The sequence below is a fragment of the Pectinophora gossypiella genome, unplaced genomic scaffold (assembly GCF_024362695.1).
Source record: "Pectinophora gossypiella unplaced genomic scaffold, ilPecGoss1.1 Pgos_51, whole genome shotgun sequence".
NCBI classification, from domain to species: domain Eukaryota; kingdom Metazoa; phylum Arthropoda; class Insecta; order Lepidoptera; family Gelechiidae; genus Pectinophora; species Pectinophora gossypiella.
In genome coordinates, this window is record NW_026063261.1 from 255,962 (window position 1) to 328,050 (window position 72,089).

Below are 72,089 nucleotides of genomic sequence, written 5' to 3' on the forward strand. Positions count from 1 at the left end.
ACCAAGGAGTTAGATAGAGAGCATGAAGCTGTCCCCTCTGCTGCAACGGTGGAGGTTATGTTTGTGGGAAATAGATCCGGATTGTTTTCAATAATGTTATTTGCAAGCGATATTCCTACTTTGCTGAAATAGCTGCAAACAGAATCAATAGATTCCTTAGGGTTATCACAGATGTCTAGGAGTTCAATTGGTTGAGAAACAAGTTTTTGAGTATTAGTAATGCTTTTTACTGTTTTCCATAATTCTTTTGGATTTTTACCTGCCCTTAAAAGTTCATTTTGTTCATATTCCTTTTTTAACTTCCGCAATAGCCGATTACAAAAATTACGATATCTACAGTAGATTAGTTTAAGAGTAATATTATTTAAATCATTTCGCAACTTTTTATGTAGTTTGTCCCTATGCCTGGTGCATTTTAATAAACCAGGAGTCATCCACTGTTTTAAGGTGCGATTCTTTTTAGGTACCTTTGAATGAGTGGTGTACTTCGATACAATTGCTTTGACAAGTGATACAAACTTGTTGGTGGCAGAGTTTGCATCCTCCGTGGCCATCACCTCAGAAAAACTGGTATCCCGTAATTCATTCACTATCGCCACGTGATCTAGACATGTGATTAATGGACAAGATTTACGTTTTGGGTTTACGTTTTCTAGTATTAGCATGATAGGCATGTGGTCAGAAATAGCTGAATCTAATATTAAAGTAGTATTGTTTTGACGGGATTTTAGAATAATGTGATCTAGGCAGTTCCCTTTTCTAGTAGGCGTTAAGTGTGTCGGAAGAAGTCCATACGAGGCATTTAAAATAAGATAATCCAAACTATGTGCATTTTTATTGTTTACTTTGATATCAATATTTATATCTCCAATTAATGCTATATTTGCATAGTGATTCAGGCTGTCATAAATATTACGTAAACTATCAAGAAATTTATCATGATTTAATTTTGTCTGAAATGACGGAGAACGATATACTGCCACCAGTGCAAGTTTGTTATCTATTGTGCAATTCAAACATGTAGCATCTTGAATCCCTGGTTCTGATATTTTGCATTTTAATCCAACTTTGGAGTATAATACTATTCCGTCATTTTGGTTTTTGTTATTTTTTGTAGAAAATGAGTTGTAACCTTGTAGATACGGTAAATTACCGACATTACTAAGCCAACACTCGGTTAAAATTATGATATCTACTTTTATTCTTATAATATTTAATATAGTTTGCAACTCGTCAAAGTGTTTATTTATACTACTTATATTCAAATGAAATTCATCATCAGCCGTATGACGCCCACTGCTGGGCATAGGCCTCCCCCAAGGATCTCCACGACGATCGGTCCTGCGCTGCCCGCATCCAGCGGCTTCCCGCGACCTTCACCAAATGAAATATACTTATATTATTGTTTAGTCCCTGCGTGTAATTAATGCAATGCTCCGGAAGGCAGGTAAATGCATTATCGGCACATAAACTATCCAAGTCATTATTTATGTTAAGTAGACCAGTCATTTTTATTGTAAATTAAGTTTACTGTTATTGTTTCGTTTTTGTTGGAAATTATTGGGGAAAAACAGTTTGTTATCGTTGTAGAACATAAACATACTTACATTGACAATATATATTACGTACGTAGCGTGGATTATGAGCAGTAGGTATGATAATGTGATTAAGAGTGTGTTGTGAAAGTGAAGTATAGTAATGTAAGTTACTTTTGAGAGTGTTTTGCAGTGTATGGACATTATGTTGACATTAAGTAAATATGAAGTGTAAGAATATTTATGAATAAGTTTACATGTTATTTGATGTGTATAGTATATAGCATAGAAAAGTCGTAAAGTAGTAACTACACAGTATTTAGTCGCACACATCAGTACAAAAAAGAGTCATTGTTCCTTAATTATTTCTTGTAGGCACTTTTCTGAACTAATCAGAATATATTTTTCTCCTTCTTCCTTACGCAGAAATATATTATTATTCTTGATCCAACAGAACTTATATTTGTACTGTTCAGCAAAATCACGGGCAGCGCGAAATAGTTTCTTACAGTTTCTTGGCAATTGTTCGGAGACATATACCGCCTGACGTTTGCCTGGAATACCGATATTTCCTGTGTGTAACTTGTCTTCCTTTTTTTTATTCTGGTTATAATTACGTATAGCAGAGAGTAGGCTTTCCTTTTTTATGACTGTTGTGAATTCAGCCACTATAGGACGAGAGTTAGTTGTCTTCCCGGGAAGTCGATATATATCACGAATTTCCTTTTGATCGATGGGAAGTCCAGCTACTTTTCCGATACTAATTACCATCTCAGATAAAGTGGAGATGCTTTCAGCATCACTGTGAGGTATATTACGGACCTCGATCCCAGAGGCACGAGATTGTTGCTTCATATCTTGTAATTTATCTTCCAGTTCTTTTATATACACACTTTGCTCCTTCCGTTCCCTTTTTAATATAACAATATCACTCTTCATTTCCTCGAATTGTTTGTTTATAAAACACATAGATCTTTCAATTTCAGCATTTGATGTTTGTATCAGAATATTTTGTTTCTTTATTTCTGAAACTTCAGCCATTAGCTTTGTAATCATGATCGTTTGATGGGAAAGGGCATCTGTTATACTTTGAATTTGTTCGGTTGCGTAGTTATTAGAAGGTAACTGTTCAGGGGAAGATTCTGGTCTTATCCGTTTAGACCTGTTCGTATTTACGTATTCGTTTGGATCTGACACCTTCGTTATGTCCGTTTCCGATTTACTATTTTTGCTCAAAATTTTATTCGGCGATACCAACGGCGGAGAGCGCCGCACCAGAGACATTCTTGATGTATTGAATTCACAGTTCCACACGCCGACGCAAAACAATCAGCTGTATTTGTTATCTCACTCTAAAACCCGCTAGGGGAGCACCTTATGATCCTATGCTTAAAGCGAGACAAGGAGCCACCGATTTTAGCACTGATCACTTTCGAAATTGCACTTAGAAAAATATGAACCAGTCGTGCGAGACACCGATACCTAGGCTAATTTCCATATGCCGGAGGTCTTGTTCGCCGGTCGATAGTTAAACACGATAACCAGTTACTTAGACACGACCGTTGCGTACTGTTCTCGTAAGCCTGGGGTCTTGATGACTGGTTTGGGTGCAAAAAATTGCAAGGACACAACTGCCTTCCGTGGCATCCAAGGCCGAACTGACTTTGTTATATTACTGCTAGTATTTAATGGAATTACCTATTGTTAAATTACGTTATTTTATTTATTTATTTTTAAAACTTTCACTGACGATGCGTCTATAGCGATCCCGATCTCAAGTATTTTACTATCATGAGTGAAAGATCAGTGACGCATGGTCGGTATCGGTCAAAAAGTTAAAATCAATTAGGTTAATATTTCAAAATATGTTACGATTGCTATTATTGTAAAAGCTTAATATATTACTGGATATTTATGTTATACGTATTTGTTAAACGAGAGGACTCGTTTTGGATCGGATGGCCGAGCTGTAACAATAATCCCAACTATATAGCAGTTACCCTATCATTTTTACCCACAAACATCGGGTAAAGTGTAATTAATATTGGCAACACTAAATGTAACTGGTGAGAAAGGGTGACTAGCTGGAAGGGGCAAGTTGATAAAAGGCAGGTGTCCGGCCCAGAACGGTTCAGTCTGATACGACCACTAGTTCTAGTGAAACCTATGCCCGATTTCTGTGCAATTTGATTAAATAAAACTTGGAAGTTCTCCAGTGTGTTTTATTATCAAGTAAAGAGTCTTTCAATATCAAGTGGAATTTTCCATCGCAAAAGTATAGAATTGAAAATAATTTAAAAAAACTAAAAAAAAAATCATGAATTTTGCGACGGAAAATTCCACTTGATTTTAACTCAGAATCATGGTCTGAATCAACCCCCTCAGTATTCGTTACGATGTCACTAACACCCTGTATATGTGGAAAAAGGAGAATGGGCGAATCTGGTCCAAGAACCTCCACTGATGAGACTTATATGTAATGAAAGCTTATGCTTTCTCTATGAATCTGGCAAAGTTCTATCAGATTCTGTCCCGGGGTTCTTTTTTTACGGCCATGTTTGTCCTGGCTAAAAATGTGATAAAATACAGCGGAAGCTAAAGTCGGCTCAAGATTTGTTGCTGGATAACTAAGTCTACATAAATAATTATGTATCATATTGTATATCATTTTAAAGAGGATCTTTTCCAGAATCCGAAACATAAAAAAAAACAAAAAAAATCGTTTTTTAAGCGAATTATAGTCAATTTATATCTGCAGCGCCATTGTTTCTCGGTAGCTAAGTTCAAGTTTCATGCCTTTTACCCCTTCCAAAAGTATCTTACCGATTTTTTTTATATTGCTTCCGGAATTTGATCTGAGTGATAATAACAAGAAAAATAAATATAGACACCTCTCCGATAGAGACCGCCTAAGCTATTGCCTATTGCAAGAAATCGTCATCATTAGCAAGTCATTACGGTATTGCATATAAGCTTATCAGCAACTTGGAACTTGGTCCAAGAACCTCCACTGGTGAGACTTGCATGTAATGATAGCTTATACTTGTCCTATGATTCTGGCAAAGTTCTACCAAACTCTGTCCTAGGGTTTTTTTACGGCCATGTTTGTCCTGAGTGTACAGTAGTGGACTGCAAAATCACCTCAGGATTTGTTGTCGAAAAACTATTGAACTAAGTCTATATAAATACATAATTATATATCATAATGTATATCAATTTTAAAGGGGAAGGTTATCAGAATCAGAAACACAAATAAAAAAAATGCATTAAGTATGTAAACATGGACTAACCGAGGACGATATAGAGGATGAACAAGAGGTGGAAGAGGATGATCGTGGCCCGGACATCTTGAGAGAGGAATTTGATAAAGCTTTAAACAGTTTAAAAAATAAAAAAGCGGCCGGAGACGACAAGTTGTTTATAGAATTGCTAAAATCTGCAAACCCCTTAGTTTTGAACGAAATTTACGAATTAATCAATCTAATGTATACAACTGGCAAAATACCAACAGACTTTCAAGTTAGTAAAACTTTGGCATTACCAAAAAAACCAAATACTTTGAAATGCGAAGAACACCGGACACTGAGCATAATATCACAGGCTTCAAAAATTTTACTTAAAATCATTCAAAACCGACTGAGATCTAAAGCTGAGGGATGTCTGGGAGATGACCAGTATGGGTTCAGGGAAAAGAAAGGTACAAGAGAAGCAATATTAGCTTTAAGACTGATAATTGACAGGAGATTGGATTTAAGCATGGATACCAGCGTGGCTTTTATAGACCTTGAAAAGGCTTTTGACAAGGTAAACTGGAGGAAAATGATGAGGGGGTTGAAGGAAGTAGGAATGGATTATAGAGACCGAAGGATAATATACGAACTATATAAACACCAGGAAACTGTCGTAGAAATAGGAGAAGTGAAGAGAAAAGCTAGAGTACGGCAAGGTGTAAGACAGGGCTGTTCCTTATCTCCACTAATATTTAACATTTTCATAGAGGGTGCCATGAAGGAAATAGCTAAAATCAGTAACGGAATAACAATAAATGGACAGAATATAATTAGTATCAGATTTGCAGACGATATTGCGGCACTGGCCAGTAATAAAGAAGACCTAGAAACCCTACTTAACACAATGAACACAGTTTTTGAAAAATACGACCTTAAAATTAATATAAGTAAAACCAAAATTCTAACAATTTCCAAAACTCCAAAAATAGACAGCCAAATAATTAAGTTAAATAATATCCCGATTGAAAATGTAAAGAACTTTAAGTATCTAGGCAGCATAATAACGAATGACTCAAGATGTACTTTAGATGTTAAAACCAGAATAGCAATGGCAAAACAAGCTTTCCATAACAAAGGGTGCATATTCAAGGCTAGGATTGCCAAATCTATCAGAAAAAGATGTGTCAAAACCTTCGTATGGAGTATAGCCCTCTATGGATGTGAAACTTGGACACTGACACAGAAGGACAGAGAGAGACTCGAGGCCTTTGAAATGTGGTGTTGGAGGAGGATGGAAAGAATAAGTTGGACAGAAAGGGTTACAAATGAGGAAGTGCTAGTAAGAGTAAGGGAAAAGAGACAAATACTGAGAATTATTGAGGACAGAAGAGGCAAGATGATTGGACACCTAATAAGACACGACGAATTCATTAAAAACATCATAGAAGGAAAGCTAGAAGGAAAGAGAGGAAGGGGAAGACCAAGAAGAGCTTACATGGAACAGATTAAAGAAAAGGTTAACGTCGTGTCTTATAGGGAAGTCAAGGAATTGGCCTTTGATAGACTGGAATGGAAAATGCTACACCGACAAGAGCGTGGCTCTTAAATTGATGATGATGATGATGTAAACGACTTTTAGCCAACTCACGTCCGTAGCACCATTTTTCTCAGCAGCTACGTACGAGTTTCGCGCCTTCCAACCTTTCCAAAGAAGCCCAATCATTTTTTTCTTCTTCTGATATTGCATTCTTAACCTGACAAGTGACAACAAAGAAAAAAAAATAAGAAGAAATAAAATAGATACCATTCCGATAGAGGCCGCGTGAGCTATGGACCTATTGCAAGATAACGTACTCAAAGGCTAGTCATTATAATCCAACAGACGTAACATGTTTAGAATGCGGGAGGACGCAAATGTAGTATGTTTTCTTTCATCACAATCTTGTTTTATTAATCCAGGCTTATATCTTGTATTATAAACAATGCCGAATGGTACAACAAACGTATCGTAAACGTAAGGTTGCCTGGTAGTAATTGCTACCTTGGCAATATTACATATAAGTCTCATCAGTGGAGGTTCTTGGACCAAGTTTCATACAAAAGTGCCCATTGTCATTTATAAATTTATCTATGCCCTCAAACGTCTCCGTCACGTAACTAATAAAAATGCGGTTATGTCTGCTTATCACGCGTACATAGCATCGATCATGCGCTACGGTCTTATCATCTGGGGAAATGGAACTAATATTCAAAGTGTCTTCATTGCACAAAAAAAAATGTATACGAGCGATAGCTGGCAAGCCGCCTCGCGACTCTTGCAAGCCATTATTTAAAAAGTTTGGTTTGTTGCCACTACCTTCACTTTACATTTATGAAGTGTGTGTATTTGTTAAACAGCATCAAGATGAATTTACAATAGCAGTTGATGTTAATCCTCGTATCCGTCGAAATCTAGACAGATTGGTATTTGATGAAACACCAATTACTGAAATTTTTAATAAGAGCTGTCTTGCTATGTGCGTTAGATTATATAATAAAATACCGACTGATATTAAAATGCTAAAATTGACATTATTTAAGACAAAATTATATAAATGGTTTAATGAACGTAATTTTTATTCTGTCAGGGAATTTTTGCAGTAATGAAATTTTTAGTTTAAAGAAAAAGTTTAGTGTAAATAAATGTACCTTTGTCTACATATAACATTTGCATGCCAACATTGTTATGGCGAAACATGTATTGTACCTACTTCTAATACCCACTTGTCACCTTATTCACCATGTTTGACGCAAATAAAGTTTCTATTCTATTCTAAGGATTCGGAGATTCTTTGTTTGGTTTCTTTTAGCGTGTCTATCCATTGCGTATAAGTTGTATAAAGTGCAGCATTTGTTGTTGCATCTGATCCATAAATTGTTGTTGTATTGTCTGAAACATCGCAAGCATTTTTTCTATCATGTCTTCTTTGCCTATTGTAGGTACTTTTTGAATAGTTCCTACTGCCTGAGCGTAGGATGTTCCTGGGTTAGTTGTTGCCATTAATATATTTTCTTGATGTTTTTGATTATTGTTGTTAGGTATTTTTGTTTTCTTGTTCGTCTCTCGGAATTTTAATCGTCTTTCTCTCTGTCTTTTAATTTCTTCCTGGAAAAGTGGGCATTTTGCTTGTCTGGCTGTGTGCCCCGGCTGATGACATTTTGAGCATGTTTCCGTAGCTTTTCCTTCTTCGTTTAGTTCAGTTTCGGTATCGTTTAGTTGCCGGCGTCCACAGTGAGCTTGGACGTGGCCGAAGTCAAGGCAGCGCTTACATTGAGTGACTGCAGTTTGTTTAACTCTGTACTTTTCTATCTTTACTTTTTGGTAAAGAATAGTTGTTATGTTTTTATCTCTCTGATGTCTGTCTCACCACTAAATATTAAAACTAACGCCGAATTGCGAAGTGGCATTGCAATTACACCTTTGGCTACAACTTTTTTCGAAGGTCGTCTTTCTAGTTTGGTCCCATATGTGTAGAATTCAATGTCACGTCTTCTTTTCAATTCTTCCAGCAGTGTTCTTCTATTTTCTAATTGTCTCGGCGTAAAGAATAGTTTTCCGGATCTTTTATCAGTTTTTAACTCGCAGTTTTGTTCTCGTGCGAGTTCTGTTATTTTCTTAAATGTATATGTTGATTCTACCCAGCCTTCTTGTGTGCACACGATAGGTGGTAATTTCTTTCTTTGTTATTGTGCAGGGATTTTTATTTTGGATTCTCGTCCTTGGATCGGAGGAGCAGTCGGGTGTCGTGGTTGCTGCGGCACTGATTCAGATACTTCGTTAAAGTCATTTTTGCCTCGTTTAGCGTTTATTACAGGTTCGGGTGTTTTTTGTCGTTTGCGGGACCCAGTCAGACTGGTCACACTCTCTATTTCAATCATATTATCAAAATACAATGATTCAGTCTCCTCGTCCTTTGCGTCATCCATCATTTCTGTGCATTTTTCGGTCTCCAGAGTTTCAAAACGATTTTGTGTCGTAATTTGGTTAGTTTTTGGTTTTGGATTATGAGTTTTTAGTTTATGTTAATGACTTGGCCCACATGGTGGAGGGTCAGAACTTGTCAAATATCGTACTTTTTGCGGACGATACTTCCCTTATTTTTAAAACAGACAGACGAAAGCCCAACAATGACCATATAAATCACGCCCTTTGCCAGATCCACCACTGGTTTACAATAAATAACCTAGTTTTGAATGGAAAGAAAACAAAATGTATTAAATTCAGTTTACCTAACGTAAATTCTGCTGATTGTGATATACTTCTAAATAACCAGAAACTAGACTTTGTTAAAAATACAGTTTTTCTGGGATTAAATATTGATGATAGACTCAAATGGGACACACATATTAAATCATTATCAGGTAGACTTAGCTCAGCTGCATTTGCAGTCAAAAGGATTAGAGAACTGACTGACGTGACGACTGCAAGATTGGTATATTTTAGCTACTTCCATAGTATTATGTCGTATGGTATTTTGCTTTGGGGTAGAGCAGCTGATATTGAAACCGTTTTCATTCTACAAAAAAGGGCAATCAGATCTATCTACAAACTGAGATGCCGCGATTCTCTCAGAGAATTTTTTAAAGAGATTTCCATTATGACTGTACCTTGTCAATACATATATATGAACATTATGTATGTTAGGAAAAATTTACACTTATATTTAAGAAACTGTGATAAGCACAAATACAACCTAAGGAATAAGAACAAATTAGCAGTTCCTAGTTCCAGACTATCCAAAATTAGCACATCATTTGTAGCGCTGTGTGTGCGATACTATAATAAGATACCAGAAGATGTACTAGGCCTTTCGGGAAACATGTTTAAGAATGTTATAAAAACTACTTTAATCAGTAAAGCTTATTATAAAGTAGGAGACTATCTTAAAGATAATAATATTAAATGGATTACTTCAGCTCAACACAAGAAAGACAAGAATGTTTGCAATAAAAACTTGGCCCTAAAATACTGAATTTGAAATAACTTTGTAAGTGGATTAAAAAGGATTGTGAAACACTTGATGATATTTGAACAGTAGAGTACTTTTTTTTTATATCCAGGCGGAGGATTTTTGAGCTTCTTTATATAAGTGGTGCATGCTCGCCTCGAAATGTTCGTGTACGCGGTGGCGTCCGGAAGTCGGGTCGCACCTTTCCCTCAAAAATGTGCGAAGGGAGCGATGGCTGGCTTTCGCGTCAACTCGTGATCGGGTGCTGCGTATGTGGACAGGCCTGCTTCTGTCAGGGAGCTCATAAAACACTGTTTCTGTGATAAAGTCACATAAACTCTTTATGTTTCACTTTCCTTCCACCGACTGTAATTGGAATACCATTGTATTTAAGTCTATAAATTATGTAATACAAACTGGATTAAAAGAAAAGAAAGGAAAACATGAAACAGTAGGACTAGGGCCCTGTGCTGGGAGGTTTTCTGGCCACGTCTTTCCCTCAGCGTTACAGATTCCGATGTGGTAGTAGTTTTACAGCTAGTTACATAATATGTAATTTAATTATGTTTGACGTTCAAAAAGCGCTAACTTTGTAAGCCAATTTTGAAAAATAAATATTTTTGAATTTTGAATTTTGAATTTTGAGTTTTATTAAATTTTTCAATATTAATTCTTTCTTTTTCACGACGAATCTGCTCATGACGGTTTATTGTAATCCATTCTCCAACATGTCGAACTTTGGGTTTATCTCGCAACGATGGACTCGTAGCTGTTATTTCGTTAACTGAGCCGCAAAATTTGCATGATATTATTTCCTTGTTGATAAATCTCTCTTGGTCTATAACTCTTGTAGGTTGCTGACATTCTTTGCCGGTACACAGAGGACCCCGTCCTTGTCGTGTTTTATTCTCTGCAGCACAGAAGGTGAAGTATTTTGTTTCAACCGTAATTTGTTTAGTTTCCTTATTTCGGGAAACAGCTGTATGTGCGAATACCTTTACGCATGATTTTTTATTGCATTTCTCGCATGTGAGCACTTTGATTCTTGTCTGGTTATCTAACCAGTCGTAGAAATTTTTTATTTTATTATCCGTGTCACAATGGTAACACTTCACTATATCGCAGTTAGTGTTTTTATCATATGGATAGCTTGATAATACATCACTTTTATAATTCGACATTTTGTAATGTCTAAAGTACTTTAGTTTGCTCGATATGAACAATTAAAATACGCATACCACATCTCGAACTTCACTTATTGTTCAATAAGTCATTGAGATGCGACACGGTAATAATAAACAAGTTGTTTACTCGATCGGGAAGCGCACGACCGGCTGATAAGGCTGCGCGGACGCAACTGGGATAGATTGATTAGGGTAGTAGTTGATGGGTGCTTGTCTGATCTACATGCTATTAATGTCGGAGTCCCTCAGGGATCTTTTCTCTCCGCCACGCTCTTTCTATCAATGATCTGCTGATTGTGCCCGGACGATAGCACAGTGACGGAGAGATACATGTTCAATGCACGCGTAAGCACCAGAGATGTTAGTGCCCTCAGAGAGGATCTTGTGAATCGTGTGAATCTGCCCCTTAAGTCCGTCTCAGACTGAGGTGACAACAAGTAGGTTGGACTCAACGCTTCCAAGACCCAGGCGTGTCTGTTCACCGCAAAACGGAGTCCCTTTCTCCTGACTGCGACTTTCCGGAGTGAATTACCAACCATCTCGAGCTCTTGGGTACGGATCTAACTTCCAACACGTTATAATCTAGGAGACTTCAAGGCTAGAGTGAATAGGCATTTGCTAGATAAGCGTGATCCACCCTAGACCACATCATCAATTACCATCAGATGAGATTGTGGTCAAAAAAATTGTAGGTAAGTAATACTCGCCCAAACTCTTGAAAGAGCTGCCCAGAAAATGCATTACGTTCTTGACATACATACATACATACATAAACTCACGCCCGTAATCCCTAATGGGGTGGGCAGAGCCACAAGTAATCAAAGACAACTTGCAGCCACTGTTGATACGAAGTCCAAAGATGGATATGATGAACCTTATGGTGATAAGGGATCAGCCTATCGCCCATAACATTAGTCCATCATGTTAGAGGACACAATCCCTCTGTCGGTTTTTACGACATGCCCGGGAAGAGAAGCAGCTGAACGTGTTCTATGTTTTTTATATGCTCCCAGAACAGCATAGAAGCATATTACGTTCTTGACATGTTTGATTAACGCGACCTACAGAACATCTCATTTTCCACGTATCTGGAAGGTATCACAAATCATCATGATACATAAACCTGGGAAACCAGGTCACGAAGTTACATCGTATCGACCCATAAGTCTTACTCCACTGCTATCTAAACTTTGGGAAAAAATATTTCTGACAAAACTAAAAATACACGCTTCGGAATGTAATGTCATCCCTTTGCACCAGTTTGGTTTCCGAAAATCGCACTCCACAATTGAACAAGTGCATAGAGTATATCACACAATCAGACAGAGCTTTGAACGGAAGCAGTATTGTTCTGCAGCCTTTCTGGATGTCCAGCAAGCATTCGACCGCGTATGGCACAAAGGCCTCCTATGCAAAATAAAGGAGAAATTTCCGCACAGTCTCTTCCTTATTGTCGCATCTTACCTATCTGACAGGGTTTTTCAAGTGAAGCAGGCCGATGCTAGATCTTCCCTGCACAAAATAGAGGCTGGGGTTCCCCAAGGCGCAGTTCTGGGACCGGTGCTCTATAACATATTTACATCTGATCTCCCTACTTCTGAAAATGTAATGGTAGCAACATACGCGGATGATATAGCCTACTTGGCTTGTGATGATGACCCAACCCAAGCTAGTGTTAAGCTGCAGCAAGTTCTAGATGAAACTCAAGAGTGGCTTCAGAAATGGCGTATAAAAGCCAGCGCACAAAAGTCTAACCACATCACATTTACGCTTAGACGAGAGGACTGCCCACCCGTCGCACTTGGACCTGATGTCCTCCCACACAACGATTGTGTCAAATACCTTGGGTTCCATTTGGACAGACGCTTAACGTGGAAAACACACATCAAGCGAAAAAGGGATGAAATCAACTTCAAGTGCAAAAACCTTAACTGGTTAATAGGGAGAAACTCTGCGCTTTCAGTAGACAACAAATTAATAATTTACAACGCTATACTTAAACCTATCTGGACCTACGGCATTCCACTCTGGGGGGTTGCCAGTAAAAGTAATTTACTCTGTTTGCAACGAGTGCAGAATGCCATCCTACGTTCAATTGCGAACGCACCATGGTTCAGCAAGAATGAAGAAATACACGAATACCTTAACATTCCAACCGTCGCTGAAGAGATCAAAAATCACCAAAAGAAACATCTAGAGCGACTAGCCGATCATCCGAATCCCCTCGCATCAGAGCTTATAGACCTCGTAAATGTGGTGAAACGACTGAAGAGAAGCCATGTCGTATAAAGTGGGAGGCTGTGACACTGGTTGTGGCTCCTGACACGTCATCTATCCACTTAACGAAACTGCTTATTAGAGGACTGATTGTAGTTTAAACCAAGAAAAAAAAAAAAATATGTGAAGAAAAGTATTGAAATAAAAAATCTCACCGAAATGATAAAAGAATGAGACTTGTTGAAATTCACCCATAAAGGAGTTGTACTCGCTCAAGCTAGACTGGGACGACACTCCACCCGACTACATAGTCCACGCGTGGGATCGTTTCCAACTGGAGTTACCGCTTCTTTCTAATTTCAATTTCCCGCGACATTTAAATGTATTTTCTCATAGTGATGTGGTTATTGTAGGATTTAGCGATGCAAGTGAGAAGGCGTACGGGGCTTCTGTTTATTTACATGTTGACAACAATGGTACTCGCTCCACCACCTTGGTGTGTGCGAAGTCAAAAGTGACCCCAAGTAATCATGTAGTCACCATGCCGCGACTCGAGCTGATGGCCGCGTTACTTCTCGCGAAACTTATCCGATGTGTTGTTGATACCTACTCAACCCGCTGTCATATTAAAAATATCTACGCATTTTCGGATTCAACCAATGCCTTGCATTGGATTAATTCATCCCCGCACACATTACAGACCTTTGTCGCGAATAGAGTGTCTAAAATCATCGCTTTGTTACCCGCGAAACACTTTTGTCATATACCGGGAGTGACAAACCCTAGTGATTGTTTATCTCGCGGCTTGTTGCCTTCGCAACTTATAAATCATTCGCTGTGGTTTACGGGCCCTTCTTGGATGTCAATGGACGAGAAGGACTAGCCCATAACACCGTTCAAGCTGGACGCTTCAGTCGACGTTCCTGAGACGAAAGTGACTTCTCTCACATCTACTACCGCGGTAGATGAAACTCCACTGCTGTGTCAACTCGCCGCGCGCCGCCCGCTGTTCCTCTTGGACTAAACTTTTAAGAACGACTGTTTATATGTATTTGCCGCTTTTTACATGTTTTACCCCGCTCTGACTTTATTTCCGCAACGGATTTAAACTTCGCTGAAAATAAAATTTTATCCGCTTTGCAATCCGCTCATTTTAAAGACGAACTTAAAAACATAACCGCTAGTAAACGCTGTCAAAAGAAAATTCAAAAGCTCAGTCCTTTCATTTCACACGGCCTTATCCGTGTCGGAGGCCGCTTGAAAAACTCGCATCTTTCTTTCGATCAACAACATCCCATTTTATTACCACGGAAAGATCACATAGTTTATCTAATTGTTGATCATTATCATCGCAAGTACTGTCACGCCGGCCCGAACTTGTTGTATAGTTTACTTAGACAGCAGTACTGGATTATTACCGGGCGCAACACTATTCGTACACGGATAGACAAATGTAACTTTTGTTTCCGCACTTGTCCAAAACCCACGTTTCCTATTATGTCCGATTTACCATCTGTCCGCACTCAGATGGTTCCGAAGGCTTTCATACATACAGGATGTGACTATGCCGGACCGCTAAGTATTACGCTAAAGCGTGGACGTGGTATACACAGTCAAAAAGCGTACATTTGTCTGTTTGTGTGCATGACCACCCGCGCGATTCATATAGAATTAGCATCCGATCTAAGTACCGCTACCTTTATCGCCGCATTCAAACGTTTTCTTTCCCGCCGCGGTCCCATTTCAGTTGTACACTCAGACAATGGTACCAATATTGTTGGTGCAAAATCATTTTGTACCGAACTTTTTAACTTTATAACTTCAGATAGTTACCGCTGCGCTTTATTTTACGAACTTTCCGATTATAAAATCGAATTTAAAAATATTCCGCCGAATTCACCGCACTTTGGTTCTTGGGAACCTCTAATTAAAACGGTTAAAACGCACCTGTTTAGGGTGATAGGATCACAAATCCGCACTGTAGAGGAAATTAACACTGTCTTGTGTCAAATATTTACTATGGATGTTGTTGAGTGTATTGGACGTAATTTATTGTTTCTAATTTGGTTAATGTATAATATTTGCTTTATTTGATTCACTTTATTTTTTCTTTTTAATTAATATACGCAATTCTATTACAAATATATAATCTCGCTTTACTTTAGGAACACGTTGTGCCCGTTCGGCGGTGCGGCGGTCGAATGGAAAAAAAAATATTTTGTTTGTAAGTACTAGTAGTAACCAAACTACTTTACCGACCGAGCTAGAATCGGGGTGCGGCGCGCGCGATATACATATAGGTTCTAACACAGACAGACTACACAATACACATTCATGGAATTCGTATGTTTATATTATTACATTTGTTTACTAGTTTTACCTATATTAATAACTTTCTTTTTTATTCTAACCTTAAGTATTTACGTATACATCTTTGCGATAATATTTGTCTATGTACACTCTAATTCTATTAAAATAATTTGGTATATATTATAAAGTATATTTTGGAATTGAATTGGAATATATACACCATTAACACATGTTTATGAAATACGATGTTCGTGCGTCACCCAACAGGGTCCACATAATATCAGCGTCGTGGTTCACGCCGCGACTTGTGCTGAGTGAGGCCCTTTTATCTCAGGACGTCCACCACCACCTTATGGTCATTTCGACAAACATCCGTCTTGCTTTTTTGTAATTGTTTTAGTGGAAATTTGATATGATGTTGTTGTCTTTTTTTGTGAGTGGCGTCCTTTTATAATAAACTTTTTCTATTCTATTCTATTCTATTCTATTTTAAATAGAAAACATTGTTAACTCGCGCCCTCTATGTAGTACATTGTCACAAGATCCAAGTGAACCGCTCGCTATAACTCCCGCGCATTTCTTAACACTAACCCCGCTTAAGTTTTTACCAGCGGCCCCAGTCGACGACAAGCCTTTGCATCTATTAGACAGATATCAGCTGTTAGACAAACTAGTTCAGTCTTTTTGGGACAAGTGGTCCCTAGAATATTCCCATGCTGCACTATCCCGCTATATTACTTAATATTCAATATCTCCTATACTTAAAGGTTGCCTGGAAGAGATTGCTACTTAGCAATAAGGCCGCCTATTGTACTAATTCTATTTCTCTTTTGTTTTGTATTTTGTTTTTTCCTGTTTGTGCAATAAAGTATTTGTTATGTTATGTAAACAACGTCATAGTACGACGAAATTAGGTATAATCTCTACAGCACAACGTGGTATTACGTCTTATAAAAAATATTATTTCATACCAGAACGTCAGTAAACGTAGACTAGCTGTACTTTTATTTCACAGGTCTGTTACTGTGCCACAACACATCAAATTTTCAAATCTCTAGTGCTACGCTACATCGAAATTTTTTCATGTCTTTCGGAACACTACAATCACTACATACTTTCCTACTTCCCCCCGCGCAACGTCCATACACGTCGATCGGTCTAAATATCGCCTTTCATTAAGTTCACCTGTGCGCGTCCAAGAGGAGACGCTTTTGCGCCGCATACAACGAGTGATTCAGATAACTCTGGCAGTAACACTGAGACTGCAGAAGATTGTGAAACTGACAGTTTTAGTTGTGATAGCATTTTTAATACTCGTAAACGAAAATCGTATACTAACAATTCAAATTCTTCAGAACCTAAAAGCAAGAGATCTAGACTCGACCCCAAACATTCCAGTGACGAAGAAAACTCTGACAAAATTTCGATCAATTCCAGTGTATTGAGCAGAAATATAGGAGATGACCTAAATTTAGAAGCCTCATCTTTCGTAATCGAGCTGACACATATAGAAGGCCACCAAAGCCAGCTGTTGTCGCCTCCATCAGTTTTTGCATTCAACATCAAACCTGAATCACGCGCGCACCAGTCATCCCTTCTACTTAACCCTTTTGCCGAAGAAGGTGGCCTAAGTGCACGTATGCAGCCGCCATCTCCACCGCCGGGCCCTACAGCCGAAGAAAGCAACCCGAGACCACACGAGCAGTCACCATCTCCACCGCCGATTCCTGCAGCCGAAGAAGGCAACCCGGGACCCACCACCTTCCCATGGTCCTACCAACCTTTCGGTCATACGGACCGAGGATCGAATCATGGGCGATGCGAGTGGTACTTGCTCGGGGCTCTTTCCCACCCGCACTTCTTGACACCCTACAAATTTTATGTCCTGTCCCCTGGACTTTCCCTTCTCCCCTTTCTGGGGCGGGACACCACGCCACGGCTTCGTCGCCGACTTTTTGCCTCTCCCTGTCTATGCCTCCTCCAGCAATCTCCTCTGACGGTACCAGGTGTGCGCGAATTCCCGGAATCGTGCGAAGTTCACCTCGGAAGATACCAGTTGCGCGAAATAGACCGGTCCTGCTTCCGTCCTCTCCAGGTGGTCAAACAAAGTGCCCCGTTCTGAATCGTACAAACGACAATCCCACAAAACGTGATCCCGCACGGCTGCGGCATACGTCAGGGTCGCGACGAATGTACCAAAGTACAATATGCGTAACGCCCTGTACCGCACCCCCCATGAACTGGCCGATACCCTTGACATTTTGCCAAAGCATCGAGCCGCCCTATCCCCGATGTCCTGCGCATGCTCCGCGAACGACTGCTGTTCATCCAGTACCACTCCCAGTAGCTTCACTGTAGACACGGTCCTGATCGATTCGCCGCCCATGCGTATGAGCGGCGGCCGCTTCAGCTTGCCTTTCAAGGTAATAGATTGCGTCTTCGCGGGCGAGAACGACAATCTATTCCTCTGGCCCCACTCCAGCGCGAGCTGTAGTGTAGCCTCCGCGTTGCGCTCCACGGTCGCCCGCGAGTCGCCCTCGACCAGGATCGTGACGTCGTCCGCGTATGCCACCAGGCTGACCCCCGCGGGCACAGGAAGACGCAGCAAGTCGTCGAGGAGCACATTCCACAACGTGGGACCCAGGACAGAGCCCTGGGGACACCCCATCGTCGATCCCTTCCACTCGACACATCCACCCGCAAATAGTCCGACCCGCCTGTTGGTGAAGTAGGAGGTGAGCAGCCGATACATGTTCGGCGGGCATCCCCCCTGTTTAAACTTCACCAAGACCATTGGCCACCAGGCGTTGTCGAACGCCCCGGCAATGTCCAACATTATCCCTTGCACATACTTGCACTCTGACCCTTTCACCGTCATAAGGACGCTGTCCAGCGCAGACACAGTCGACCTACCTCTCACAAAGCCGTGTTGCCCCGGTGATATGCGGCTGTAGAGACCCGGGGTACAATCGCATAGCACTCTTTCTAGGATCTTGCCCATCACTGGTAGAAGGGTCACGGGTCTGTAGGCCTTAGAGTCCATCACGGCCTTCCCGTTTCCCTTCGGGATTACTACCAAACGACCTATCTTCCAAGAGTCGGGAAAGACAACTTCTTGAACGCATTTTACGTACACAGCCGTCATTTCGTTCGCGGTTACCTTCCAGGCGTTCTTGACAATTCGGACCGTTATGCCGTCTATGCCGGGGGCTTTGTTCGGTAGCTCCCTGATGATACGATCGAGACGCTCAAGTGTCACTGTTTCCACGTCCCGACCGGGCGGCTCGCAGGCCGCCGCAGCCCTAACCTGCCTATGATACGCGGAGTCGGCCCCCGGATTGTCGTCGGGACACATTACCCTAAGCACCCCTCCCATGGCGCCCGCCGCGTCGTCGGCGAACCCCTCCGCTAGCTTCAGCCCGTTGATCACCCCCGGAGGCGGGCGCACCCTGCCGCTAGCGGCCCGGTACGCCAGCCCCCACGGATCATCGTTCCCACTTTGCGCTATGCGCAGGCAGTGGTCGGTTTCCGCTTTGTGCATCGCGCCCCTATACTTCGCCCGGGCAGCGTGGTACCGTTCCTTTGCCTCTGTTTCTGCCGGTCCGCCCGCACGCCTAGACTGCTGCCATTTGCGCCTACGCCTGTTATTTTCCCTGCGGAGACGGTCCAGGGAGTTGGACCACCACTCGTAGCCCACCGGTTGCACTCTAGGCGTTCCTAGGCACTCGGGCGCCGTACGATCCAGAACCCTACAGTACGATTCACAGGCTTGCTGCGCGGGGGCGCGGAGGTTGATGGTCTCCATCCGCATTGAGAGCGTGGTCTGGAAGCGCTCCCAGTCCACCCCGCGTGTGGTGCCGTGCCGTTTACGCTGGAGAATGTCGGGGGCTGGCTCTCGCGATTGACAACGAAGAGTTGACGTGAAGCGATGAAAGCCTCCATCGCCTCCCGCCTCTTCTCCGCGTCCGCGCCTCAGCCCACCAGATGTCTCCTCTCGCTGAACCAAAGGGGAGAGTGCGTGTTGCAATCTGCGCATATCAAGACTGGAGCCCCTCTCAGTCTGTCCAGTACCCGCTCCAACTGCTCCAGGTGTCCGTCGATCGGCTGCGAGTACTGGAAGTAGGCGGAGACGACGCTACAGGCTACGCTTCCCCCCCCCCCCTCTGCGTAACCTGTGCCACCATGCAGTGGCTGGTGCTCAGGTGGTGGAGCACCAACGTGGCGATTGTGCTCTGGTTCGCCACGTATATCCCCGCCTTGGCCGTTTCCCCTCCCTCGATGCTGCCTCCCTCCAGGAGGCCCGCGCACCCCGACCTCGGATACTGTTCTTGAACAAGAACGATATCGAGGCCGAGGCTCTCTGCGACGGCCGGGAGCTCATTAGTAGCAGCCTCAGCACCCTGCAGGTTTAATTGGCCGACGCTTAGCCATCCTCCCTCACCACGGTGGTGCTCAGCCATAATTGGTCGTATTGAGCGCCCTCTGCTCCGCGTGTCTCCTCGCTGGGCACTCTACGGAGTATGTGCGGTGCGTGGTGTGTGGCTTCCCAAACGACTTGCACGTGGTACACACCGCCTTCTCATTCTTGCACTCGCCGCTCCTGTGCCCGCCCTCTCCGCATTTTGCGCAAACTGTCTTTTCTGACCGGCAGTATTTTTCCGGGTGTCCGTAGCACTGGCACTTGGCACAGCACGTGATGTCGACGTAATCCCGGACCAAGTGCCTTTCCCAGTTAAGGAACAGTCTCTGCCGGTCTATTATGGCGTCCCTGAGGGCGGGGCTACACTCCAGCACCACCGTGGTCTTCCCGCCGCGGCGGCAACCCGGGACCACGTGAGCAGTTACCATCTCCACCGCCGGACCCTACAGCCGAAGAAGGCAACCCGGGATCAAGCGAGCATTCACCATCTCCACCGCCGGACCCTGCAGCTGAAGAAGGCAACCCGGAACCACGCGAGCAGTCACCTTCTCCACCGCCGGACCCTGCAGCCGAAGAAAATAACCCGGGACCACGCGAACAGTCACCATCTCCACCGCCGGACCCTGCAGTCGAAGAAGGTAACCCGGGACCACGCGAGCAGTCACCATCTCCACCGCCGAACCCTGCAGCTGAAAAGGCAACCCGGGACCACGCGAGCAGTCACCATCTCCACCGCCAAACCCTGCAGCCGAAGAAGGCAACCCGGGACCACGCGAGCAGTCACCATCTCCACCGCCGAACCCTGCAGCCGAAGAAGGTAACCCGGGACCACGCGAGCAGTCACCATTTCCACCGCCGAACCCTGCAGCTGAAAAAGGCAACCCGGGACCACGCGAGCAGTCACCATCTCCACCGCCAAACCCTGCAGCCGAAGAAGGCAACCCGGGACCACGCGAGCAGTCACCATCTATCTCCACCGCCGAACCCTGCAGCTGAAAAAGGCAACCCGGGACCACGCGTGCAGTCACCATCTCCACCGCCAGACCCTGCAGCCGAAGAAGGCAACCCGGGATCACGTGAGCAATCACCATCTCCACCGCCGCGCCGCATCCACCGCGCTTGGGTGCCGGCGTCCAACAAACTGGGAGTGAGGTCTAAGCTGAACAGTGTTCAGCGAAGCTTCGCCCAGAAGATGTGTCGTGCATATCGCACGGTATCCCTAAACTCGGCACTGGTGCTGGCTGGGATACTCCCCTTGGACCTGCGTATACAGGAGGCCGCATCGTTGTATGAGGCCCGAAGGGGAGTATGCCACCCAGCGCTGGCGGGTGGGAAGATCGAGCGTGTTGCATCGGCACTCCAGATGCCGCACCCGGCAGAACGGAGAGCGATAGAGCTGCGCCACCTGGTAGACGAGGATCATTATCGCGAAAACTGCGACTTCGAAGTCCGCATCTTCACGGATGGCAGCAAGATCGAGGGAAAGGTCGGGGCCGCACTATCCATCTGGACTGGTGCGGTGGAGACGAAAACCCGAAAGCTTGCTCTGCCATCCTATTGCACCGTCTACCAGGCCGAGCTTCTCGCTCTCTGCGAAGCCACTCGGGAGGCCCTGAACCGTAGAGAGACCAGTTTTGCCATATACAGCGACTTTATGGCAGCCCTCCTCACAGTCGTGAACCCCGAAGCTCTTCACCCTCTTGCCGTAGAATCCAGATACGCCATTTACCACAGTAGCATCCAGAACAAGAGCGTCTCCTTGTTTTGGATAAAAGCTCACGCGGGGTTGGAGGGTAACGAGAGAGCCGACTCGCTCGCAAAGGAGGCTGCCCTAAAGTCGAAACGCAAGCCGGACTACGATATGTACCCGGTATCATTCGTCAAGCGTTTTATCCGAATGGATACGCTTGACGAATGGAACCGGAGATACAGTACGGGGCACACAGCGTCCACCACCAAACTGTTTTTCCCGAGTGCGGTTGACGCGTACAGGATGATACGCAAGCTGACGATCACCAAGGAGCTGACCCAGGCTCTAACGGGGTACGGTGGGTTCTCTGAGTATTTGACCCGCTTCAAATGCAAAGACAACCCAGCGTGCGCCTGCGACCCTAGCACTGCTGAAACTGTTCCCCACCTCCTTGTTGACTGCCCTATTTATGCCAAAGACAAATACGACCTAGAACAGAAAATTGGCTACAAAGTAGAGACCGAAAATCTGAGTCAAATTATTAGTGACAAGAAAAACTGTGGAACATTTATTAGATATGTAAGTAAAATTGAAAAACTAGTAAATAAGAAAAATAGGTAAAGAAAATGTTGATTATATTGTATACTGCCGTATACATACAATAGTCAAACTGTTAATAATAATAATAATAATAATAATAATTCTTTATTAAAAGTCAATAGGACTCACACACATTACATAATATATAAATTGAATTAAAATGAACATACAATATAAATTAAAATAAAATAAAATAAAATAAAATAAAATACCTATTTCCTATTTGCGTCCCGGTGCAAAGACCACCAGTGTTTAAAAATAGGACTGGCGACCCCTTCGCACACTTTCTGCAAAATGATGTTGTTTGAAGCCCTAAGCCTCGTCCAAAATCCCGCCACACGTTTACGTACGACAGCAAAAAAGTCCGGCACACGCGCTTCGGCGAACATGCTCGACGCGCTGCACCAACGTGGCAAACGCATGAGGATACGAAACGCATCATTGTACTGTACCCTCATGTTGCTAAAGGTCTTTTTTAAGTAGTTGGTCCATAGTTGACAGGTATAGAAACACTGACAGTACGCTTGGAAAAGCGTTAACTTGACAGCGCCACTACACCTGCCAAATCTGCGCGCGAGCATGTTGCACCGGATCGACAGTGCCCTCCTCTCACGCTCGATATCTAAGTCGTCCTTTCTATTATCGGTCAGAATATGACCAAGGTATTTAAATTGCTTCACAACCTTAACCGCTGAACCATTTAACAATACTTCAGGCACCCTCGCCGGACCTCTCCCAGCTGAAAACACCATCATCTCCGTTTTAGCCACGTTGTACTTCAGCCCGTGAGAGATTGCATATCCCTCACAGATCGCCAGCAGCTTTCTCAGTGCGCTGATAGAGGGGCTGAGAAGCACCATATCATCCGCATAACTTAAATTGTTGACACATAGGCCACCTATGTGACACCCAATTTTGGCACTTCTCAGCTCCTCGATCAGGCCATTCACATACAGATTAAAGAGGTCCGGCGAGGTAAGCCCCCCTTGACGTACACCGCAGTCTAGCCTGTATACGCTAGAAGTCGCGTCGCCCCACTTTACATAATTAGTTTGGTTTCCGTACCAGTACCTCAACAGACTAACTACCTCCCGAGGAACGTTTGAGTCGAGCAGTTTTCTCCATAGAATATTATAATTCACAAGATCAAACGCCCGACTCAAATCCAAGAAACATGCATATACAGAGGTATTACGCTCAACGTAATAATCTGTAATGTGTTTAAGGCTTACTATGGCAGAGTCCGTTGAAACACCAGGACGGAAACCAAACTGCGCATCGTCTATCCCAATATGATTCAGCAGCGACGGCTGCAACAATCTCTCAAACACCTTCCCTATTACAGTTGCGAGAGAAATAGGACGGTAATTTGTCACATCTCCCAGGTCGCCAGTCCTATTCTTCACGATAGGAACCACAACCGTCTCCATTAAAGCCTTTGGCAGGTATGATGAGTGCATACATAAATTAAATAATATGCAAAGTCTCTTGTACAACGGCTCATCTGCTGCGAGAACGTGCTCGAGACTGAGGCCGTCATGTCCCGGTGACTTACCGCGCTTCATTCGCCGCACTACGTTGGCGACATCGTCTGGCGTAAATCTAATACTCGAACCCGCGGGATCGTTGTTAATAGTAAATGCAGACTCAGTCTCGAGCCCGGTCCTGATCAATGGAACTGGCTGCGGCTCCACCCTAAACTGGCGAGCAAACATGTCAGCTATTTGTGCGTGATCTTGCAGACCACCAACACTGACAGGAAGGCTTTGCTTGAAGCTAAACTTCTTTGTCGCCTTCCAGAAATCTACAAAATTTTTCTTATTTCTAGCATTGGCTAGAATATCGAGCTTTATTTGTTCCTCATTAGTCTGGCACCATTTAAGTTTCTTTTTAAACATGTTTCTACTATTTTTCATCAACTCGTAGGATGGACCGGCTGACGGTTTTCCTGCTAAGACCCAACACTGAAAATAAAATCTATAGGACTGATGAGCCTTCCTGACATGGAAGTTCCACCCAGGGATCTTTCCAATATAATTTCGTTTTCTTTGACCGAGACACAAAGAGGAAGTTTGCACCGCAGCATTTTGTAAAATTAATACAATATTATTATATAGGTCGTCAATGATTTCATAATAATTACAATTTACATGAGAACAATTTGAAATAGCTAGATCACTAATATCACAGATAGAACAGTCGAATATTTTTAACGAAATTAAATTCTTTTTACATATTTTAAAATAGTCATCGATTTGAGAGACGTTTCTTTCACCCCAGCGAATACCATTTTGTACACGCCTACCTGTATCCAGACCAACACAGAATTTCTGTATATTGCATACAATACGTAGCGGAAAATGATCGGACCATGAAACGTCATTCATGACGTCAGCGCTAATCACCGTATCCCGCGCAGCCGCAGTCACCAGACAATGGTCCAACCATCGGCGAGCTCCATTAATATCGCTAATGTATGTGAATGTATTCGAGTCCCTCCCCAGTAACTCGTAATCCACACAACGCCACTGCTGTTCAATACAAAAATCGATCATTTCGAGATCAAATTTCGCAGAGGGATGAGCATTAAAATCTCCTAAGATAAACACTGCCTCAATTTCGGTCTCCTCTACTAATGCACTTATTCGAGATAAACAACCCGTAAACTCAATCAAGTTATCCGGTTCGTCTACAGGCATATATACATTCACGACGACAAAGGAGCGCTGACCAGTACTAACACGTATAGCTATCACACGATTGCTCGAGCATTGGATAGACGTTACATCAGGGAACGCGGACTTGTTCCATAATAGCGCCACACCTCCGTATGGTCGCCCACGCAATACACCAGCTGACGCATCTATAGATGATTTCGCAACGCATCCAAACCGGTCGTCTACGCAGTGCATAAAGTCGAGATCATGTGGGAGTAACCATGTCTCTTGCAGAGCGATAATGTCCGTAGTCTGACATAGATTACGAATATATTGGACGGATCTTTTAACCGATTTACAGTTAAATGATATTAATGTTGTCTACTCATCTGTCATATTCAGTCCTTACTAGTGCTTTATTTAGCAGGGGTACTAGACTTGGGTCCTCTGTATATATACTTTCTGTATTCTACTCCACTGGGCCAAAAACTTTCACTGAGGAATGTAGCCTCTTGTTCCTGTAGAATAGTTAACTTGAAGGATGCGAAGGATGTCCTCCTAAACTGAGGTAACTTTTCAACTTTTTGGGTATGATGTCCACTTTCAGACACAAACTCAGAAATATCCTTCTCTGTCGTATCCTCGTGGAAGCGCGATGCGTAAATATATGAAAGCCTCGGTGCAATCCTAATTTTACTGGAAGCTATTATAGCTGTACCTTTCTTATTAGAGATGTTTTTCTTTGCCTTGCGACGCTTTTTCCCATTTACCACCGTTTTAAAACTTTTCTCCAAAGAGGTGTCAAAATTATCATCAGACCTTGCACAGTTCAATGGTCGCTCCTCGCGTTGGAGTGTTTGGTCCAGCGATGTGCGGCTCAGTCGAGCAGGCGGTAGTGGTAGGGAGGGCGCACGCGCATCTGCGCACACTGCCTGAGTACCACAATTCGCACTTTGTGTTAAAAATAGATTAGAATAAGAAAGTAGACCTAAGATCAAACATAACTGGCAACTGGTTTAGCATGTAAGAACACATTGTATGTTGCAATAAAAATACAATAAAGAAAACCCCTGTGTCCAGTGTCCACCTCCTAGAAATAAGCAGTAGAGTAGGGAATTAGGAATGACAAGAATGAAAGACGATGAATGAAAGTGCGAGAGGCATACAAGCGAGAACTGGAATGGTAATAGAGGACTGGAATGGATGTGTTCTGAGCGTAGGGCCCTATTGCGGGCAAAATAGAGATAAGACCCTAAGATTGATATCATTATAGAGCCTTAGAAAGTCCCTGCCTATCCTGTGTGGCAGGGGTACTAGAAAAAAAAAAAAACATCACCACCGCCGGACTCTGCAGCCGAAGAAGGCAACCCGGGACCACGCGAGCAGTCACCATCTCCACCGCCGGACCCTGCAGCCGCAGAAGGCAACCCGGGATCACGTGAGCAATCGCCATCTCCAATGCCGGACTCTGCAGCCGAAGAAGGCAATCCGGGACCACGTGAGCAGTCACCATCTCCACCGCCGGACCCTGCAGCCGCAGAAGGCAACCCGGGATCACATGAGCAATCACCATCTCCACCGCCGGACTCTGCAGCAGAAGAAGGCAACCCGGGACCATGCGAGCCGTTACCATCTCCACCGTCGGACCTTGCAGCCGAATCACAGAACGTCTATCACCGTGGAAGTGCTTTAATGTTATTCCCTGGTTTGTAATTATTACCATATCAACTAAGGCTGAACGTTACTAAACGTTGACGTGAGTATACGCTGTTTTCTGTTCTTTCCGATCATATCATATTCCGTGACAGAACTTCATTTAACGTCGCCGTGAATAAACGTTGTTCAATAATATTTTCGATTTATTTCACTCAATAGCAAACAACATCATAGAACGTCGCCGTGATTAAACGTTGTTACCAATTGTATAGGATTTGATTGATATAATACAACTGAACGTATTCTAACGTCGACGTATGATGACGATAGTGCTACTATCATAACTTTATTTTGAAATTGGTGTGGTACATCATTGTTAGACGTTAATCATATTTGTATGAAAAAAGTATGTGCTATAGAGCTTAATCTTCAATACAAGGCCTGTTTAAGTGAACGTGTTAAACTTGGTACTGTCGTTCTTGTCATTCAAGACAACAAGGTTCCGCCTTTGCAGTGGGAGTTAGGCATTGTTAACGATGTACATCTTGGTAAAGATAATGTTATCAGGGTTGCTACAATTAAAACTTCTAAGGGTAGTTTCAAACGGCCGATTGTTAGGTTGTGCCCTTTACCCACACAGTAGTTTTAGTTTATTTTTTATTACCGCAGACACTTATGCTGCGTTTAGGATAGTAGTTATAAGTGTTTCTTATTTTTTCGCATTCGCGTTTTTACGCTAATTTTCTTTGAAAATTCACCCTTTCAAGGCGGGGTGTGTAGTAACGCCCATTATTAGCGTTAGTTATTTTTAACGTTATCGCATTATTTTTTACCTGTGGTATCACTACTGCAGCGCCCTCTGGCGAGCGACTTAACTTTTTTGGTTGCCAATTTCAAAATGGCTACAATCCGCGCCTTCTAACTTTTCCGCACTCGCAATTTTGTTTTTGTTTAAACCGCTGACGTTATTCAACCCCCTTGTGCCACAAACACACCTATTGTACACACAACAACTCAAAAATACATCATAACACTTCAAACATTCGAAAAGTGGTGAGTGATAGTTTTAGTTCTCGCGCGACCCCTTGGTAAGTGATTTTACTTTTTGTAAACACTATTTTCATTATTATATTCCCGCCTAGCCTACGCTCAACGGCCACCAGGGGAAGCTGGTGCCCGGCGTAGCTATGGAAGTTTTCCCATACTCACCAGGAGATCCAAATCACACCCCCCATACATCATTTTTACCCCCCGACGCTCCTTCTGGGAGACCAAACCTGGCTGGTTTGGCCAAATATTATAAATTCCAAAGCTGTAAAAAGAAACAAAAAATATAATGCTCTTAAATCTAGTTAATAGGCAGTGGCTATTCCCATCTCTTTCGCACGTTTGTGCGCATCTATTACCTGTCTCGCCCTTACCCCTTTCTCACCGGAAGGCCGGAAGCGAAGAAAACAAAACCAGTTGCTAATTGACCGCGTCCGCGCACGTTTCGAGTTCCCCAAAAATATCGGGAAAACTACATAATTTCAGTGAATAAAGAGCTACAGTGAAGTAATATTTGGTGTGTGGTGTTAGTGGAATAGGACTTCCACCTTTGTTCCACGGGAGGCCTCCCCAATTTGGATTTTATCGTAAACACGAGGTGAGTCCTTTGAATCCTTTCCTCTTTCTGCCACTGCCTAATTATTTAGTAAAAATAAAACCAATTTCTATTAATAATTAATCAAAACTCCAGCGCCTTAACATAATTGGTCCTTCGAGCCGGATTCTATATGATTAATTTAGATTTCGGTGATAGTTTTTCCGCCACATTGTTCCAAAATGCCGGACGAGGCGAAAATTTCCGATCTCCGCTTACAAAAAATACAAAATAAATTAAGCGCGATCTATGGCCGAATACAAACCATTCACGATTCAATGGCACATATTGGCCAAGATTAGGTGAAAATAGATAATTTCTTAGCCGATTCCTTCACTGTAGATTTACTTCGGACTGACTTTAATAACACGATCGAAGAACGTAATCAAATGCAAATATCTACTGCGGGTAGTCGCCAAGAGCACAACAACTTCTATTAGCTCCCAAATATTTTTTATTTAAATATAGTACAATACAATAATTTAATTTATTTATGCAAATTATTAGTGCATAGTTAGTGCCACTCGCCTGCAGTGTATTTCTCCTTTCACCAATATCACCTCCAGCGTCTCATCACTATAGACCACGTACAGGTACACACTAGTATGGATAAAATGATCAAGATGTTCGACACAAAAATGGCAGAATTCCAAGCAGAGCTAAACCGAGCAACGCGCAAAAATCCTTCGACCATTGCTGCCCTCAATGCTGAGTTCCAGACCTTTAAGGCCTTTGTTTGTAACGGCCTTAACGTGTTGCGTGGTGAGGTTGAAGCGCTTGCAAGAGGAGTGGATCGTATCGAGATGAAGTCACGACGTAAAATGCTGCTAGTTCATGGTGTACCGGAAAAGAAAAATGAGGACATCGCTAGTGTGGTGACTTCTTCATTATCCGCCAAAATTAAAGTCCCCAATTTTAATGTGGACTGTCTTCGTACGTGTCATCGCATGGGCAAAGTCACAAATAATAGTGGTAAGCCTCGGCCTATTGTTTTAAAATTCACGGATATGGCTATGCGGGATAGTATCTGGAACACCAAGACTGCACTGAAGGGGTCAAAGATCACCATCTCTGAGTTCCTAACCAAGTCTCGGCACAGTGTCTTCGTGGCGGCGAGAGATAAGTACGGCATCTCTAATTGCTGGACGCGGGATGTATTCATTTTTATCAAGACTCCTGATAGTGCCAAGCAAAGGGTGGAATCTATGGCCGAACTTTTAGTTTTACCCGCACTGACTGCAAATGTGGCTACCGTTGCGTAGACTTCATTTCTTTTTATGGTATTGTTATTTTTCACCCTCTATTGCGTTTGTTTATTTGCTCATAACCGCTTTTTTCTTTATTAGTTTTGTTTTGTTTTATGTTTAGGTTATAATCACTGACATGTATCCGTATTATTTTTTTTTTTTTTTTAATGTCAATGTCATTATGATTGATGCGTTTCGTTTTTGCAAATTCTTTTTTTGTTTTTGTATTCAGTCCTATTGGCACCTGAACTAATTTTTATTTTATTGTTGTTTTGTCATACGTGTGTTGTTGTTTAGTTAGCCGTCCTTTAGAGCGTTCCTCTTCACACTGTCGGCGAGTGGAATATTATTAAATTAATTTATCTATTAATATTCTTACAATCATATTTATTATCTTATAATTAGTTGCTCTATTATATTATTAATATTTTTTTTTGTTATTATTATTATTTTTTTAATATATATATATACATATTATTAGTTGTACCCCCGAAGCACTAAACCTCAGAAATCACCGACCCTATATAAGGCGTCGAGACCGGTGAAACTTTTTCATTTCTCTGCGAGCGCCTGCGACGTACACAGCTTAAGAGGACTGTAGTGTGTTACGTAATCCGGGTCACGTGAGCCATTTTGTTTTGTTTTGTAAATTGTTATTTTCATAATTTTCTTTATTTATTTGTAAAGTTATGTTCTATGAAAGTGGGTTGTGACGTTTCTTGAGTAATTTGTGAAGATTGTTTTAAATTGTTAAATAAAGAGATTAGGGTTTTTGTTTGATTATTTTTTTTTTATTTTTATTTCACTTTTGATCCTAAGATCAGAAGTGGGATAAAGGACTTGTTAACGCCCATATAAGAAACAAATCTACCCACATCTTTTTGATATCTTTTTCTCACAATTTATTTTTGTTGTTGTTGTTTTCGTGAAACCTTTTTTTCTGATTTTATTACGTTATTTCTCATACACCCGCCATGCGGAGTAGATCTCGTAATCGCTCGGGAACGCGATCACAAAATGGCTCGCGTTCTCGCTCAAGGCGTCGTCGCCGTTATTCAAGCAGATCGCGTGACCGTTCGCGAAGTAGATCGCGATCATGGGAATATTTTAAACGGATATTAAGAAGGCTGCGTAGCTCATCCCGCGGTGATCGTTCGCGTCATCAGTGTTCGACACGTATGTTGCGAAGTCGTTCTCGTAGTGTAAGTTCGCGCCGTTCTCGTACTAGTCGCCGTTCACGTACTCGTCGTCGCTCGCGTTCCGGCCGTAGCCGAAGTCGCCGTCCAGTAGACGACCGCCAGCGTTCACGCAATCGTAGCATATCACGACATACCCCACCGTTAGAGGCTCGGTTATCTAACTCGAGGGTGACTACCGCGCTTAGGTCGTCAACGTCATGTAACGAATCAAATGTAGCACCACCGTCGGAGAATACTCCGATTCCAAATAATGACTCTAACGTTCGCGGCGTATCTATCGTGTCAACCGCTCAGCGCTCTGAGGCGTCCACCCTCGCACAGGCTTTAGTTGAAGTAATTAAGTCCGTACAGCCTGTTAGGTCACACAATTACTTTGTGTCCAATTTTGATCCCGCTATTAATAGTATCGAGACCTGGTGTGATGAGGTGGACCGCGCCAGAGACACTAATGGTTGGTCCGACCATGAGTGTCTATCACGCGTCGCATCATGCCTCAAAGGCGATGCAAAAGTATGGTTATCTGAGTGGGTCACCAACGACAGGACGTGGTCAAATTTCAAAAGGGAATTCAAACCGCTATGCCCCAGTAAACTTAATTTTGCCAACATTTTATTTGAAACCATGAAAACAACGTCAGATCAGTATAGTACGTATGCGGAGTATGCTCGACGGACACTTTTGCGTTTAAGGGTAGTTCAGGGTCTTAGTGATGAACTGAGAACGCTCATAGTCATTCGCGGTATCGACAGCCCTCAAGTACGCGCAGCGGCTGCTAATGCAGCGCTGACCCCTGAAAGTTTGGTTCAATTTCTGTCGATCTATGTTAAACCAAACAAGAACAAACAAGATGCGCGTTCTCAGGTCTTACCTAAGAAGCGATTTAATCAAAGTCATCCGAACCGATCGTCTACTAAGTGTTTTACGTGTGGCTTGAAAGGTCACATGAGTCGCGATTGTACTAAGAGATCTACGACTGCATCTGACCCTGCACCTTCCTCCAAACCCGGTACTTCCAGTGCCAGTTGCACATTCTGTAAAAAACCGGGGCATACTGAAGCCAAGTGTTTCGCCAAGGCACGATCAGAGTCCCGTAATCCCCATAGGGTTAATTTGTGTGTTGATCGGTCGTCTCACCCTAACAATGATATAACGACTGCGGTAGTTGAAGGGGTACCAATGGACGTACTCATTGACAGCGGCGCATTGAACAAAATTCAAATTCAATTCAAATTCAAAAATATCTTTATTCAGTAGGTAACATAGTTACACTTTGAATCGTCAATTTTACATAACGAACGTCTCATCCGCCTAAAACTACTGCAGCTTCTCACAACCTGTATAGCCGGGGAAAAGAAGCTGCAAGAAAAACCTCGGCACAGGGCCCTAGACGTTCTTTAAAAAAATAAAAATAAACATAAAACATAAAATATTGGTATACAATTGAGTAATTTAGCTGCCTAATATCGGTTCTCAGACAGTTAATCCCATGCATTCATATCTTCTAAATAATCACTAACTTTATAATAACCTTTTTTGTAAAGTTTTTGTTTAACTACTGTCTTAAAACAGTTGAAAGGCAAATTCTGAATGTCAATGGGAATCTTATTGTAAAAACGTATACATTGCCCCTTAAAAGATTTAGTAATCTTATGTAATCGACTGACTTGTAAAGCAAGTTTATTTTTATTCCTGGTATTAACAATGTGCCGATCGCTATTTTTCGCAAATAATCCTATATGTTTTTTTACATATATTAAGTTTTCAAAGATATATTGTGATGCCAAAGTTAAAATATTTCCCTTATCTCTGCAGACGTTCTTAGGCACTTGCCTTGTCAACCAAAACCTAGACGCTGTGTATTAAAAGGTATCAGCGATAAGGAAATAGTGTCTAACTCATACGTTACCACTACAATCGAACTCAACAATATCTCCATCGAAGCAGAGCTAGTAGTCGTACCCTCATCTTGTATGAATACGTCCATCATAATTGGTACGGACATACTGAACCGAAAAGGGGTGATGTATGTTCGAACCAAAGATGCACAGTATTTGACTCATTCCTCTGATGCGCCTCTATGCGTCAACGCTGTTAAGGTTAATGATGGCATCGAGATAAACACTCAACTTCAGGGCGATGAACGCGAAGCTTTGATGAAGGTAATTAATGAATTTTCCGAGTTCTTGATTTCCGGAACGGCCGCGACTACTGTTAAGACGGGCGAAATGGACATAAAATTAACAAGTTCCGATCCTGTGGTATATAGGCCGTACAAACTCTCTTACCAAGAGAAACTCAAAGTGCGGGAAATTGCGAAAGATCTTTTAGACAAGGGTGTGATTCGTAGGTCTCAATCTCAATACGCAAGCCCGATCATACTGGTTAAGAAACGCGATGGATCGGACAGGCTTTGTGTCGATTTTAGGGCTTTAAATCGAGTTACTATCAAGGACAGATACCCTCTTCCTTTGATCGATGACCATATCGATCGGCTAGGTAGTTACAAATATTTTACTAGCCTCGATATGGCCACGGGGTTCCATCAGATCCCAATCAAAGAGGAGTGTATCCACCTCACCGGATTCGTGACACCCGAGGACCACTTCGAATATTTGAAGATGCCGTTTGGCTTAGCCAATTCCCCTATCGTGTACCAACGAATAATTAATGACACTTTACGCGAATTAATAGACAGCGGGAAAGTACTAGTGTACGTAGACGACGTTCTTCTCCTTAGTAACTCAGTTTCTGAGGGCATTGAGCTTTTGCAAAAAGTCTTACGGACGCTGACTGAAGCCGGATTTTCGATAAACTTGCGTAAATGCACATTCCTTGCGACAGAAGTCGAATATCTAGGTCGAGTTATCAGTGAGGGTCAGGTGAGACCGAGTCCTCGAAAAGTTGAAGCTCTGGCTAATTCACCTCCCCCAGACAATGTTAGACAAGTTCGCCAATTTCTTGGCCTCGCGGGTTACTTCCGCCGGTACATAAAGGATTATGCAAATAAGACCGCATGTATTTCCCACTTAACTAAGAAGGGTGTGGAATTTAATTGGGGCCCCGAGCAGGAAGAGGTGCGCCAGAGTCTCATCAAACACTTAACAGGTGCACCGGTCCTTGCAATATTCGATCCCAAGCTTCCAACTGAAGTGCACTCAGACGCAAGCAGTGCTGGTTATGGGGCGGTTCTTTTACAAACCCATGATGACGGGAAAAAACACGTAGTCGCTTACTTCAGCAAGGTGACTCCGGACCGGACTCCGGACCGGACTCTACGTAGAGACCCAAAAAATTAAACTTTTACTTTTTATTGTTTTATTTACTTTACCCTATTTTATTGCTTTTACATTGTATTTTATTCTTGTGTTTTCTTCTTTGTTGTTGTGCATGCCTGTACCTTGACTGCTCGACGGTTAATATCAGCACCTGGAAAGCTATAAAACGGATTAGTTGGCAACGCTATACACACTCATCTTCACACACACAAACACACACACAAACACACACACATACACATACACACCTACACACACAGATACATACACAAAACTTACCTGTTGACACGACGTACTCGGCCCCTCGTGGCTAGATCTGTTGGCCGCACTGACTGCTGCTGCGCGGCATACCTGAAAAAGACAACAAATAAATTAGTAGGTAGAACAAATCATTTTCACAACTAGTTGACCTCCCTATTGGAGACTATCACGACCTCCCTATTGGAGTATTTTATTAACCGGCGAACACACACACATCCTCACACAACATACACGCACATACAAACACAACACACAGACAACATACAGACACGCTCAAACACACAAACATAAACATAAACACTTACCTGAATACTCACCTGCAGTTTGATCTGACCCGGCGTACGCGCCCACTCTCTGCTGACACCACCTGCGGAACTGTAGACCGACTAGTTGCTGTACAACGGCACCTGAAACAAAATAAAATTATTAATCATTGACAAATTAGACGACAAAAATTTTAACTATTTAAATTCTAATTCTAATAAAAAATTTTCCTTTTAAATCTTTAGAACTTAATTTTATATATACACATTCTATCTACATTATAACCGTCTCTACTGGTAGAGACAAATTATACAATTTTGACATTGACGTGTACCCCTGAACGACATGAGTTTCGGATACAGAACCCCCGCAAAACGCGACCTGAACAAACCTGAGTCCCCAAAGGCCCCGCAAAAATTAGGAGCCAGCCCAACATCGCTAGCAAACGTAAGACTCAGTATAGACGCATGGGAAGCTGGGGAAATCGTCAATTTGACGAATCAGGTTACACCCCTTCCACGACCGAAACCGACAGAAGCAGCCCCCCCAAGGACAACCCGTAAAAAGGCCCCCTCGCAAGCAAACATGATGGGGAAGGCAGGCGATTCGCCGGTTATGCCCTCCACACCAATTACCCGAGCAGCAAAGGCTAGGACCTGGGTGACGAAGGGGAAGACTTACCTTGGAGAGTCTAAAAATATTAAGACAGAACTGAAAAATGGGCTCCTTGCCGCTCTAGACAACCTATATAGGTGCTATAAAGAGGCGGAAGCCGATAAGACAGCAACATGGGGAACATTGGGTCCAGCTGAAATAGTAGAAACAGGGAAGAAGAGGTTAGGGGATGAGAGCGACAAAACCGAAACGGCAGGATTAAAGAAAAATGACAGGGAGGCAGAGGATAGGATACTCGAAAAAATTGAACAGCAGACGAGGCTACTCCTGGAAAACGGGAGAAAAATTGAAGAGCTCAAAGAGACCATAGAGAGAGCCAAGACATCGGAGGACCTAGAGCGAGTATCCTACGCGAGTGTAGTAGCGAGACCACCTGGAAGCGTGACCAGGGAGCGAACCGCTCTACACTCTGTCATAATCACATCGGCAAATACGGAAGAAACAGGAGAAGAGGTATTAGACAAAGTTAGGAAGGCGGTAAATGCGAAAGAAGGAGGGATAGAGGTTGAGAAAATACGGAAAGCCAAGGATAGAAAAGTAATACTGGGATGCAGAACAAAAGAGGAACGTCAGAGGGTGAAAAGCCGGATAGAGAGCGCAGGTCAACTTCTCAATGTCGAGGAGGTGAAAAATAAAGACCCGATGCTGATATTCAGAGGCGTCCTCCGCATTCACTCCGATGAGGAAGTGCTGAGGGCGCTGAGAAATCAAAACCGGGATATTTTTCACGGCCTCGACGGAGAGGAAGACCGGATCTCGGTAAAATTCCGAAGAAACGCAAGAAACCCTAGTACAAACAACATAGTAGTCGTCACCTCCCCCAAAATCTGGAACCGGGCACTAAACAAAGGAAGAGTACGTATAGACCTGCAGACCATCTATGTTGAGGACCAATCCCCGCTAGTGCAGTGCACTCGCTGCCTGGGGTATGGGCACGGCAGGCGTTTCTGCAAGGAATCGGAGGATTTGTGCAGCCACTGTGCCGGGCCACACCTCAGAGCAGACTGTCCCCAGCGGGTGGTGGGCGACGCTCCTGAATGCCGAAACTGTGCCAAAGCAGAATTAGAAGATAGAGCCCACAATGCCTTCAGCAATATATGCCCTATCCGGGCTAAATGGGATCGACTGGCACGAGCTTCCGTGGCATATTGCTAAGGTGGTCCCAAAGAAGAACTCGCCGTACAAGATACTCCAGGTGAATCTCCAGAGGAAGAAGTTGGCGACCCAGGAGCTTATGATTGAGGCCGGAAAGCGCAAGGCAGCCGCAGCGCTAATCCAGGAACCCTATGTGGGCGGAGCAACGAAGATGAACGGGTTTAGAGGCGTTAGAGTCTTCCAGAGTACTAGGCCAGGAAGCGGGACTGTAAAGGCGGCGATAGCCATCTTTGACCCGGACCTAAACGTGGTACAGTACCCAGAACTCACCACAGAAAACATCGTCGTGGTGGGGATCCAAACCAGTGCCTGGAAACTCACGCTAGTCTCGTTCTACTTCGAGCCAGACCAGCCACTAGGGCCCTACCTGGATGTCCTCAAAAAGGTTGAAAACAAGACGGGACCTAGCAGGCTCATCCTGGGAGGAGACGCCAACGCCTGGAGTATCTGGTGGGGCAGCAGGGAGACCAATGACAGAGGGGAGGAGGTGCTGGGAACTCTCGACCAGCTTGGACTGCAACTGCTCAACACAGGGGAAACTCCAACCTTCGATGTGATCAGAGGGGGAAGGCGCTATACCAGCTGCGTCGACATCACGGCCTGCACAGCGGACATGTTGGCAGTCACGGAAGGTTGGAGAGTAGTCGACGATCTGACAGGGTCGGACCACAACGGCTTGGAGTTTCACATAAATCTGGAAAAATCAAAGGGTGTGCGTGTGAACAGAACAACAAGAATCTTCAACACTGGAAAAGCGGATTGGGCCCAGTTTCATGTGAAGCTGAGCCAAATCATGCATGAGCAAAACATCACAACAGACGAAATAGACAGTATAAACAACACAAACGACATTGACAAAATAGTAGAAAATATAACCGCAGCAGCAATAGAAACTTCCACGCATACAATACCTAGAAAGAAACAAACAGAGAAACTTACCTTGCCGTGGTGGTCCGACGAACTAGCCGACCTGAAGAGAGAAGTCGCCACGAGAAAGAGGAGAATCCGATGTGCAGCGCCAATCAGGAAACCGAAGGTTGTTGAAGAGTACCTGAAACACAAAGAAAAGTATGAGTTAGAAGTGGTCAAAGCCCAGGTCGAGAGTTGGAAGAGCTTCTGTGGGAAGCAGGACAGGGAAGGAATGTGGGAGGGCATATATAGGGTGATAGGAAGGACGGCCAAAAGAGAGGAGGATATGCCAATGGCGAAGGGTAATGAAGTGTTGGACTCGGTAAACTCGGCCAAATACTTGGCAGAAACGTTCTACCCTAAAGACAGCACGGAGGAAGACACGAAGGAGCATAAGGAAATAAGGGATAAGGCAGATAGGTTGAACGAGGGGAACCAAGGTGAGTCTTGCGACCCCCCATTCAGTATGAACGAACTCATCAAAGCAATAAAGTCATTTAACCCTAAAAAAGCGCCTGGCTCCGACGGGCTGACGGCAGACATATGGGACCACCTAATTGACAACGACCCGGATATTGTTCTGCGTTTGCTGAACAAATGCCTGACGCATCATTACTTCCCCCGCTCATGGAAGGAGGCGACGGTTATTGTGCTACGCAAACCCGGGAAAGAATGTTATGACTCCCCCAAATCTTATAGGCCGATTGGGCTTTTGCCTGTAATGGGGAAAGTCTATGAGAAGATGATCGTGGCCCGCCTCAAGTTTCACTTATTGCCGAGGATGAGTACTTGCCAGTACGGCTTTATGCCCCAGAGGAGCACGGAGGACTCCCTCTATACGCTTATCAAGCACATAAGAAACAAGCTCGAGGAGAAGAAAATTATAACCCTCGTGTCTTTGGATATAGAGGGAGCCTTCGATAGCGCATGGTGGCCGAAAATCAAAGTACGACTGGCTGAGGAAAAGTGTCCGGTAAACTTGAGGAAGGTCGTTGAAAGCTACCTGAGTGAAAGAATGGTGAATGTGAGGTACGGGGGCGCGGAGTACAGTACCAAAACCGAAAAAGGATGCGTACAGGGGTCAATCGGTGGTCCCATATTATGGAACCTGCTGCTAGACCCTCTGCTGAAAGGGCTGGAAGAACGAGGACACAAATGCCAGGCTTTCGCTGACGACGTTGTCCTGGTGTTCGACGGTTGCACAGCGCAGGACATTGAAAGACAAGCCAATGCCGCTCTCGAGCATGTCCGGGCGTGGGGAGTCATAAACAAGCTAAAATTTGCACCACACAAAACCAGCGCAATGCTGATCACTCGAAAGCTGAAGCATGACACCCTACGCCTGAGCATGGGCGGGATCGACATTGCCATGTCTAAACAGATCAAACTGCTAGGTCTCACCATTGACAACAAACTCACATTTAACACTCATGTCGCCAACGTATGCTCCAAAGCCGTAAACGTGTATAAACAGTTAGCTAGGGCCGCAAGGGTGAGCTGGGGTCTGCATCCGGAAGTGATACGCAGCATATACACCGCGGTGGTAGAGCCTATCGTCATGTACGCGGCAAGCGCATGGGTACCGGCGTCCAACAAACTGGGAGTGAGGTCTAAGCTGAACAGTGTTCAGCGAGGCTTCGCCCAGAAGATGTGCCGTGCATACCGCACGGTATCCCTAAACTCGGCACTGGTGTTGGCTGGGATACTCCCCTTGGACCTGCGCATACAGGAGGCTGCATCGTTGTATGAGGCCCGAAGGGGAGTATGCCACCCAGCGCTGGCGGGTGGGGAGATCGAGCGCGTTGCATCGGCACTCCAGATGCCGCACCCGGCAGAACGGAGAGCGATAGAGCTGCGCCACCTGGTAGACGAGGAACATTATCGCGAAAATTGCGACTTCGAAGTCCGCATCTTCACGGATGGCAGCAAGATTGAGGGAAAAGTCGGAGCCGCACTATCCATCTGGACTGGTGCGGCGGAGACGAAAACCCGAAAGCTTGCTCTGCCATCCTACTGCACCGTCTACCAGGCCGAGCTTCTCGCTCTCTGCGAAGCCACTCGGGAGGCCCTGAAACGTAGAGAGACCAGCTTTGCCATATACAGCGACTCTATGGCAGCCCTCCTCACAGTCGTGAACCCCGAAGCCCTCCACCCTCTTGCCGTAGAATCCAGAGACGCCCTTTACAACAGTAACATTCAGAACAAGAGCGTCTCCCTGTTCTGGATTAAAGCTCACGCGGGGTTGGAGGGTAACGAGAGAGCCGACTCGCTCGCAAAGGAGGCTGCCCTAAAGTCGAAACGCAAGCCGGACTACGATATGTACCCGGTATCATTCGTCAAGCGCTTTATCCGATTGGATACGCTTGACGAATGGAACCGGAGATACAGCACGGGGCACACAGCGTCCACCACCAAGCTGTTCTTCCCGAGTGCGGTTGAGGCGTACAGGACGATACGCAAGCTGAGCATCACCAAGGAGTTGACCCAGGCTCTAACGGGGCACGGTGGGTTCTCTGAGTATTTGACCCGCTTCAAATGCAAAGACAACCCAGCGTGCGCCTGCGACCCTAGCATTGCTGAAACTGTTGCCCACCTCCTTGTTGACTGCCCTATTTATGCCAAAGACAAATACGACCTCGAACAGAAAATTGGCTACAAAGTAGAGATTGCAAATTTGAGTCAAATTATCACTGACAAGAAAAACTGTGGAACATTTGTTAGATATGTAAGTAAAATTGTAAAACTAGTTAATAAGAAAAATAGCTAAAGAAAATGTTGATTATATTGTATACTGCCGTATACAAACCATAGTCAAACTGTTAAAAATAAATTAGAATAAGAAACTAGACCTAAGATCAAACATGACTGGCAACTGTTTTAGCATGTAAGAACACAATGTATGTTGCAATAAAATTATAAAAATAAAATAAAGGAAACCCCTGTGTCCAATATCCACCTCCTAGAAATAAGCAGTAGAGTAGGGAATTAGGAATGACAAGAATGAAAGACGATGAATGAAAGTGCGAGAGGCATACAAGCGAGAACTGGAATGGTAATAGAGGACTGGAATGGATGTGTTCTGAGCGTAGGGCCCTATTGCGGGCAAGATAGAGATAAGACCCTAAGATGGACATAATTATAGAGCCTTAGAAAGTCTCTGCCTATACTGTGTGGCAGGGGTATTAGTATTTAAACAAAAATAAAAAAAAAAAAAAAAAAAAAGGTGACTCAGGGCGCAGAAAGCAAGTATCATTCCTACGAGCTCGAAACGCTTGCAGTGGTCAAGGCTCTGCAGCATTTCAGACATTACCTCGTGGGAATGAGGTTTGTTGTTGTTACTGATTGTAACGCCCTGAAGTCGACTGAGCGGAAAAAGGACTTGCTACCTCGTGTAGCTCGATGGTGGATCTACCTCCAGGATTTCGACTTCACCATCGAGTACCGCAAAGGAACTATGATCCCACACGCCGATTACTTAAGCCGCAATCCAACAGCTCAGGTTAACCAGGTTTCAAGGCCCCGCACCTGGGCCCAAATAGCTCAAGCGGCTGATGATGACACCAAGACTCTCATGCAGAAGCTACAGGAGGGAGAGCTGGATCCCAGTCGGTACGTGGTTCAGAACGACATGCTGTACTACCGTTACACTCCCGTCGGTCAAGAAACAAGACTCCTCTGCTACATCCCCAAGGGACACAGGTTGAGCCTTCTCAGAGTGTTTCATGACGAGCATGAGCATATAGGAGCTGACAAAACCCTGGATCTCATCATGAAGCACTTCTGGTTCCCTGGACTCCGCCAGTTTGTCCAGAAATACATTGCACACTGTCTAGTATGTATCTCCATGAAGCGAGTACCACGAGCGCCACTTCAGAACATCACGTCATGGGAGAAACCAGGTGAGCCCTTCAGCACCGTGCACGTGGATGCTTTAGGCCCTTTACCTCCGTCTGACGGTCACAAGTTTATCCTCATTTTGGTGGACGCTTTTACGAAGTTCACACTGCTCTACCCCATGAGTCGTCAGGATGTGGTCGAGCTGAAGCGGGCAATCACCCAGGCGGTTTCGTTGTTTGGTGTTCCAAAGCTTTTGGTTGCTGACAAAGGGCGAATGTTCGAAGCAAACGAATTCACCACGTGGATAAACGGTTTGGGTTGCGAGGTACACACCATCACACCGGAAATGCACCATGCCAACGGCCAGGTTGAGAGGTATGTGCGAACAGTACTTAATATGGTTCGTATAGAAGTCAACCACAAGAAATCGTCCTGGTCGGAGGTGTTGTGGAGGTTGCAGTTAGTACTCAATGTAACCAAACAGAAAACCACCCAGAACTCTGCACTTAATCTCCTGATTGGTACCGAGGCCACCACTCCAGTCATACAGGCATTGGTACGAGACGTGGCAGCTGACAACATCAGGCCTAATCGAGAAACCTTGCGAGAAATCGCAAGAGATACATCTCGCCGACTTCTTCGAGACAATCAGGCCAAGCAAGACGAGTACGCTAATCGAAACAGGCGTGCACCCCGAGTGTTCCAAATTAATGACCTTGTTTTTGTAATTAAATATTCCCAGTCAACAGGAAAATTAGACCCGGGGATGCGCGGCCCATACAAGGTCGTCAAGGTGCTGCCGAGTGGCCGGTACGAGCTGAAGCTTCTCAGCGGCGGGTACGGCAAGATCACCCAGGCGGCGGCACAATATATGGTGCCGTGGCGCGGCGAATGGTGCCCCGAGACGTGTGCCGCATTCTTCGATTGTGAGTAATCGATTGTGTGTGATACATCTCAATCAGTCAACTAAGTACTGCTAAGTTTCGTTTGTCAAGATCACAAATAGTGGCTGAACGTAGGAACTATACCTAGAATAGGAATGGGGTTAGTAAAATTGTTTTAATAAATAGCCTTTTTCTTAGAAACTTTTCCAACTTGCTTTCACATAGTAATCCAACGTAGAGTGAGACTGACAAGCAAAACGCAGTTGCATGGTTTGAATGAGATGGATCTTTGAAATGCCTGCGTGTGAGGCATTCCGAAGCCCGTGTGGCTGCGGTTGGTCCACCTGGCGTTGGCTCGTCAAGGTGTAGACAGATGGGCACAATGTGCTTGTCTGTAGTCCGTGTCCATGGTCAGGCGATCATGTAGTCGGACGGCCCGTGGCATGTGTGCCTGATCGGGTGGGCGCGTGTGTCGTGCCATGCTTGCAGGTGGATAACTCTCACCTGCGACATCCGCAGCTCTTCGGAATATCGCCGACACTGCAGCAGTGGAAGTTGAAGCGAAGATTATCTCCTCGTCTTGGCCTTGGGGATAATTAGTCCAAATAGAGACGTCTCGTTAGGTGGTGATGGATGAGAGTAAACTTTATGACTTTGCGAAATAGATGATGTATGAATTAAATGAATGGTTTTATGAAAGGATTGTAAGACGATGTACGTTTTGTATAAGCTCATAAACAGCTTATTTGATTAAATGTTTTGACTTTCAGACGATGAGCTTGACTTATCTGAGTCACCAGGGCACTCTGCACCACCCGAGTCGTCAGGGCACCCTGCGCCAGGTCTGTCTATGCCGTTGCTGGATCCGGAGCCTGAGGCGGGACCTTCTTCAGCGTAAAGAAGTGGTCGAGGACGATCACATTGTCAGGAGAGGCCGTATTAGTTGTACCCCCGAAGCACTAAACCTCAGAAATCACCGACCCTATATAAGGCGTCGAGACCGGTGCAACTTTTTCATTTCTCTGCGAGCGCCTGCGACGTACACAGCTTAAGAGGACTGTAGTGTGTTACGTAATCCGGGTCACGTGAGCCATTTTGTTTTGTTTTGTAAATTGTTATTTTCATAATTTTCTTTATTTATTTGTAAAGTTATGTTCTATGAAAGTGCGTTGTGACGTTTCTTGAGTAATTTGTGAAGATTGTTTTAAATTGTTAAATAAAGAGATTAGGGTTTTTGTTTGATTATTTTTTTTTTATTTTTATTTCACTTTTGATCCTAAGAATATATATATTGTTGTAGAAGTACCGCCATTTTGCTTACCCCTCTATATAAACCGCCCGCGCGGTATGCTCGGGCTCGGGTAGGACCGAGGAAGAGTTCCGGCTCTACCAGCGGTACCTCACCACCCTGGAGAGAGCTACGGGACTTTCCTGGTTCGCGTATGCCCCCCCGGCGGAGCGCTCGCTGAAGCTGGCGATCCTCGGCCTGCCCGTGGATACAAACCCCACCGAGCTGGAGGAGGAGCTGCGCAACCGCGGCTTCTGCCCAGAATACGTCCGCCCCATCCAGGGCAAAAGAGGATGCATCTTTTTCGTCGAGATCAAGAGGACACACGGCTTCCAGACAATCTATGAAACCACCGAGCTGATGTGCCTGCCCGGTGTGAAGATCAAGGCATGGAGAGGACGCAAGGGGCCCTCCCAATGTCACCGCTGCCAACAATTTCGCCACAGCAGCCACAATTGTCACCGGCCGATGGCCTGTGTCCGCTGTGGCGAAAGCCACGCGGCCAAGGATTGCCTGCGGCCCAGAGAAGTCCCAGCAACGTGTTGCAACTGCGGGGGGACCCACCCGGCCAACAGCTCTTCTTGCCCGGTCAAGTTGCGCGAGCTGCGGAATACCAAGGCGGGTACCGCGCCTATGACCAGCGCGAGAAGAGCCCCACTGCCACCTCCACCTTCAACAGTGGACCCCACCAGCGAGCCGACCGCGCGGAGCTCGCTTATGGCCGCGGCGAACGGCCCAGACGGGCCCAAGCCGCGCAGGCCGAAGCGCATCCGCGCGAGGGCAAAACCTGCCCCTGCAGCCACTATCACTGTCGAGCCGCAGCCGACACCGACACCAGACCAAGCGGTCGCCGCCCCTCCCAGGGGGGGGAAGAAGGCGAAGCCCCAAGCGGAGGTACCACCGGCCCCATCCAGCGAAAAGCTGGAAGTGCTGGAGCAGACGATCCAGCTGCTCCACAACATCCTCGCGGCCATCCGCTCACGGATTGACCCTGTGCCCATCATCGTGGGAGGCCTGGCATCACTGCTGGGCCAACTCACTGGTGGGCACTAACCCTCTCGGACATCGGACTGGACCGGGGCTGCCCACATCCACTACTCCCCGTCGAGTAGTTAGGATTGTGGCCACCCCCCCGGGGGATGAGTTGACGCTTCCAGTGGCAGTGGAAGCAGTCCTCTCCCCCCCTCCAGCCGACTTGACACCAGCTGCCCCGGCGACGGAGCAGCTCACCGGACACGACACCACCGCCAGCTGACGGGCGCTCACTGGGCCTCCCCCAACGGGGAACCACCCGGTGGGCTCGACCTCGCTGGCGGCACCACGGACGTAACATCGGGCTCACGGAGGGGCGTTCTCGCCCGCTGTGTCCCAACCCCGTGCCACGCCCGTTTCTGCGGGCGGCGACTGCAGCCACATTAAAGGGGCCATGCCCCGAGGATGTCTCCCCGTCGCGGGCTTCGCCCGCGACGAGAAGAAACCCGACGGCTCGGGCTCACTTGTTTGGCGGCGCTCGAGGTGTTCGGATCGTGTTCGACGTGATTTGTAAGGCCTCACCGGGTTCGTTTATTTTCATTTACTTACTTAAATTGTTGTCATTTTGTTCCCAATAGATTTTAATAATTTTGTAAATAAATCGATTTGTATTTTTTGTGAGAAATTTGTTTTTTTTAACGTTTACCTGCTTGTTCAATACCTTATTCAATTTTCGTTACTTAAGATATTAGTTTCATAACTTGCCACTAGATGTCACTGTACAAAATTAAAACTCGTAAGCAAAAAATGCAATCTAACTTTACATGGGAAGATGAATTTAAATAAAGATGACTTGAGGATCGCTCTGTCCAGTCGGATGCGCACGGAAGCATAATTCGTCTACCTACACACCGCTGCCTGACGTAAAGAAGCTGGGGGTTTTTTATTAAAAAAAATACCCACCAAAACCGCGGTTCCAAAGGGTAACACCGTTATCGCTCCCATCCACCCCCGGCCTCCCACCAGCGGGTCTCACCGGGGAGGGAGTGATAGCGTGTGCGCTGCCTAGCGGACCGCTTGGCTTCGCGCAACTGGACGGCCCCATCGCGTCCACATCCAAACGGTGAGCAAAGCAAGGATGGCTCCCCCAACCGCCGGCGTGACGAAGCAGAGAGCCCGCACATTCGTGCGCACCCGCGTCGTCACCAAGCCCATCGCCGCCGACACCCCACCGCCTCCACCGCGCCTCAACACTGCAGGCGTGCGACAGGCCTCGTTCCCGCTGCCCATGCTTCGACTCTCGAGAGCAGGTCCCGCGGAGAAGAGGACCGTGACGCCGCCACAGCGGCCACCAACGAAACCCGGCGTGAGAACCACTCCGCCAGTCGCACTCTCCATGCCCTTACTGGACATGGAGACAACGCCGCCGCGCTCGTTCGCAAGTAACAACCCTTTCTCGCCATTGTTCGAGTCGGAGAAGACGCCGCCGCGCTCATACGCGGCCGTCTTAAACACAAATCCGGACTCGCCACCGCACGCGCCCCCGCGTCCGTCCCCCCGGACGATGCCCACGCCTTCACCGAAGCCTGTCAAATTGCAACCGCCGCTCGCCCCAGCGAGCAGGAAGATACCGCCCATCGTGGTGGACCAGCTGCCCGACTGGCCGCACCACTTCCGCAAGCTGCGGGAGGTGCTCGGCCACGTCCCCAACGCGCGCCCGTACGGGAAGGGTGTGCGTTTTATGGCGAGGACCAATGAAGAGTTCCGGCTTTACCAGCGCTACCTGGTTCGCCTACGCCCCCCCGGCGGAACGCGCCCTGAAGCTGGCCATCAAAGACCTGCCCGTGGAGACCAACATCGCCGAGCTGGAGGAGGAGCTGCGCAAACGCGGCTTCGACCCCCAGTACATCCGTCCCATCCAGGGCAGGGTGGGCGGTATCTTCTTCGTGGAGATCCGGCGGACACTGGGCTTCCAGTCTATATATGACACCACCGAGCTACTCTGTATGCCCGGTATCAAAATTGAAGCCTGGAGGGGACGCAAAGGAGCTCCTCAATGTCATCGCTGCCAGCAGTTTCGGCACAGTAGCCACAACTGCCACCACCCGGCGGCCTGCGTTCGCTGTGGCAAAAGCCACGCAGCGAAGGACTGCCAGCGACCCCGGGAGGTACCGGCCACGTGCTGCAACTGCGGAGGTGCACACCCAGCCAACAGCCCTTCTTGCCCTGTGAAGTCGCGCGAGTTGCGCAACACAAGGGCAGGCACCGCGCCCTTGACCAGTGCAAGAAGAGCTGCACCTGCGACCTCCATTGTGGACCCGAGCAGCGAACCGACAGCGAGGAGCTCGCTCATGGCCGCGGCGAACGGCCCGAACGGGCCCAAGCCGCAAAGGCAGAGGCGCGCCCGTAAAAGGGCTACCCCTTCCCCCACTGCCACCACCACCGCCGAGCCCATCGCCGTGGAACCCGTCCCGCCGCAGCCCTCTACGATAACAGAGACAGCAGCCGCCGCCCCTCCCAAGGGGAAGAAGGCGAGGCCCCAAGCGGAGGCACCCCCAGCTTCCTCCAGCGAGAAGCTGGAAGTACTGGAGCAGTCAATCCAACTGCTCCACGACATCCTGGCGGCCATCCGCACACGGACTGACCCAGTGCCCATCATCGTGGGAGGCCTGGCATCGCTGCTGGGCCAACTCACCGGTGGGCAGTGACTACCAACACCGGACTGGACCGGGGCTGCCCACATCCACTACTCCCCGCCGAGTAGTTAGGATCGTGGCCACCCCCCGGGGGATGAGTTGACGCTTCCAGTGGCAGTGGAAGCAGTCCTCTCCCTCCCTCCAGCCGACTCGACACCAGCTGCCCCGGCGACGGAGCAGCTCACCGGACCTGACACCACCGCTAGCTGACGGGCGCTCACTGGGCCTCCCCCAACGGGGAACCACCCGGTGGGCTCGACCTCGCTAGCGGCTCCACGGACTGACTTATCATCGGGCTCACGGAGGGGCGACCATCGCCCGCCGTGTCCCACTCCCGTGCCACGCCCGTTTCTGCGGGCGGCGAGCGCCACCACATTAAAGGGGCTATGCTCCGAAAATGTCTCCCCGTCGCGGGCTTCGCCTTTTTTCTTCGAGAAAAAAAAAAAGATGACTTTTGCCTTGGAAACTGTCGTTTCATTCTTGAACCAGTTACCTTTCGGATGTGTTTTGGGACGATTGTACATGGTCCTTCAGAGTCGGATATCGGCAGTGAGGTTGACTATTGCACGTCCACGTCGCAACAGTGCCGACGAGGTGGTGGATTGCCATCGAGGGTGCTCAGTGTTGGTGACTGACTGACGTCAGTGCAAGGGGATTGTGACAGTGTGGCCGTGGGGGGAGCACCCCCTGGGACACCCTGTAGCTAAAACAGGGCAGGTAGCAGAGACAGTGCAGAGAGGAGTAGGAGCACCCCTTGGGACATCATCGTGTGGCGGCGGAGGTACGGCGTGACGTGTGAGTGGGACGTCAGAAGCGACGCAAAGCCAGTGTGTGAGTTAAGTGGTGAAAGCAAAGAATCTGTGAGTACATTTTAAACTGTTATCCATTGACTTAGAAGAAATCAAGTGATTGTGCATGTGCAGTGTAAAAAAATAACTTAGAAAAATTACAAGTGTTTTACTAACTTAGAATAATTCCTAAAAAAGTGATAAGACGGGGAACCTATGCCCGATTTTGACTAGGTGGACAATTAAAACTAAAACACTTAAAAAAATTTGCAACAATTTTTACACTTTAACTTGACGCCCGCTCCGGTTCGTACCTTGTGCAACGGTTGTCCATCGCTATCCAGCGTGGAAACGCGGCTAGTTTGATGGGCACCTTTGCGCCGGGAATGACACGAGGTGGATTATTTGAACATGACGCACGTGCACATAGACGTTAATTCACTGATGTTGGATTAATTTAAAATTCATTTAATTATCATTTTTTATCTATGTGTAAGAACAAGACTAAGTTTTATAGTTATGTATTTATGAATTTTAATAAAGAATTTTAAATAGTAAATTATTCTTTAACTTGAAGTTTAGTCAAGATGGATAACTATATTAATATTCAAGAAGATATAGCTTCAAGGATCAAAAAAGGTTTAATTAATTATCGTAAATCACCTAAAGATCGCATCAAATTGCCTTATGTTGAAACACGTTTAGAAGCGTTAGAACATCAATGGTCAATGTTTACAAATAATCATCGCAAAATTGTTTTTGAAGCAAAAAGGGAAGAGTTTGAAAAGACAACTTATTATACATCTGATGTTTACGAGCTGACAGAAGAAACCTATATAGAGTATAAATCACTTTTAAAGGAAGCCTTGTCTTTATTAAAACCTACGTCAGCTAATGTGAGTAAAGGCATCGAACGACCCGCAAAGACGAGTGTTAAATTACCTGAAATAACGTTGCCAAAGTTTTCAGGGTATACGGAATGGATTAGTTTCCGGGACTTGTTCGTTTCCTTGATTCACAAAAATGATTCCATAGATGATGTACAAAAGCTTCATTATGTTAAAGGTGCTTTTATTGGTGAAGCTGAAAACTTGTTGCGACATATTTCAATATCGGCAGAAAACTACAAACCTAGTTGGGAAAAGTTGGAAAGCCGCTATAATAACAAAAAGTATTTATCTAACGCTATTTTGAAACGATTTTTAGGCCAAAAGGTTTTATTGACTGAAAGTGCTAATGGCATTAAGCAGCTTTTGGATGTCACTAAGGAATGTTTAAATGCACTTCAAAATTTAGGTATTAAAACCAATTCATGGGACTTGATCGTGATCCATATTGTTAGCCAAAAACTTGATCCTGATTCACGTGAAAAGTGGGAAACGAAACTTAGTGAATCGTCGTTAGAGCTCCCTATCTTTTCATTTTTTGAAGATTTTTTGGAAACCAGGTTCAGGTCTTTGGAATATAAGGATACAAAGGTCCAAAGGCAAGAAAAACCAAATGTTACTCACGTTGCCACCACTCTTGTTACTTGTTCGTTTTGTTCCGAAAACCATAAATTGTTTAACTGTAGAAAATTCGCAAAGGAATCTATTGATGTTAGACGTAATTTTGTCCAAACTCACCACCTGTGCTTCAATTGCTTCAGTTCAGACCATTCGGTTTATCAATGCACTCTGTCAGCTAGGTGTCGACTATGCAAGAAAAAGCATCATTCACTTTTACATCCTAAAACACACAAATCAGTCTCCGATCACAATAACACTGATCAGCCTGTTGAAGCAAACGTGGTTGCTACGGTAACAGAAGCTTCTACCTCTTCACAGGTTTCAGGCGAGTCCTCAAACTCAGAAATAGTTACCACTTGCTTCTCAAAGGCAGAAGACCAAGTACTCTTGGCCACTGCCTTGGTGAACGTTGAGCCGCGCAAGGGTAATGCGTCGGTTGCATTAAGAGCCTTGTTAGACCAAGGATCTCAAGCTTCCTTTATCACCGAGTCGGCGGTTCAGTTATTGGGCCTCCGAAAGGTTCCTGAAGTTAGTCTAGTTTCAGGATTGGGACAAGGTCAAATGTTGACCTCAAAATCAGCGGTTACAATTAAGATTGTTAGCCGCCGCGATCCTAACTTTAGCCTCACGGTTAAAGTACACGTTCTTGACAAATTGACCACATTGTTGCCTAATAGAAAGGTTGTGGTTAGTTTGTTGAGTGCGCTTCCGCCAATAGAGTTGGCGGATCCAGCGTTTGATACGCCTAGTAGGATCGATTTGTTGTTAGGTGCTGATGTTTACAGCGAAATATTAATGCAGGGCTTAATCAAGGGTTCGCCAGGGTCTGTCATAGCACAGCAGACTCGCTTTGTTTGGATCTTGTCAGGCCGGGCACAAGAGGATCCAAATTGTAGTAAAGAATCTCATCCTCCATGCTCGAGTCACAATGTTATTGTCAGCATGCATGTCGCTGAGTCAGGCAATGATCTTCTCAGAAGTTTCTGGGAATTGGAGTCGGAACCATCCTCTAGCAAGACCAAACATCTAACTCAAGAAGAGTTGAGATGTGAAGAGATGTTTTCAAAAACCACTTCTAGGGATGATTCTGGACGCTACATAGTCAAACTGCCGTTCAAAACAGAAGACCCACTCTGTCAATATGGTGGTTCTAAAGAAATCGCTCGCCGTCGATTTTTGTTACTCGAGAAGCGTCTTCTAAAAAACCCGACACTTAGACTCGAGTATTCCAAGGTATTAAACGAATACCTTAGCATGGGACACATGGAAGTAGTCAGCTCAAAGGACAGAGATAATCCGAAGGCAGTCTATTTGCCACATCACGCCGTGGTGTGGGAAGACAAGACCACAACCAAGGTCCGCGTAGTCTTTGACGCTTCGTGTACCGGGTCGAATGGAGTGTCGTTAAATAATGACCTAATGTTAGGACCTAGTTTGCAGCCAGAGCTGCGACACTTAGTGATGCGTTGGCGTCGCTATCCTATGGCAATTGTTGCAGACATTATTAAAATGTACAGACAAGTAAGTGTAATGTACGAAAGGACACTGACTTTCAGCGCATTTTATGGCGTGAAGAACCAAATGCTGAGTTGCAGCATTTTCGTCTACTTAGAGTGACATTCGGTACATCTTCAGCGCCTTATTTGGCTGTACGTTGTCTCCAGCAAGTGGCCTACGATGAAGGCTCAAAATATCCATTAGCAGCTCCTAGAGTCTTGAATGAGTTTTATATGGATGACCTTATGTCAGGCTGTCATTCCATCGAAGAAGGTCTACAAATTTATAAAGAAATGACTGAGATGTTAAAGCTGGGTGGTTTTCCACTGCAAAAGTGGACCAGCAATAGCAGAGAGTTGATGAAGTGCTTGAATAAGGATTCAACTGAGCTTCAAAACACTTCAACTCTTGAGCTGAAGACTGATGAGTTTATGAAAATATTGGGTTTGATCTGGAATAAGGAATCAGATGAATTCAGGTGTACGGTCAAACTTCCCCTGTTAGAGTCTCCTGTGACTAAGCGGAAGGTTATATCGGATATAGCGAGACTATTTGACCCCTTCGGGTGGATTGCTCCGGTAATTACCACCGCAAAGGTGTTAATCCAAAAAATCTGGTTATCTGGTATAGATTGGGATGGTGAGCTTCCGACTTCATTGCTTCAGGAGTGGACTAACTTCAGGAATGATCTTAGTAAACTCACCGAGATCCACATACCTCGATGGATTCACTCGAGCGAGGATGACCGGTGTCTCGAGCTTCATGGATTCTCAGATGTGTGTATCGCGCGCTCGACGCACGGACGTGTCTATCCGGAGTGAATTACCTACTTTACCTATTGCAAGTGTAAACAAAAAAATAAAAAATGGTGCAGTGTAAAAAATGCAAGCTGTTTTTATCTCTTACAAAGGATGAAGTGATAAGGTGTAAGGGTCCATGTGATGCTGTTTCACAAAAAATGTGCCCTCAAAATATCTCAACTTCAACGTAATGAAATATGCGAAACATGTGTTAGGAATGAGGACAGCCCAAAAACACAAGTACCTAAAATTGTAATGGATGTGCAAAAAGCTTCAGTGGAGTCGATATTGGCGGAAGTCAATAATAAACTGGAAATTATTTTTACAATGCAGAAAAAAATTGAAGAATTAACTGATACAGTTGACTTCTATGCGGAACAGTATCAAAATATGTTGTCTTTTAAAGAAAATGCTGAGAAAAAAATTAAGGACCTCGAAAATAAAAGCATATATTTGCAAAAAATCAACGGGGCACTTGAAGAACGACTTACGCAATTGGAGCAAAGGGAAGTTGAAAAAAATATTGAGATAATCGGACTAGAAGAAACAGAGAATGAAAATATAAAAGAACTAGTGGAAAAATATCTGATAAGTTGAAAATCAATAAAAATCTAATTGAAGATACATTGAGGGTAGGACGAGAAAAGAAAGATGAGAAACAAACTAAGCCAAGGCCGGTTGTTGTAACTATGCGCTCCAAGTCAGAGCGCGACAATTGGATTAAGAACAAGAAAACATCTCTCACCAACCACGATGTTCTAAAAAACAATAATACAGCACGCATATATATTAACGAATATCTCACTAAAATATGAAAAAAATATTCTGGTATACGAAAACTCAACTCAAAGACAAATATTCGTATATATGGATACAGAATTCTAAAATCCTTGTTAGAAAAAACGAGGGTACAAAAATTCGCAACATAAGATCGGAATCCGATGTTGATAAATTATGCAATGAACGTAGTTTGCACAGTGGCAGTGACGCGAACCAATCTAACCAGTCTGGCATGCAATAATGAGTCACGCGGCAAGCTTGGTTGTGTGTGCACACATTAGGTGATTTCTGAACCCACCAAAATTCGATAGCATATTGGATAATGTAAAAGCTGACGCTGAATTTAATACATTTATATGGAATAATCATTTAAAAAACTTTAATAATAACGACCTGAAATTGGTACATCTAAATATAAGTTCATTACGTAAACATTTCAATGAATTACTTGTACTAATGAGCCAATGTGACTACAATTTGGATATCTTAATACTAAGTGAAATAAATATCCAAGAAGACGAGCTCAAGCTGTATCAGATTGATGGCTTTGATATGCATGGTTTTACGAGATATCAGACAAGAGGAGGTGGCATATTAATTTATTCAAAAAAACATTTACATTTAGAATTGAAAAACATTCAAGGTCATGCAACCGAAATTGTATATGTAAAACTAAAGATCAAGAAAACTACCACGCATATCTTAGCTTGTTACAGACCACCAAAAACAAGTAAAAAACTCTGTTTACAAGAACTGAATTACCTGATCAAGCCAATACCGGCACAAGAGGATATGAACATTAACTTGAACAACCACACGAATAGTACAGTCGCCGCATACAAAAACGACCTGTGTGACAACGGCCTGCAGAGCGTCATCAATGACTTTACGCGCGAAGCAATTGTAAAGGGAAATATAGTAAAATCATGCATCGATCATATATGGGTGCGCAGTCGGTGTCATGTCTCAGCACACATACTAACTTGTAAGTTGTCAGACCACTACCTAATCGGAGCGACTTTAATGGACTACTGCGTAAATGGTGATGTGCAACTCGGAAGTGAAGGTCATGTACGCTCGCTGGATAACAGAATAGTATTATTTATTTTTATTTATTTACATTTCACGACTTTACAGTGCAGGGGCGCCAATGCGCCGTGAAACTTTAAATATAAACAATAATATAATTAAACATTATGAAAAATTAGGTATAAACAATATAAAAACATATTTAATTTTCACACATCATTCATCTTCTCGCAGAACCTCATACACTCACGACACACATACGTCCACTCACTCACAAACAGATCACACTCTGGTGCTGATGCAAGGAGTGCATTAAGCATGTGCACAGCACGGAGGAGTGGCGAGTGTGTGCGCGCCACAGTGCGCGCCGCCGACATGGCCAGCAGCGGGTGGCTGCGCGGCCGCAGGTTGTGTGTGGGCACGTTGGGGACGTACAGTCTCACCAGCTGCGTCACCAACTCCGGGCAGTCCGAACCACCGCGTAACGTACGGCAAGCATTTGTTAATAGAGTGTAATTACGCCTCACCTCTAGAGAATTAAACCCTAATTGGCCATATCTTATAAATTGCATATTTGTTCGTTGTATTTAATTAAGGAAGAAGGCGGTAATTCTTATAAACAACAACTTCAAAGTTTTCTTAGTAATTTGTCTACACTAATGTTGTCGCATCCCATGGACAAATTTATTATATTAGGCGACTTTAATTTCGGTAAGGATGTTACTTGGGTACGCTCGAGTGATGGGGATGAGATGATACCGATCAATTACACAGCCGATTACATAACGGAATTCCTTGACGAAATAACAACTTCTTGTCTTTCGCAGTATAATGGTGAATTCAATATCAATCTAAGAGTGCTTGATTTGGTGTTGTCTAATGATCATATTACTGTTCAGCACTGTGACGACCCGCTTGTAAAGGAGGACGACCACCACAAGGCCCTGCGTATATCTGCTAACTTTGTTGAAATACATGCGTTGAAAGATAGCAGAAAAACTAAATACTTGTTTAATCGTGGCGATTACTCCTCTATCATCTCTGAACTTGATAATATTGTTTGGGAAAACTATTTAAACTCACCCGAATTGGACCAATCAATTAATCTTTTTTATAATAAATTACATGAACTCAGAGATAAATACATTCCTATGAAAACTATAGTTACTAACTCGCACCCGCCGTGGTATAGCCCAGCCTTAATAAAAATCTTAAAAGAAAAATATAAATATCATTCGAAGTATAAAACTTACAATAATGCATCGGATTACCAATCGTTTGCGATACTTCGTGAAAGAGCTAAATTGCTTGAAAAATGTTGCTTTGATACGTACATAGCTAAAATTGAATCTTCCATTATAGCTAACCCAAAATCCTTCTGGGCGTATATTAAAAGTAAAAATAAAAGTAGTGTTTACCCTAAAACTATTTATTACAAAGATAAAATAGCCGATACCGGGCCGAGTATTAGTAATCTTTTCGCCGATTATTTTCACTCCACCTTCCTTGTGCCTAGCGTTACTCCTTCAACCCGTAGTATTCCGGATTTAAGTAATAATTATATTAGTAATATTAAGATTAATGTAAGTCATGTGTTGTCGTTGTTAAAGTCCTTAGATATGTCTAAGTCCGGAGGCCCAGATATGATACCGCCTCTTTACATTGTTAGTTGTGCGGAAGCCCTGGTGGTACCGTTGTGTATACTGTTTAAGCGTTCGCTGGATGAGGGTTCGGTCCCATCGATTTGGAAATCTGCATTTATTACTCCTGTTTTGAAAAAAGGTAACAAGAGCAATGTTGAGAATTACCGTCCGATCTCTAAATTGTGCCTGTTTGCTAAAATATTTGAGAGGTTAGTACATGGTGAAGTATACAATGCTCTTAAGTGTTACTTTGGAAAGGAACAGCATGGATTTTTAAGGAACCGTTCGACTGTATCTAACCTTATCCTAGCGAACGACTATATCACTAAGGGTATGGAGAATGGTGCTCAGGTTGATGTAATTTATACAGACTATAGCAAATGTTTCGATCGGATCGACCATAGTGTGCTGTTGGAGAAACTGATGGCGGCTGGCATACACGGTGACTTGTTTAGATGGTTTGCTTCATATATTGACAATCGCACTCAAGCAGTCGTACTTAACGGATTTACATCTGACTGGTCCACCATTCCTTCTGGGGTCCCTCAAGGATCGATACTAGGGCCTTTGCTGTTTGTAATTTTCATTATGGACATCAAAAATTGCTTCTGCAACTCTGATATCTTACTGTTTGCTGATGACATGAAAATACTTAAGGTAATAAATAATGCGTCTGATATAACAGAGCTTCAGGCTGACTTATTCAGGTTTGAAACATATTGCATTCATAATAAATTAGATCTGAATGTGTCTAAGTGTTTTTTTCATGTCATTCACGCGTAGGTGTATTGTATTTGATTCTGAATATGTTTTATTAAATAAAAAAGTTTCTAAAGTCAACGAAATTAAAGACCTTGGTGTTATACATGATAGCAAAATGTTATTTACTGGCCATTTCGACTACATCATTAATAAGTCCTCAAGAGCTTTGGGATTTGTTATGAGGACTTCCGCTGCTTTCCGGACTCTTAAGTCAATAAAAATATTATACTGTGCCTTCGTACGTAGCCACTTAGAATACGCCTCCCAAGTATGGAACCCTCAATATGCAACTCACATAGGACGTATTGAATGTGTTCAGAAAAGATTTTTACGTTTTCTGGACTTTAAAGCTCGTAAAAAGCTTCCTGACTATGAGTATCGCTGTAAGCAATACCATTTTTTACCCCTAGCATTACGACGCAAAATCGCTGACATTTGTTATTTGATGAACGTCGCTAGAGGTAGGATTGACAGCCCAGAATTACTCAATAATCTTAGGATTCGCACTAACCAGCTACGCTTTCGACAGAGACCACTCCTAATGTTGCAGCCTGCAACTACAAACTACCGTAGTAACACTTTTATAATTAGAGCATGCAATAGTTTCAATAAGGCGTCTACTGATCTTGACATTGACCTTTTCTGCACTAGCATTGCATCCGTAAAGAGATTGTTAACCCAGAGCCATTTTAATAGGTTAGGCTATAGTGTCTGATAGGATTAGTTGAATTGTTTTATTTCAGATGTTGTTGTATCCTAAACTGTCACGTTTATTATTTCGTTTCCTATTTGTTTGTTAATGCTGCTGTTGTCGGACTTGTCCCGTTAACAAACGGTTTACGTTTTCTTAGTATGTAGTTAACTATTTAGACTTATATATGTGGAATTTTTTTGTTAGCATGTAGTTACTTAAATTGTATACATTTTGTGTTATTTTGCTGTAAATTTCCCTAAAAATAAATAAAATAAAAAAAAAATAATATAAAAAGTTCCTAAAAGGAATTTCGTTGGATAAAGGAAAGGGTAGTATCCATACATTTTCTTGTAGAGAAACCTCAAGAAGGCCTTCTCTATTTTCTCCAGAAGTAAAGCGTAAGTACACTCATACGGATTCCATACTGTAGACGACGATTCAATTTTGCTTCGCACCAGAGCCGTGTAGATCAGCTTTAGGATCTGGGGATTATTGAAATCCTGCACATTCCGGATAATAAAACCCAACCTTCGATAACAGTTAGCTGCAAGACCTCGTATGTGTTCGTGGAAGGTAAGGCGCATATCAAACAAAACCCCGAGATCCCTTACAGACGAAACACGGTTAATGGATTCCGCACCCAACATATATTGCGCACAGATAGGCTCACGTGCACGACTGTACGTCATAACGCAACACTTTGCTGTATTAAACAGTAATTTGTTTACGACGCTCCACTGGTATACAGAGTCGATGTCCCCCTGTAGTGATCGGGTATCAGCCAGCTGTTCGATCCCATACACGAGCTTCAGGTCATCCGCGTAAAGGAGACATCTTGCATTTTTAAGGACAGAGTCAAGATCGTTAACCATTATACCAAAAAGCAGTGGACCCAATATTGAGCCTTGACTGACTCCAGAGCGAGTGTGATACTGCTCGGACACGAAACATCCATGCTGCACAAACTGCTGCCGATCGCGCAGATAACTTGCAAAAAATCGTAGCATTTTGGGTGTAAAACCAATATTACCCAACTTATTCAAGAGTACACCATTATCTACGCGATCGAAAGCCTTCCTAAAATCAAAGTAGACAACATCAACCTGTATGCCACCATCTAGATGTTCAGAGATAGTGTCCACTAAAGTTAAGAGGTTCGTGTCAACCGACCTCTTACAACGGAAACCATGTTGTGAATCACATAGAAATGATTTCAGCTGAGGAGAGAGTAATCTGTGCAAGATAGACTCAAACAACTTAGCGAGAGCAGAAAGAATGGCTATAGGTCGGTAGTTTTCAACATTAGCAGTATCACTAGTCTTTGGTATTGGTCTCACACGACTTATCTTCCAAAGTTGAGGATACTTTCCAGTGGAAAGAGCAAGGTTTAATATGTGGTGAATTGGACCCTTCAAGTGCTGTTCATGTGAACTTTTATACCTTTATAATAAATGCTGGAAAATTGTCTGGCCCAATAGAGCTACTAGCTTTTAAACACCGCATGCCTATCTCAACATCAGCCATTGTGATGTCACTTATGTGCACATAATTGGCAGAATTGCTCTGATGTCCATAAGATAAGGTATCACAATCCAGCACGGGAGTATCAGGTAGAAATACATTTGAAAAATACTTTGCGAATCCGGAAGCTGCATCTCTCCCAACATACTCTACGCCCTCGTACGTGACACGAGGCTGAAAACCGCCTTTGGACTTGAGTCCATGTACATGTTGCCAGAACGCATTAGGGTTGATCTGTATTGTCGCTTGAATGTGTTTGATGTAACTGTCATACGCCAATGCAACTCTTTTTTTGATGTCAGCTCTGAGACAAGAAAAATCGTCATAAAAGGTCCGGTTTCCAGTGGACTTCCACTGACGATGAAGCCGGGCCTTGACGTTGATGTCCCTGATTATGTCCGCGGTATACCATATAGGGTACTGTCTACCGACCTTCTTAGAGCGTACTTTCTTAGGGACACAGATGTCGAATATACCATACATGATGTTGTAAAATTCATCTAGAGCAATATCGACGTCGTCAGCCAGAAAAACCTCATGCCAAGACACTTTAGTTATAAGCTTGTACATAAGCTCATAATTACCCTTAGCGAAGTTCCAATCTCGTGTCATGTCAATATTGCTAGGATCAACTTGTTCAGAAGGCGGTTGACGCAGTATATGATCCAGTGGAACAGTGATTTCTAGCGGCGGGTGGTAGGCATCGCGGTACGGGACTAGTCCCCCTCCTTCCACTTCAATTACAGTCGCAGCACGAATACCCTCCGGCATCAACACCACATCTAACTTACCACCATATGCATGCATCACCTCATTCTTCTCATGCAGGCCGCATACAGATAAAAAATAACAATAATAACTTATGATACTATCAGATACATACTTCGGATTTAAATTTAAATCCCCAACAATAAAGACAACAGTGGCTGCAAGTTGTCTTTGATTTCTTGTGGCTCTGCCCACCCCATTAGGGATTACGGGCGTGAGTTTATGTATGTATGTATGTAATTACTGACTCTACTTTTAAAAACCAGCACATGTACACATCATCCGAAGAACCCGGGGGAATATAAACTACACACACATAACACATAACATTGTCAAAAATAAAGGATGCCCAAATGTCTTCACCGGCATCGGTCTCGAGATCGCGGCGGCGCTGCAGCGTGATGCCCGGCCGCGCGGCCAGCAGCACACCGCCGCCGGCGCCGGTGCTGCGGTCGCGACGTACCATACTCCAGTCTCCGCACAAAACTTCAGATTCCTCGACACTGTCTTTGAGAAATGATTCCGTCACCGCTATAATATCACAGTCAGCGGTCAGGAAATTCTGCCTGAAGTAACTCAGCTTGGTGTTAAGTCCTCTTACATTTTGATAGGTAATACAGAGTTTGGTACGATCCGAACTAATACGATGAAACTTGGCTGCGCGTCGACGTTTTTTTGGCGTTCTGTAATCTTCGAAATAACCAAGTCCGAACTCTAGCGTTAACAGGCCAGACGTCTACCGACAAACACTTTTCAAAATATTCCGCAGGTACGCCAATTTTGAAGGACTTATAATCGCCTTTAGGTTTCAGCTCATCCACCGTGCATGCATTTCCTGAGCATAGAGATTGTAAGTAACCACGGACCTCCTCAGCATTCGATACCATATTCCAAAGATGAATGAACTTACGATGTTCAACAGCCTTAAGCGTAGTTACCTCTGGCCCCGCGGTGCAGCGAATAGAGTTAAACCGTCTCTGTTTTTTATTGCGCACCTCAGTCCACTCCACATTATCTAAGTCGCCACTGTGCTCGGGCTGTTTCACTGTCTCAGGATTCACCGCGCCGGTATCAGAGACTGCAGTGTCAGCAAGTGTAGAACCGCGACTGCTAGTTAATAGTGGCATCGCATCTAACTCGGCGGGGAAATCCGCGGTAGTAGTTTTTTGCGATTTTCTGCTCCTATTACGACGGTTACGTTTTGGTTTGGTCTTCTGCTCAACGTCAACTAGGCCGGTATTAGGCGTCAATTGGACGTTACACTTACATTGGGATGTAAGTTCCATTTTCGCGACCCTGTCGCTTACTGCTTCAAACTGTTTGGTGCAATCCGCAAGTACAGTACGATATTGTGCAACGGCAGAGACTGCATCACTAAGTTGTTCAGTTAGCATAGTAATCTGGTCGCGAAGAAACTGCATTTCAAACGACATCTTGTCAGCCGTAACACAATTACAGGTGTTAAGATGCTTTTCGCACGAATTGTTACATTTGAGGTAATAGTATTATCAGAACAGCCGCTCATATTACCTTCACAGGTTTGACAGATCCATTCTAATTTTTCTCCATGAGCAGTAAAATCATTCCCAGATATATTGGCACAGAGACAGCAATAGGCATCATTGCATTGAAAGCAGAGTAAGGTAGCAAGCTTAGATTCATTATTGCAGCCAACACAATCTGTAGATTCCGCAGACATTATTGCAGATTGCATAAATTCAAGTTCAAAAATAAAATATTCGGCGAGGTAAAAAGACTATCAAGCAGCTGTAGCAGCGTACAGCGGTTATCGTTTAACAAAACACGTCACATAAAGCAGTAAGCGAGCGCTGGATTGTGAAGCGTGGGTAGCGGACGGGCGGTTGCGATCAAAACGTCATAAGTGCCGTGGAAAACGTGTCGCTTACGCGTTCTTGTCAAACGAGAATTCAGCCGTTAATATTATGTGAATTAGAAAAGGTTGAATGGAATGAATTTAATAATATCGAATGTCCTCTAGTATTGTATAATAAGTTATGTGGTATATTTGGCGATATCTATGGAAAAGCACAAAATACAATACGTGTTAAAAAGAAAAGGGAAACACAACCGTGGATTAATAAGAGTTTAAAAACTAAGATACAATACCGAAGTGAACTCTTTAGAAAATGGAAATCTAACCCAAATAATTGAACTATAGACTAGAATATACAAGATACAGGAATAAGACGAATAAACTTATACTTAAAGCTAAAAATGAATATCGTCAATATGAACTCAAGGCTTGCGAAGGCGATTTCAGAAAGATATGGGTAGTAATTAATAGTTGGTTGGGTAGTGTTCAATCTAATTTGGATGATGTTCATCTGGGAACGTCCACGTGAATTTGGTTACCTCCAAAACCAGGGTTGCGCCAATAAAACAGATTTCTGTACCAAGATTGGAGTTGTGTGGTGCAGTGTTGGTGGCAAAACTTCTGGATGAGGTATCTAAAATCTTGGATGTGCCGAAGAAACAGTTGCATGCGTGGACAGACTCCACCATAGTGCTGGCATGGATGAGTAGCCATCCTAGCAGATGGAAAACGTTTATTGGAAACAGAGTCTCTGAGATACTCACTGTTTTAGATGCAGATCAATGGTCACATGTTGTATCCAAGGAGAACCCTGCCGATTGTGCATCGAGAGGTGTATAACCTACAGAAGGCGTGCACAATAAGCTTTGGTATCAGGGACCAGATTGGTTACACAGCCAAAGAATTGATTACAGACGGTTAAGGGTAAAGGATACTAATTTGGAAGAGAAGAAATCATTTATAAAATGTCAAGCAACTATTAAGGATAGAGAAGGTGATAGTATTCTAGATAGATTTTCGTCGCTGAAGAAACTTACCCGAGTAGTGTCCTTCTGTAGAAGAGTGCTCCGTTGGCGAAGATCTGAAAGGAAAAAGAAACCTGAAAAAGAAAATACATGGTTAACAGCACAAGAAATACACGAATCTTTACTTACCTGCATTCGGATCTGTCAGGGAAAGAGTTTTAAGGAAGAGATTAATAGTTTACAGGAAACAGGAAAAGTAAAGAAAAATAGTAAACTTACCTCCTTGAATCCGTTCCTGGACGCGAATCAAATTTTGAGAGTTGGTGGAAGGTTACACAATGCTTCAATCCTCGAAGATATAAAGCATCCGACATTAATTCCCCACAAGTCACATTTTACAACTTTGTTGATTGACGAAGCCCATGCTAAAACGTTGCATGGCGGCCCACAAATCATGCTCAACTATCTGAGGTCCAAATATTGGATTATTGGTGCCAAAGGTCTACTGCGTCAATTCTTTCGTAAATGTGTGACTTGCATCCGCCACTCGAACCAAGTCAACCAGCAAATGATGGGACGTTTACCATCGGCCAGAACAACTGTCCACCGCGCCTTTCACAGATGTGGAGTAGACTACGCTGGCCCGATAAGTGTAAGAACCACAAAGGGTCGTGGTCATCAGTCAGCAAAGGGATATATATGTCTCTTTGTGTGCATGGCTACGCGTGCCATCCACCTGGAGGTGGTCAGCGACATGACAGCACAAAGCTTTTTAGCAGCATTTAAACGCTTTGTAGCTCGAAGAGGTCATGTCGCTGAAATGTGGAGCGACAACGGTACCACCTTTGTTGGGAGTGCAAGAGAGTTGAAGCACCTATTTGATGTGGAACGATCACATATCGTTGCTGAAATAGCAGACTGGCTGTCCTCAAATGGTATTGACTGGCATTTCATCCCTCCCCGTGCTCCAAATTTTGGAGGATTGTGGGAAGCGGGTGTAAAGTCGACGAAACACCATTTGAGGAGAGTTTTAGGTACGAGCACACTCACCTTCGAGGAGTTGACAACGACATTGGCGCAAATTGAAGCATGCCTCAATTCGCGACCAATTTCTCAGTTGTCAAACAATCCTGAAGATGCGAATCCATTGACACCTGGACATTTTCTTGTGGGGGAACCTCTAGTACTTGTACCAGATGTCAATTATGAGTCAGCAAACATTTCCAGTTTAAGGCGCTGGCATTTAATACAGAGGATGGTGCAGGACTTTTGGAGACGGTGGTCTCAAGAGTACCTCACCCAGATGCAGCATCGTTATAAATGGTCGGAGCAAATCCCCGAGCCCGGAGTCGGTGATGTCGTTCTCGTTAAAGAGGATGACCTCCCGCCAGCCCGATGGCTCTTCGGTCGTATTATTGAGAAGCATCTTAGACCATATTACACGAGTGGTTAGTTTAAAACATAAGGGGAATGTGATTAAAAGACCAGTATCTAAGTTAATTTTATTACCAGTGGACAAATAGTGTGGTACTTTGCTGTTCATAGTTTTAAGTTTACTTTTCTTATTGTTCTATTTTATTGTTGGTAAAGTGTTGTAGTCACCGGTAGTCTTACTGATGACTTTATGGTGTGGCTTTGTTAACCCTGTAGGGGATAATGTGCGTTTTTTAAACTTTATTTTTACTTTTTTTGCATTGTTTTACTTTTATATTTTTTTATATTATTTTTCTTACAGTTGTTTAATGGACTCGTCCATAGTCGGGCGGAATGTTCAATACCTTATAAAATTTTCGTTACTTACGATATTAGTTTCATAACTTGCCACTAGATGTCACTGTACAAAATTAAAACTCGTAAGCAAAAAATGCAATCTAACTTTACATTAGAAGATGAATTTAAATAAAGATGACTTCAACTATTCACTGATCGCTGCTGTTAGCTTGTGCTCGGAAGCCTAATCCAACGTCTACCCACACGAGCTGCCTTAGACGGAGAGAAGCAGGGGGGGGTATTTTTACCAAAATACCCTCCTGATTCCGCGGTACCAAACGGTATAACCGTTACTGCTCCTACCAACCCCCGGCCCCCCACCAGCGGGTCTCACCGGGGAGGGAGCGGTAGCGTGTGCTCTGCCAGGCGGACCGCCAAGCTTCGCACGCGGACAGCTACACACCGCGCCCTAGCCGTAATTGGGGTGAACATGGCTCCCCCAACGCCCGGAATAACGAAGCGCAGGTCGCGCGTATTTGTGCGCACCTGCGTTTCCGTAACCCACGCTACCGCTGCAATGGCAGCCATGACGCCGTCCATCATACCGCCATTCAGTGGCGCAACTTATCGGCCGCCCGCTTTCCCGCTGCCCCTGCCCCAACTTCCGGGAACAGAGGCCGCGGCAAAGAGGACCTCCACGCCGCCGGAACGACCCTCACCGCAACCCCGCGCGAGGACTACCCCGCCGACTGCACTCTCCATGCCCTTACTGGACATGGAGACAACGCCGCCGCGATCATACGCGGCGGTGTTAAACACCAACCCGGCTTCGCCGCCGCACGCGCCGCCGCGCCCGTCCCTCCGGACGACGCCCACGCCATCGCCGCCGTCGATGAAGACCGCCCAGCAGCCGCCGCTCGCACCCGCGAGCAAGAAGATCCCGCCTATCGTGGTCGACCGGCTGCCCGACTGGCCTCACCACTTCCGCAAGCTACGGGAATTGCTGGGCCACATCCCCAACGCGCGCCCGTACGGGAAGGGCGTCCGCTTCCTGGCGAGGACCGAGGAAGAGTTCCGGCTCTACCAGCGGTACCTCACCACCCTGGAGAGAGCCACGGGACTCTCCTGGTTCGCGTACGCCCCACCGGCGGAGCGCTCGCTGAAGCTGGCCATTCGTGGTCTACCCATGGATACCAACATCATGGAGTTGGAGGAGGAGCTGCGCACACGCGGCTTTGACCCGCAGTACATCCGCCCCATCCAGGCTCGCGAGGGAAGGACAGGCTGCCTCTTCTTCGCGGAGATCCGCAGGACGCTGGGTTTCCAGCGGATCTACGAGGTCTCCGAGCTCCTCTGCATGCCCGGCGTCAAAGTCGAGGCGTGGAGGGGACGAAGAGGAGCAGCGCATTGCCACCGCTGCCAGCAGTTCCGGCATAGCAGCCACAACTGCCACCGCCCTGCTGCCTGCGTCCGCTGTGGTGAGAACCACACGGCCAAGGAGTGCCTGCGCCCCCGGGAAGTTCCGGCAACCTGCGTCAACTGCGGGGGAACACATCCGGCGAACAGCTCTTCCTGCCCGGTCAAGTTACGCGAGCTGCGTAACACCAAGGCGGGTGCGGCGCCCATGACCGGCGCAAGAAGAGCCACTCCACCAGCAGCCTCCACTGTGGACCCCAACACCGAGCCGACCGCGCGGAGCTCGCTTATGGCCGCGGCGAACGGTTCAGCCGGACCCAAGCCGCAACGGCCAAAGCGCATCCGCAAGAGGGCAAAACCGGCCCCCACTGCCACCACCATCGTCGAGCAGCAGCCAGCGCCAACTCCGACGCCGAACCAAGCGGTCGCCGCCCCTACCAAGGGGAAGAAGGCGAAGCCCCGCGCGGAGATACCACCGGCCCCCTCCAGCGAGAAGCTGGAAGTACTGGAGCAGACTATTCAGCTGCTCCACAACGTACTGGCCGCCATACGTTCTCGGATTGACCCTGTGCCCATCATCGTGGGAGGCCTGGCATCACTGCTGGGCCAACTCACCGGTGGGCACTGACCATCTCCATCGGACTGGACCGGGGCTGCCCACATCCACTACTCCCCGTCGAGTAGTTAGGATCGTGGCCACCCCCCGGGGGATGAGTTGACGCTTCCAGTGGCAGTGGAAGCCCGACTGACACCAGCTGCCCCGGCGACGGAGCAGCTCCACCGGTTTTGACACCACCGCCAGCTGACGGGCGCTCACTGGGCCTCCCCCAACGGGGAACCACCCGGTGGGCTCGACCTCGCTGGCGGCACCACGGACAAGACTTACCATCGGGCTCACGGAGGGGCGAGGCTCGCCGTGTCCCACCCACGTGCCACGCCCGTTTTTGCGGGCGGCGACTGAGGCCACGTCAAGGGGGCATAGCCCCGAGGACGTCTCCCCGCCGCGGGCTTCGCCCGCGACGAGAAGAAGCAACCGGTGAAAGATGACTTTTGCCTTGGGAACTGTCGTTTCATTCTTGAACCAGTTACCTTTCGGGTGTGTTTTGGGACGATTGTACACTGCTTCTGAATCCAAAATCAGAAGTGGGATACGACTTCCAGGCCCATTTGTTTTGATTGGAACAAGATTTCGACAGTTTTAATTATTTTTAACTTTGTTGTTTTTTTATTTTTGTTTTTGTGGTGTTTTTATAATGCCTAACCCTCGACGAAGCTCGAGAAGCAAAACACGTCGACACGAGAGTAGTCATAGGTCGCGTGATCGGTCAGGTCCTCGTACTTCGTCGCGTCGAAGTTCCGATCGGTTGGCTACGACGTTAGAATCGATTTTGAATAGGCTCGATGAATTGGAAAATTCAAATTCGCTTAATAATGATAATTTTGTTGTCTCCACGGCTGTTGGGGTACCCACGAGTGTGCGTTCTTCTGTGCCTCCGTGTACGCCACCGCTCGCCATGTCGGGAAATAATTTTGTAGTGCGTGAGGATACCGTCGCGACACCCGAAGCTCACGTGTTGATGTCGGAAGGCAACGTAAACAAGTCACCGGTGCCTCATAGTGAAAATTTTGTGAATTCAACTCCCGGCCCGCAATCGAAAGGTGAAACTGAAGCACTCTCCACCATTCCAACCCAAGATTTAATTCAAGCGATTATATCTCTGAAACCCACGCGTTCTGATAATTATTTTGTATCGAATTTCGATCCCGCGATTCACGACATAGAGGTTTGGTGCAAAGAGGTGGAGCGTGCAAAGTTCACCAACGGTTGGACTGATCAGGAGTGTTTGTCAAGGGTCGCGAATTGCCTTAAGGGTGATCGGTCTTGGCGTAATTTTGTTGTGGAATTTAAACCTCTGTGCTCCCGTGGGCTAGATTATGCGAACATTTTATATGATGCGATGAGTACAACGTCAGACAAATACACAACTTATGCGGAATACGCGCGAAGGACGTTGCTGCGCTTGAAAATTGTGAAAGGACTGAGTGAAGAGCTCATGGTTTTAATTGTGATCCGAGGAATAACTGATCCTCAAATCAAGGCGGCAGCGTCCAACGCAAATCTAACCACGGACAATTTAGTGTCGTTTTTATCAATATATGTCAAGCCTGGTCGTAGCGACAGCAAATCTGCTGCTCCTGTCGCAAAGAAACGTCCATTGGCGGCTAAAGGTGAGCGAAAGTGTTTTAGCTGCGGTCACACTGGACATAAAAGTTATACTTGTCCCAAGAAAGCCAAGGTACAAGACGGTTCAACTGCAGGGACTGCGGGTCCTTCAACGGCCGAAACGGTAACATCGTGTACGTCTAATACTTGCACTTTTTGTAAGAAACCCGGCCACACGGAACAAAATTGCTTCGCGAAAAACCGGTCAGAGCCCCGCAATAAACGCAAGGTAAACTTCTGTTCCGAGCAGTCACGTCTTGAACCTGAGGCTAGTGATATTACTACAGCGGTAATTCAGGGCATTCCAGTCGATGTGCTAATTGACAGCGGTGCCCTTAACGTCTCTTTGATATCAGCTGATGTTTTGAGGTATTTGGCACATACTTCGATCGATATTTTTAATGATTCCCCTCGATGCTACAAAAGTAAAGTGCTAAATCACTTTGGTTGTCGCTATAAGCGTTAAACAGTACTTACATTAATATTTTGTTAAAAAATGTGTTAATATATATATATAGTTTATAATTTATATAGTTTAGTATTAATATAGTTTGTTTGTTTCCATTTACGGTGAATGCTGTGTACGCATGTAATTGGCAAACATATATACCAAGTATTTCTTTCTATTTATAATGTTGTATGTAAAAGTTTAATATGTATTGCTGTATGTGTACCTAAATAAATAAAATAAAATAAATAAAATACTTTGAAACCCGTCAATTGCACATTGAAAGGGATTGGTGGTCATGAAGTGAAGGTCGATAGCTATGTCACGCTGACTATTAAGTTTAGCGAAATATCAATTGAGGCAGATTTTGTGGTAGTGCCAGCTAAATGCATGACTGCCCCAATAATTATCGGAACGGACATTCTTAATCGTGACGGCGTAACATATATAACGGCGTCAGTACAGTTACCAGCGAAGAACGTCCAGTTAACACCTCTCGAAGGTGAAGAGCGAGAGTCGCTGATAGCTGTACTGGACGAGTACTCGGAATTTTTGATAACGGGCACTGCGGCAACTACCGTTAGGACCGGTAAGATGCATATTAGATTGGCCGATGATACGCCCGTGGTCTATCGTCCATATAAACTATCCCATCAGGAAAAGCTCAAGGTGTGCGAAATAATCCAAGATCTTAAGGACAAGAACATAATCAGGGACTCACAGTCACAGTATTCGAGCCCCATAATTTTAGTCAGGAAAAAAGACGGATCAGATAGAATGTGCGTGGACTTCCGGGGTCTGAATCATCTCACGATCCGGGATCGGTATCCATTGCCATTGATCGACGACCACATAGATCGTTTGGGTAAGGCGACTTACTTCACCAGTCTGGACATGGCAACTGGGTTCCACCAGATCCCGATCGATGAGGAGTCTATCGGGACGGGATTCGTTACGCCGGAGGGGCATTTTGAATTTGTCAAAATGCCCTTCGGATTAACGAATGCTCCGATCGTCTACCAGCGAATTATAAATGAAACATTGCGCGAATACATTGACGACGGATCCGTACTAGTGTACATTGATGACGTGCTCCTTCTGAGCTCTACTGTTGAGGAGGGCATATCCCTATTGCGCAGAGTCCTTAAGACGCTCACTGACGCTGGGTTTTCGGTCAACCTTCGTAAGTGCTCCTTCCTCACCAAGGAGGTGGAGTATTTGGGGAAAGTGATTAGTCAGGGTCAGGTTCGGCCGAGCCCTAACAAAGTGGCTGCATTAGTCGACTCCCCGCCTCCTGGAAATGTAAAGCAGGTTAGACAATTTTTGGGTTTGGCCGGGTACTTCAGAAGGTATATTCAGGGATATGCGGTTAAAACATCTTGCATGACACGCCTAGTTAAAAAGGATATTCCTTTTCATTGGGGTCCGGAGCAGGAGAAAGTCCGTCAGGAGATAATTTCTCTCTTAACGAGTGAACCGGTACTCTCGATTTTTGACCCTGAATTGCCTACTGAGGTAAACACCGATGCGAGCAGTGTTGGGTACGGGGCAGTCCTAATGCAGACTCATAAGGATAGGACGAAGAAAGTGGTTGCTTACTTCAGCAAGAGCACCCAGGGCGCGGAGAGTAGGTACCACTCATATGAGCTTGAGACCCTTGCGTTGTTTTGTTTTTTTGACGTGACTTATTGTAGATTTGCCGCAGATGGCATTAACTACTTGGCCGGACAAATGGGGAGCGCTGAAGGCTCTCACCCGGTACAACGTTTAAGACAACAGGCCTGAGGGTGCCCAGTTGGGCGCGAACCTCGGCTCAGGGCGTCGTCTGAGAGGAAAAATATTTGAAAGAATTAATCGACCCTAGTGGGTCGATAGCGATAAGCGCTGAATGAGGGAAATCGTCGACCACGCCGGTTGAGACCCTTGCAATTGTTAAAGCGTTACAGCATTTCCGTCATTATTTGGTAGGTCTCAAATTTAAGCTCATTACCGACTGCAATGCTCTCAAAGCTACGGAGAAAAAGAAGGACCTACTCCCCCGCGTCGCTCGATGGTGGGTGTATCTGCAAGACTTTTCTTTCGAAATTGAATATCGTAAGGGCACTATGATGTCCCACGCAGACTTCTTGAGTCGAAACCCCATCGCTGAGGTTTACAACATATCTCAACCACGCAATTGGGCTCAGATAGCCCAGGCCGCGGATGAGGAGACCCAAGGTCTTATTCAACAGTTGTTAGAGGGTCAATTGGACCCCACTCGTTATGTCCATCAAAATGACACCCTCTACTATCGATATTCGCCTATAGGTGAAGAATCCAGGCTATTATGTTTTATCCCTAAAGGGCACAGATTAAGTTTGCTTCGAATCTTTCATGACGAACATGAACATGTGGGTGTCGAAAAAACCTTGGACCTCATACTTAAACACTTTTGGTTCCCTTGCCTTCGCCAATTCGTGGCTAAATACATTGCTCATTGTCTTGTCTGTGTGTCCATAAAACGAGTTCCCAGGGCACCCCATCAGCATATCACGTCATGGCAGAAGCCTGACGCCCCTTTTCATACGGTACATGTGGATGCTTTGGGTCCACTACCTATATCAAATGGATATAAGTTGGTGTTGGTCATGGTCGACTCTTTCAGCAAATATTGCTTGCTTTATCCGATGTGTCGTCAAGACGCAGATGAACTTCTGCAACAGATTACCAGTGCTATATCTTTGTTTGGTGTTCCCAAACTTATGATCACCGATCGCGGACGTATGTTCGAGGCCAATCGCTTTGTTAAGTGGATCAATGATCTGGGGTGTGATCTTCATTACATCACCCCTGAAATGCACCACTCAAACGGCCAAGTGGAACGGTACATCAGGACCGTTTTGAATATGATCCGAATCGAAACCAACTATAAGAAGGCGTCGTGGTCCGAAACACTATGGAGACTGCAGTTGGTACTGAATATCACCAAGCAAAAGAAGACACAGGCATCGGCCATGAATCTCCTGATTGGCATTTATGGGGCTACTCCTGTAATCCGGAGCCTCGTGCGGGATGTGGCAATCCAAAACGAACAACCTAATCGTGCAGCTTGGTGAGAGATGTGCAGAGCGCCAGCAAGTGAGCTGCTGGATCGGAATCGCTCTAAGCAAGACGCCTATTGTAATGAGAGGCGTCGCCCGCCACGTGTGTTCCGAGTTGGCGACTTAGTGTTTGCAATCAAGTACTCCCAGTCGACTGGAAAACTTGACCATGGCATGAGAGGGCCATATAAGATTGTGAAGGCTCTACCAAGCGGGCGCTATGAAATGAAATTGCTGACCGGATCGTACGGCAAAACGACACAAGCAGCTGCAGAGTATTTAGTGCTCTGGAAAGGAGAATGGTGCCCCGAGTCATGCGCCAGCTTCTTTGAAAGTAAGTTTTTGTCAATTAACTTTGTCGTTTTGGGGCAAAAAATTGTGGTACTGTTCGCCATGGTTCTCTTAGAGTTCTTGTAATTTCCTTTGCGGCCGTTAAATTTCCCCTTATTTGCGAGACCGTGACGAAACGTGTTACAATACGTCTTGAAATACAAAGGGACATTGGCTGCAGAAGCCTTCATGGACATGGTAGACTGCGGGATGCCACTGTCTGGTGGAAGGAAGGCTTGGGGAGAAGCGATTCAGTGATGCTTCTATCCGATGGTTATGAGAGTGGGTACTTTCATAGGTACGCGATTCAGTGAGGCCTATGCCTATGAAATGTGCGGGGATGGTGGAATCTCACGACTCATGGGAACGCAGACTGCGGGATGCCTCTTCCCTTTGTACTCTAAGCACGCGATTCAGTGATGCGTATGCTTGGAGGTGTTCATTGAGAGACGTCTCACCTTAGATCTTTAGTTTTTAAAAGTTCTGTTACATGACTTTTAGGCAGGGCACGGATAACTCAGTAAATAACCAAAATGTGAATTTCAGATACTGAAGAAGTGAATGATCCTAGTCCAGGTCCCTCCTCTGCATCGGGACCTGCTACATCACAACGAGCAGGGGATGATGACATGATGGCATCGGGGGCCTCCACAGCGCCGTCGGGCGCAGCAGGTCTATCCATGCCGGATTTGAATGACTGGACTGAAGTGCAAGGAGACCATGCAAAGAAAGGTGTTGTCGGGGACGACGCACGATCAGGAGAGGCCGTGTTGTAGAAGTACCGCCATTTTGCTTACCCCTCTATATAAACCGCCCGCGCGGTATGCTCGGGCTCACTTGTTTGGCGGCGCTCGAGGTGTTCGGATCGTGTTCGACGTGATTTGTAAGGCCTCACCGGGTTCGTTTATTTTCATTTACTTACTTAAATTGTTGTCATTTTGTTCCCAATAGATTTTAATAATTTTGTAAATAAATCGATTTGTATTTTTTGTGAGAAATTTGTTTTTTTAACGTTTACCTGCTTCTGAATCCAAAAATATAATATCTATTATGTTGCAAAATGATGATAATGATGAAAGCGTTTCGGCGGATAGCTGTGATTTCTTTTCTCTCTCCTCTTTGTCTGATAATTCGGAGGGCACCTTCCACAGTGTCTCTGAGTCCCTGGATTCGTTGCTGGAGTCTACCTTTTCAGCCTTGATCAAAAATTTTAATGTGGTACACATTAATACACAGAGCATTCCAGCACACTACCTTGACTTGCTAGCCTCTTTTGCCAGCAATAAGAACATCCAGGCTATTCTGGTGTCGGAAACGTTTCTTAAACCCTGCCTGCCCTCTACTTCCTACTCCCTTCCTGGTTTCCATCTTATCCGTAACGACAGGACTGGTAGGCGATGTGGAGGAGTTGCCATCTATCTTAGAAGTCACTTACCTTTTAATATTCTAAGCAAATCTCCAGCTGAATATTCAGAATCCTCGGAGCATATTTTTATTGAGG

General features: G+C 44.9%; 2 protein-coding genes and 1 long non-coding RNA gene across 3 annotated transcripts; all 3 read left to right on the top strand.

The window, feature by feature from the left end:
* The first annotated feature begins 20,418 nt into the window (after positions 1 to 20,418).
* LOC126381419 (uncharacterized) lies at positions 20,419 to 26,348 on the top strand. The gene is made up of 3 exons (XR_007568814.1): positions 20,419 to 20,522; positions 20,582 to 20,701; positions 26,195 to 26,348. It is a non-coding gene; the product is annotated as an uncharacterized LOC126381419 (long non-coding RNA).
* Positions 26,349 to 45,233: 18,885 nt separating this feature from the next.
* Positions 45,234 to 47,430, top strand: LOC126381424 (uncharacterized). Its single transcript, XM_050030896.1, has 3 exons — positions 45,234 to 45,778; positions 45,873 to 46,755; positions 47,326 to 47,430. Exons 1-3 carry the CDS (start codon positions 45,234 to 45,236, stop codon positions 47,428 to 47,430), a joined length of 1,533 nt encoding a protein of 510 aa, XP_049886853.1.
* Positions 47,431 to 70,331: 22,901 nt separating this feature from the next.
* Positions 70,332 to 71,481, top strand: LOC126381417 (uncharacterized). Its single transcript, XM_050030891.1, has 2 exons — positions 70,332 to 70,592; positions 71,135 to 71,481. Exons 1-2 carry the CDS (start codon positions 70,433 to 70,435, stop codon positions 71,362 to 71,364), a joined length of 390 nt encoding a protein of 129 aa, XP_049886848.1. The 5' UTR covers positions 70,332 to 70,432; the 3' UTR covers positions 71,365 to 71,481.
* Positions 71,482 to 72,089: the final 608 nt, after the last annotated feature.

Coding starts and splice junctions, on each gene's coding strand:
- LOC126381417 (XM_050030891.1), top strand. CDS start 70,433: ATGAGAGGGCCATATAAGATTGTGAAGGCTCTACCAAGCGGGCGCTAT. Junction 70,593..71,134: donor ATGCGCCAGCTTCTTTGAAA/GTAAGTTTTTGT, acceptor TGTGAATTTCAG/ATACTGAAGAAGTGAATGAT.
- LOC126381424 (XM_050030896.1), top strand. CDS start 45,234: ATGGCTCCCCCAACCGCCGGCGTGACGAAGCAGAGAGCCCGCACATTC. Junction 45,779..45,872: donor CCGCACCACTTCCGCAAGCT/GCGGGAGGTGCT, acceptor CGGCTTTACCAG/CGCTACCTGGTTCGCCTACG. Junction 46,756..47,325: donor CTGACCCAGTGCCCATCATC/GTGGGAGGCCTG, acceptor ATGGTCCTTCAG/AGTCGGATATCGGCAGTGAG.